This window comes from Mustela nivalis, assembly GCF_964662115.1.
Source record: "Mustela nivalis genome assembly, chromosome: 7".
NCBI classification, from domain to species: Eukaryota; Metazoa; Chordata; class Mammalia; order Carnivora; family Mustelidae; genus Mustela; species Mustela nivalis.
The window spans coordinates 9,226,291-9,295,512 of NC_139026.1; the positions used below are offsets into that span (position 1 = coordinate 9,226,291).

At 56.5% G+C, this 69,222-nt stretch overlaps 2 protein-coding genes across 15 annotated transcripts in view; both read left to right on the forward strand.

Annotated features, from left to right (window-relative positions):
* Nucleotides 1–7,547: 7,547 nt before the first annotated feature.
* Nucleotides 7,548–31,179, forward strand: KCNJ4 (potassium inwardly rectifying channel subfamily J member 4). 5 transcript variants are annotated; one of them, XM_082740123.1, is made up of 3 exons: nt 10,923–11,258; nt 11,353–11,446; nt 29,041–31,179. In XM_082740123.1, exon 3 carries the CDS (start codon nt 29,080–29,082, stop codon nt 30,433–30,435), a length of 1,356 nt encoding a protein of 451 aa, XP_082596249.1. In that variant the 5' UTR covers nt 10,923–11,258; nt 11,353–11,446; nt 29,041–29,079; the 3' UTR covers nt 30,436–31,179. The 5 variants fall into 5 exon arrangements, with proteins under 5 accessions (XP_082596247.1, XP_082596249.1, XP_082596248.1 ...); XM_082740121.1 differs by lacking the exons at nt 10,923–11,258; nt 11,353–11,446 and adding an exon at nt 7,548–8,431; XM_082740122.1 differs by having other exon boundaries at nt 10,923–11,446.
* A 29,684-nt stretch (nt 31,180–60,863) lies between these two features.
* Nucleotides 60,864–69,222, forward strand: part of LOC309869303 (casein kinase I) — a 30,927-nt gene continuing 22,568 nt past the window's right edge. For 4 of the 10 annotated variants that reach the window (XR_014314097.1, XM_082740132.1, XM_082740137.1 and 1 more), the window contains exon 1: nt 67,813–67,954. The gene's annotated coding sequence lies outside the window, so the exon portion shown is untranslated. Of the gene's footprint in view, nt 60,883–67,812; nt 67,955–68,033; nt 68,167–69,055 lie in introns of those variants that run through there. The other 6 variants (XM_082740134.1, XM_082740140.1, XM_082740135.1 and 3 more) reach the window with 5 other exon arrangements.

The window sequence follows — 69,222 nt, forward strand, 5'->3', positions numbered from 1 at the left end:
AGCCCCACAAGCAGTCGGGGCAGGGGGGTGGCAGAGGAAGAGGGAGAGAAAATCTCAAGCAGACCCCACGCTGAACACAGACCCAACTTGGGACTCAATCTCATAATCCTGAGACCATGACCTGAGGCAAAATCAAGAGCTGGCCACTTAACCGACTGAGCCACCTGGGCACCCCCTCATCACACCCATTTTATAGATGAGGAAACTGAGGCTCAAATTTGTCTCTTGCTCCCCCAGGTCACATAGACCCCTCTCCCGAAAGTTCTACTACTCTGTTCTTAGGAATGAGCCCTGCCTGTGGAGAAGAAGGAAAACCATGAGTTCATTTAAAATGCTCGGCCCTCGCCCACGCCAGCACTTTGGCCACGGGCACCATCAGACTCTATCTATCCCTGACGCAGGGCGGTTCTGGGCGCGTTCCTCATTCCCGCACGCCTCACTTTCCTGACACCCCAAATGTGTCTGTTGTAGGAATGTAGTTGGGGGGAAGCCAAGAGGGAAATTTCCTTCAGCTCAAAGAGGGCAAAGGTTCTTTTTTTCCTCATTAACAAAGCGAATTGTATATTCAAAGTCAAAGGAGAGAGAATGGGGGAGTAACTCAATTATAGGGGGAAATGTGTCTAATAATCTCTTCTCCTTCCTGGTCCTACCCCTTTGTTCTACTTCACTGCCCTGCCGCATAGCCTGCCAGCTGTCTCAAATTCTGTGTGGAAGGAGGACGTGGATGTAGAGTGAAAACCACTACCCTGAGAACACTCTGCTGCCTTTCACTGGGCGGGGCCGTGGAAAAAATGGGGAGCTCTGGGCCCCAGCTCCTGGGACTCCCTGCAGGTCACTAGGGGCCGCTGTGGCTTCCTCCAGCACACGCGAGTGGATGCTCGCCTGTGGAAAGAAAGAACTCTTCCCAGGCAGCCCCAGGATGTCCCACTCCCAAGGCATGGTCAAGCCCATTCCCTAACCTAGCCTGAGGGCAGCCTTTCTCTCCACATGCTTGCTTCTGCCCCAGGTGTTTGGGAAGCACCCCAGTCTCCAATATCTTTTGAATGACATGTTGCAGGGCAAGGGCAGTCCAAGTTTTGCACAGCTGGAAACCAACATTCCAAAACCTCTCCTCCACTTTCAGTTCCAACCACATTTGCGGAAGACCAGCTGTGTGCTGCTGCCTTACAGGCTGAACCTAGAGGCAGCTTCAAGGAGCCCTTAGGGCACTGTGGGAGGGGGAAGGTGGTGTCTGTGCCTGCGTTAAATACGGCACAGATGGAGAGTAATTACCCTTGATTGGCAGAGAGTCGAGAAGAGGACTGCAGTTAAGAAGCCTTCAACCGATGCCCCAGTGGGTTTTGCAGAATGAGTAGGAGCTTGCCTGAAGGACAAAACCTGGGAGAAGAGAGTAGGAGTCCCAGATAGAAGCAACTATGTAGGCACAGAAATATGATACAACCCACCGTGGCGGCACATATTATTTGTACAGCTCTTTAAAAGGGGCCAAGAGGGGTGCCTGGGTGGCTCAGGAGGTTAAAGCCTCTGCTTTCAGTTTGGGTCATGATCCCTTCTTCCTGCCTGTCTGCCTACCTGTGATCTCTGTCAAATAAAATCTTCTAAAAAAATAAAATAAAAGGGGCCAATAAACAGGAAGAAGAGAGAGGACGGGGGAAGGATGAACATCAAGGTTAGACAGATCTTTGTCCAAATCTCAAGTTTCACCACTTACTCAGGAGCTGTCGGAATTCCAGCAATTCGTTTTACCTTTTCAAGTCATACTGTTCTTATGGGTAACCTGGGTATAAACCAAGTACTGATTTCATAGGTTAGTTATCAGAGGCGAAGTTTGCTGGGTACCTAAAGCGCTTTGCAAGAAGTAAACCACTGGGCAAACGCCAGTCCCTTGCTCCCCTTTAAGGGACGCCAAGGCCCAGAGGGGGTCCCCAAAGCAGAGCCAGGAGAAAACAAAAATTCTGTGTTCTCAGAAGGCGATCACTCCCTCTCCGGTTTATTCCAGAAGTGCAAAAAAAGACAATTAAAAATAACCTCTGAGCCCAAGGATGCCTTCTGGAGTGTTCGTTAGAAATGTTCTGTGTCTTGCTCCAGTGGTGATTACCCGAGTTTTATGCATATGTAAAAATCCAGCGGGCTGTACTCTGATGTATGACAGTTTGTAAGTTACACCTCAATCAAAAGAAAAACATAACAGATCTTGCGACGCGGCCCCCTTCGCCGCAGGCGACAGGTGTATTCCTGAGACACCCAAGACCACTCTCTGGAGCGCGGGGCAGGCCCAGTGCCCTGAGCTCCAAGTCGTGCGCCGCGCGCCTGGGCCGCCTCGAGGTTCCCAAGGCAACCGCAAGCCGCTCACTCCGTCTCCCGAGTGACGAGGAGTCAGCGAAGACCCGGAGCCCGGATCACGGAACCGGAGCCACGGAGCGACCGCCGCGCGGCGTGGGGTGGGGGTGGCGGCTGGGAGAGATGGTGGCGGGCAAGGGCAGAGGGGAGCGACTGGTGTGGTGCCCTTCGTCCTTGTGCGGGCATTCTTGTGGGCATCTGGCAACCACCATTCCCTAGCCCTGAGGCCACAAACTGCTGGGTGAATACACCCTTGGGATTCACTCTCAGCTTTCCAGGTGGGGAGCTGGACCGCTTGGCTACTCCCCGATACCACGGAGTGAGTCAGGGGCCAAGGCAAGCCCTGCACCCCGGTGGCCTGCTTTCTAGCTTGGGCAGCCCAGCCGGGTGGAAGGCTGGTAGGTAGAGCTGGGTGCTGGCATCTCCTTGGGCTCTGGTTCCAGCTCAGCCAGTAACTTGCCATGTGGTCCTCAAGTCCCCTCTCCTCCCTGGTGGCAGAGATAGGACAGCTCAGAGTAGCTGTTACCAAGTGTGTGAAAGAACGAGTGTAAAAGTGGCTTATAAACTATAAAGTGTCGTGCACCTGTTAAGGACCATCACTACTGTCACTCTGTTGTCTTGTCCTCATCAGTCGGGCCCCATCTGTGGGCTCAGCCAGATGCCTGGTAAACCTGAGGCTCCCCACTCTCTATGCCCAGAGGTTTGCAGTCTCGGGGTGAGAGTTCCCCTCCCGGAATTCCCCCCTCCCCAGAGAACGGAAACAGGGTAGCTCTCCCAGGCATCAAGGGATGCTTTGGTCCCCAGACTGCCTACTAGACAGCTTCAGAGAGAGCAGCCTCCATTCACCCTCCCGTACAACTCCTGTTAATCTTCTACCCTGTGGCTGGATCATAGAAGTTCCCCACGAAGGGAGGATGTCTGGAGAGCCCAGGATGTGGTTCCTGCCCAGAACCCGATAGTAACACCCCTTAGTGCTCTTTGAATGCCACATGCTGGGCATGTGGTTGTACAAGTTGTGTATCCATGTGCTGTGAGACCGTATATACATCGGGCTGCGTGTGTGTGTATACCTGGGCCAGGCACGCACACATGCCCTGGTGTTTGTGTGTATTTGGGATTCATATTGGAGCGCGTGTATGTAAATGTGTGTATTTATGGCTGCGTGCTGTGTGCCTGCAGGTGTGTGTTGTGTGTCTGAGGCATATGTATTTATCCGTGCATCTATTTGTGTCTTTGGTGGTGAACATGAACATCCAGGGGGCATCTGTGGGTTCGTACTTGTGGTGTGTGCAAGCGGGTGTGTAACACCGTGAGGTCTGTAATCGTGCACGTGTGGGAGTGCACAGGGGGTTTGGGTGTGGGGGCTCTTTTCTGCCCCATCTCCCTTCATCTGGGTGACCTTCCTCCAGCTGAGGACTGTGGCTCAGGCCACAGGAGGACGGGGTTCGCCCTTGACCCCTCTGCCCACCTGGAGCTGCCCAGGTCACTGGCTTGCCCCTCGTCTTCTGGGGCATGGGGGCAGCGGAGTGAGGGCGGGTAGATGAACCTGGGTCCAGGGCTCGTGTGCCAACCCCCCCCCCCCACTGGCGTCCTCCCCTCCCCACAGCAGGAGCAGCAGCGGGAAAGGTTGGCGGAGGGGGCCTATTTTGGGAGCGTCTCCTTAGCAACAGCTGCCGCGGCCGTCTGCGGCGGTTTTTCTATAGGTGCTAAAATATTCCACCCTGGTGACTACTGAGTGCTGGGGGGGGGGGCGAGGGTGGGAGTGGAGGGCCAGAGAGACCCCTGCAATCTTCCATCCCCAGGCCAGAGCCTGTTGCCATGGGTCTTGGCCCTCTGGACTCCCCTCGCCCCTTTCCCCCACTTCTTTGGCCCTCGGCCCTCAGGTCTGCTGGGATTTTGGAGTTTGGAGGCAGGCCAGTTGTGTCCCAGGCTGACTTCTCATCTCAGCAGCTGGGCTGCCTCTGTTTGTCCCATCCGTAGAATGGGCTGGCCAGACTTTAAGGAACTCTCTAAGTCCCAAACCCCTAGACTCTGTGACTTTGGCGTTTTGAAGGAGTCCATCCGGGATGCCTCCCTGCTCCTCTCCCTGCTTGGCTTAATCTTTCTCGCCCCGCAGTCCTCGGGGCCCTCTGTACAGGTTCTCAAGGCCTCTATGGGACCAAGGAGGCCTGAATGGGCTCCCGGGGTGAGCCAGCTCATAAGCGCGAGGGCTCTGCTGGCCTGAAATGACCTTTCCCCGGAAACTAGGATCCCATTTCAATTCTGGCTCAGACTCTGACTTACTCCCTGAGTGACCCTGGGCAAGGCCCTTCCCCTCTCTGTGTCTTGGTTCAGTTTCCTCACCTGGGAATGGGGGGTGGGGGTGTGGGGGGAAGTCCTAGAGTCTCCCTCCTGAAGACGTTGTGAGAATCAGATCTGAGAATGGAAAATGGGCTGGAAGCTTTGGCAAAATATCCAGTCAGACAAATGTTTTATTTACCATCATTACCCAGCAAACTTCAGAGCAAGTCTCACCCTTCCAGAGAGCCGGCCCTGGCCACATAACAATATGACCCGTGCTCAGTTTCCCCATGGGTAACAAGTACCTGCATCATAGAGTTCTTGTAAGGATTAAATGAAATAGTAGCTTGTGAAGGCCTAGAATGGTGCTGGGCCAATGGTATCACCCCCGGGGACCCTTCTGTGTTAGCCAATGACAGAATCTACTTGCCCACTGGGGACCCAGTCCAGACTGTCCCATTACAGATGAGGCTTCTGAGGTCCAGAGAGGATAAGCAACTTGCCCAGGGCCTGAACGTCCACGTCTCTCTCCCTTGCCCCCTCGATTCATACCCCTCCCCACCTCCACCTCCGACCCCCACCCTTCTCAAATATGGGCTGAACAACCGTGAATTCTCCCCCAGTCTTCGGCCATCGCAACAATAGGGCTATCACCCTATGACACGAGAGGATGTCACACAGAGGAGGACACTGAAGCCCAGAGAGAAGTGAGCTTCCCAGAGTCACACAAGGCTTGGGGGATGGGGATTCTTTATCCTGGGGTCCCTGACCCTCTCTCTGACTGAAGCTGCCCTTTCTGCCACCCCCAACCTCCTCCCAGTCCACCCTAGCCTCCACCAGACCCTCCTTACAGGAGATGAGCAAGGGGTGGGGGTCGAGGGGGGTCCCAGGCTGAAGCCCCACGACTAGCAAGGTGACCATTATCAAAGGTTTCCTCAAAACCCTATGATGTCACAGCCACCAGGCCTCCCCATCCCATCCCCCAGAAGTCACTATCCCCAGCCCCTACATTTTCCTCAAACTTGTGCCCAGTGACAGCCTCAGGACTGATACCACAGGAACAGAGGCTCTGGATCTGGACACCTCTGTCCCTGTTCCCCATCTCTTCTGCCCCTCCCTCCTTCCCCCCCACACCCCACTTTTCCAGGGCAGCCACCAGGCCAGGACTCTGGCTAGGTCAAGAGACCACAGGTCATTTGCTTCACCCGCATCCTCTTAATTTCCATGGAAAGGTGTGATAGTGACCAGGCACTTACCTGCCACTAACCCAGAATTCAGATTCTGAAGTTCATCCATCCATTCACACCAAAGATTCCTGGGAGGGAACTCCGGTCTGGCTGCCTGCCTGCGAGGACACCACAGAGTAATGAAGGAGACGGGCATGGAACAGGTCATCCGGTATGGGGTCCCACACAATATTGGAGGGAGGACTGAGAAAGGATGGTCATGTTTATTGAACATCTACTATGAACTGTGAATTTCTTGTGCATCTACCTTCCTAATCTGCCTCTGTGAGGTGGGGGTAGACTGCTAGGGACCCCCTTTTACAAACAGGTTCAATAAAAAAAATTGGAGTACCAGGGCCAGATGAATGAGTGAGTGGGTAATGAATGACTTCTGCTGGGGGCATCAGGAAGCCCTCCCAGGGGAAGTGGTGGGGAGACTGAGCTGGGAGAGCAGCAGGAAATCTCTGGGCAGAGAAGGAGGAAGGGCACTTAAGGCAGGAAGAACAGCACGGGCAAAGGCAGAGAGGTGTGGAAGCATCTGGTATGTTCTGGAATCTGTGGGAATCAGGGTGTATGTGTGGTTATATAGGGTGCTGGATAAGGTGGGGCCTGACTGTACATCATACTGGGGAGTTGGGACTGGATCCCAACTGGAGGTGGGGAGGATCCATGGGGAAGAGAGACAGTCATGGTGGTTAGAGAGCTGGACTCACGCTCAGGGATCAGCCTGGAGAAGATGCTGGAGGAGATTTCGTCTTCAAAAAATTCTCAATCCCTCTTTAGGGTGCCTAAGTCTCTCTACCTCTCAAATGAGACTAGCCACAGATGGCCAGGCTCCCAGGGAAGTTCTTCTGGCTGTCTAACTTAGGTGTTCTCTCGACCTCCACCCTAGCAAAGGAGTACTTTCCTTCCTCAAAGGGTGTGGGGTCCGGGGGAGGCAGGATGCCCAGGGAAGTGGCTGGCTGAAGGCAGGGTGCTGGGGGCTGTGAGATGCTGGCGACTCCTCCCCATGGCCCGGAGCGTGGGGCCCAGCCTGGGGCACACTCATACCAGGATACTGCCCTGTAAAGACAGTGTGGAGTAATGGGGACGCAGAGAATAAGACACTGGGGTTTGGTCCGGCTCTGCCACCTGTGGGTGACCTTGGACAAGCTCATGGCCGGCTTTGGCACTCAGTCCCCTAGTCTGGAAAATGAGGAGTTGCTGTCTTGGTGACTATGAGGGTCCCTTCAGCAACGCCACCTCTGTCTTCCGGAGCGCAGTGCGTGGGGTCCTTAAGTGCCGGTACTTCAGGAGCGGAAGGAGATCGCTGAGCAAAGTGGCCACGAGCCTCCAGACCCAGGACAGACCCTGTCCCACCCACCCCTTCCCGGTCCAGAGGAACCCTACCGACCTGCCCCTGGGGGCTAGAAAACCCGGGAGCGGATTTTCGGAATGGGTTCTGGGAGGAGCGCTCCTGGAGGGAGGAGGAAAACCCGGGCAGGATTCGCTGTAGGAGCGGGGCCCCGCAGCCCCCAGCCCCCGGCCCTGCCCCGCGCAGCCCGCCGACCGAAGGGGGTTTGAAGATTCGCTGGGCCGCGGGGAAGGGGCCAGGCGGGGCCACACGGGCCGTCCGGGGCCCCGGGGCGGGGGGGGGGGGGCACGCGGCCTCCGCACTGGGGCGCGGGTCACGTGTGAGGAGGGGCGAAAGTCTCGCAAAGCGGGGCGGCGTGCCGCGAGTTGGGAGTTCTCGGCGCGCCGCGGGCGGCGGGAGCTCGGGCTCCCGGGCGAGCCGGGGACGCGGCGGAGGCGCGGGCCTGGGTCCGAGACAGCGGGGGCCGCACCGAGAGTGGGAGGGAGAGAGAGACAGAGAAGGACAGACGGAGACCGGGAGGAGGACAGATAGAGACGCGCAGGGGAGAGAGCCAGGGCAGAGGCGGAGGGAGGCAGGGGAGACACTGGGAGGGCGGCAGGCAGAAGACCGAGACCCCGCAGGGAGAGACGGAGAGACCCGCACGGGGACAGAGGAGACAGGCAGAGGGACAGGGGGACGGAGACCCGGGGGTGGAGGGCAGCCGGGGTGGGAGGCAGCGGATCGCGGTCCGGCCGGCTGCGGGGTTCTCGGGGCCGGGGCCGGAGGCGAGCGCCGCGGGGCAGGGAGCGGAGCGCAGGGCGCGGGGACAGCGCGGAGTGACAGCGCGAGAACAGCGGGGGGCGGCGGAGGGCGGGCGGCTGCGGCGGGGGCGGGGGGCGCGAGCGCGGGCGGTCGAGAGCCATGGGCCCCCGGACCCCCGCGTTCTGAGCCGGGGCCCGGCCCGACGATGCTGACGCCCAGGCGGCGCCGGGGGCGCGGCGCGGGGCAGCGCTGAAAGTTGGGCGGCCCGCGGGGAGCGGCGCGGGACGGCCCCGAGGCGCGGAGACCCGGAGACCGACGGACAGACCCATCGGCAGCCGGGGAGGGTGGGCGGCGCCGGCCCGCCGAGTTCGCGGGGAGGGGGCCCCGGGAGTCCCCTCTCCCCGCCCGGGACGCCGCCCGCCCGACCGCGCCGTGGGATGTAGAGCCCGCTCGCCGCCTCCTGGACCTTCGTCGGACCCTCCGCCCCGCGGTAAGCCGGGCCCGTGCCCACCGTTGGCGCTGTCCGTCTGTCTGTCCCGCCGCGTGCGTGTCTGTGTGTCCCGTCGAGGGCGGGGGGCGGTGGGACCCGTCAGCCCCGCCCGTTCCGCGCCTTATCCCGCGGGTCTCCGCCGCCAGGCGCGCGTTCCGCGCGGTCCAGCGACTCCCTGGGAGCTGGCGAGCTCTGTCTCTCCGTCCGTCGGTCCGTCGGGAGCGTGAAGGTCTGGGTAGTGGCCGGAAAGGCGGAGATGGGTGGGTAGAAGAGGCCTTGACCTCCTGCCCCGGCCGCGACCTTTCCCTGCCTCCACCCACCCCCAGTTGTCAGCCGGTTCTGAGGAGCTTCAAGGCAGGTGACTCGTGGCAAAGGGTGTGGGGGGGTCCCCTTTCCACTTCCCCAGCTGCAACCTGTTTGCAAATGGCCCTCTGATCTGTCGGAAAACATCCCACCTCTCCTGCTTTGAGCGCCGGCTTTGGGCCAGGTGATCCCCGGGTGGGTGGACAGGGATCCATCCACGAGGGGGTTCACATGTCAGATCTAGAGACGGAGGCTGTGGAGAGAGGCAAAGACTGCTCTTCTGTCCCTACAGGAGAGCCCCAAGGAAAGAGAGGTCTGAATGAGCCCCTGAGCAGGGAAACTTGCCTGCCTCCCCGTGGTGTCAACATCCCACTTCGGCCTCCAGTGCTTAGGCTCTAAGAGGGGGAGAGAATGTGGGGAGATGGCCGGTGGGAGTGTGGCGGAGGGACTAGAGGCAGGGCAGGCTGGCGAAGTTGGCAAGCCAGAGCCTGGAGACCAGTTGGGTGCTGAGCAGCAGGTTGAGGGAACGGGGAGCTGAGGGTTGGAGGTCCCAGGGCCACGTGTGCAAGACCCAGAGAGGAGTCAGACCCGTGTGTGTGTGTGTGTGTGTGTGTGTGTGAGAGAGAGAGAGAGAGAGAAATGCCTGTTCTGCTTCCCACATAAAGTCCTGTGACCTCCCAGGCTTCCAGAGTTTGGGGAGCTATGCAGGAGTTTTGGGGGCCTGAGAGCCACAGTGTGGCCCTGCCTTGGCCTGGGATGAGAGGAACAGGAGACAGAAGAGGTGGTAGGATCAGGCCTGGGGTGCAACATGGCAGAAGCAAAGGCTATTGGCCGTTGAGCTGACCCATATCCAAGTTGGAGTCTGGAGGGCTGAGCCTAGAACGTTCGACCGTTCTCCACAGGGAGGAGGGCTCTTTCTGGAGTTTTCCACACTGGGAAGTGGGCTTCACCTACCCTACATTTAGGCTTCTGGAACTCAGCTCCCTAGCTGGGGGACCAGCACCGTGAGCAAGTCCCTGTCCTCCCTGACCCTCCACTTCCATATTTATGGAATGAGGACATAGCTCTTTGCCCCACTGACCTCCAAGAGCTCAAATGAGCTGAGGGCTGTTCACGGGCTGGGGAAAGTGCTGGGAAGACAGCAGTAAGGACTCATTTTACCTTTGGGAAGGTGGACAGCTAATGGGGAGAGAGGATAGCCTCAAATAGAGGATTGACCAAGAAGGGGAGTGTCCAGAAATTAGAGGAGGTTCTGGGCCTTGGGAGCTATTCCTCGGGAACCTATGGTTACCCTTGAAAAGGAAGCTTCTCTCCCAGAAGGAAAAAAAAAAAAAGCTTCTGGGGTGACTGGGAACGGAAGGAGCTGGCCTTGAGTATCTGCTGGGTGACCTTGGGCAGCTGATTTGACCCCTCTGGGCCTCAGTGTCTTCAACTGGAGAATGGGGATGTTGGTACTGACTTCACTGGTTTGCCAGGTGATTTACAGACCATGTCAGGTCTCTGAAAGCAGCTTGCAAAAGCCTGGAGCATAGTAGGTTCTTAGACATTTGCAGAACCCAGAATGAAGTAGCTCCAGGAGATGCTGTGGAAAGATTTCTTAGCTTAGGATAAGAGGGAAGGGGAGGAGGAACAGTGTAGGCTTACAGGGCGGGTTGGTTCTTAATGTGGATCTGGGGGAGGCGGGGGCGAGTGCTGAGGGGGGTGTGAGGAGGAGGGGGCCCCTCTGCGGGGACCACTGAGTCACGAGGACATGTAAGCGACATGACAGCCAGCAACACGGTAACCAGGAGACTAGTGGCGGTGGGAAACGGAGCTGGAGCGGTGTGTTGGGGGGCGGGCGGGACTGGCAGTCCTGGGGCTAGAGGGTCCAGGGAGGAGCCAGGCTGGTCTTTCAGAGTGAGGAAGGGACCCCGAGGTCAGGTGGGCTTGGGCGGACAGGGGGCCAGGGTGGAAGGCGAGGTGGTGAGTCCGGGGTCTGCCGGGCAGGGGGGCTTCTCCCGCACCTCCCAGGCTCCTCGCTTCTCTCCTCCACATCTCCACTTTTCATGCCTCTCCCCCCTAGGATGCCAAATTTGGCTCACGCAATCTGTCGTCTCTCTTCTGAGATTGGCACCGGGACCAAAGCCGAGCGGCTTACTTGCATTACATCACTGCCGCTCCCCTGCACGAGGAGAGGGAGGGACGGAGGGCCGGGGGGCAAGCGGCCAACCCTCAACTTTCATTCCCATCTTCCTGCTCACTCTTGCCGCCTCAGTCCCAGGTGGTGGGGGCTTCCAGGAGCAGCCAAGCAGGGCCTTGAGGCAGGAGAGGGCTCCGATCTTGGAAAGATCCCAGGGCCGGGGCTGGGAGGTCAGACCATGTTGCTGTCCCCCGGGGCTAGGTGGCACCTGGGAGTCAGGGAGCCTAAGTTCAGGATGATCTGAACTTGCCTCGCTGGGTGACCTTGGGCAGCCCCCACCCCCCACCCCATGCCCTGTACAGTGTCTACATCTGTGTGGAGAACAGTTGGCCACTCGAGATCCTGGTGAGTCTCCTGGAAAAGATGCCCTTGAGCCCTGCTGCTCTCCTGGGCACAGAGGAGGAGTCCGGAGTTTTGAATGGTTCTCTGTGACTTTCAGCAAGTAACTCGACCTCCTTATGCTCCTCACCTGTCAAATGGGGACGAGAGAACCCTCAAAGGCACGAGATGGGAAAGAGATAGTGGACGCGAAGGTGAGAGACAGGGGAAGAGATGGGGTCTCTGGCCCTGAACCCCCAGACCCTCAGGGGCCTGGTGGCTCCCTGCATGCTGGGCTGGGGGGGGGCGGGGGGTAAGGGGGCGGGGACAGTAGCCCAATAGGGACAGAAGGCTTGGAATTTAACTCACTGGTTGGTTGTACTCATTTTACAAAAGTGGAAACTGAGGCCCAGAGAGAGATGTAGACCCCCATGCAAAGTCACAGTAGTGGTTTGGGGGTAGAGGGAGTAGAGCTGGGGCCCAAACCCGGGGCCCTGGTTCTCAGCCCTCCCTGGAAGTAGGTGGGCAAACAGGCAGATCCACACCCTGTGGACCAGAGCAGGACCCAGGAGCTTGGAGGGCCCAGTTCTCAGTTTGGCCTCTTCTGTTCTCCCTGATTCCTCCCTGGCTCCCCTCATCTCCACCATCCCTGAGCATTAATCCCATCTGTCGTTCAGTAAACTTGCAGAGCTCCCTTTGGGGCTCATTTTAAAGCGAGTCCCAAGCAGTCCCAGGCAGGGACAGGCTAGATTTGGAGTTAAGGTAGAAGATTATGACCCCTTCTAGAAGATTTCCAGAGCTGGAGGTAGAGGGACAGGCTAGATTTGGGGTTAAGCTAGAAGATTATGGCCCTTTCTAGAAGATTCCCAGAGCTGGAGGTAGAGAAAGACAGGGAGCCTCTGAGGATGTCTTGTGAGATAGTGAGCTCCTCTTTCCCAGAGCTATTAAGTAGAACCAGCTAAGTACCTGCCAATAATTCTGTCCTATGGGTGAGGGTGCTTGACATCTCCACCTCCAAAATCCCAGGAGTCTTTCATATCCCAGGAGAGGCTGGGGGGGCAGCACGAGTCACTTACGCGCCTTCCAGCAAGGAAACTCACATCCTTACGCCAGGCATTGGGGTAGGAGCTTTTTGCAAAGGCTTTCCCTTGTAATCCTCCCAACAGCCCCGCAATGTGCAATGTCGTGTTACAGACGGGGGAGCCATGGCTCAGAGAGTCTGTGATTTGCCCAAGGTCACACAGCAGGGAAGTGAGTGGATGAGTCTGGATTTGCATCGGGCCAGTCTGATGGGGGGGGGGGCTGTCCCTAGACTTCCTTGAGAAAAGAATGGAAAAAGTCCCTCCCCTGGGCTGGAGTTCGGCAGGAGATAATGTGTTGCCCCCAAAGCACAATGCCCCCTCAATGATCTTTGGGGGGGGCTTCATTCTGAAGACATGGATACAGACAAGCACCCAAGGAAGAACTCACTTTCAAGGGGAAAGACTAAAGCAGAGGGAAAAGAGGGACCTGTTCAAAGGTGTCCAGAGAGTCAGATTTGGGCTGGGGGGGGGGCGTCTGTTCCCCACCCTGGTGGGTCAGGAGGGTCCTTTGGGCCCACGATGGTGTGAGGTCTGGGACCGGAGGGGCCAACTGCTTGGTGGTCTGGCAGAGGGCTGAGAGTGCTGGCTGCAGGCAGGGGACTCTGCCTCGGGAATGCAGAGGAGGGCACAGGAAGAGAAACCAGCAGGGACAGCTGGTCCACCTCTGTCCTCCCAGGTCCTGCCCCAGCGCCACCCACAGATGTCAGTTTCGTCTGCCCTGTGAGGTCACGGGGAACCTGTGGGTGGGACCTGCCTGGCAGGAGAGGAGGAGCTTGGCGCCTGCAGCCTGGGGTGTGGCTCAGATGCGACCTTAGGTCCGTTCCCCACCCTCTCCGAGCTTGCTGTGCTGTGCTGGCCCGAGCGAGGGAGAATCTGGACTGGGTGATCTATTTCCGCAGCGTAGCTGCCGGAGCGCGGCCATCTCAAAGTGCTCCTCCCATCCCCACAAGGACCTGGGGCCCCAAGGCAAGGGGCAGGCAGGAATCCTGGAGGTTGGCATAACCTTTAAGCCTCGGGGCGACTCAGCCCTCCTTGGGGTGTGGGGGGGAATCTCTGGGCGCAGCCCTTCTTCTCCTTTTCATCTTTATTTTTCTCCTGCTCCCTCTTCCCCTTGCTACGTGGGCTGATCGCTGCTCAAACTTTTAATTCAGATGGTAATTGAAATAATAATACGGGCTGAGGCCCCTCTGCTTGTGACGCCGCAGCTGGTGCAGCTCAGCTATGAATAGACCTTGAGTCACACACGCGCGCTCCTGCCGGCGCGCACACACGGGGCTCGTTGGGTGGTGGGTGGGGTGCAGCATGGGGGGCAGGGTGGGCTCGCGCTCCAGCTGGTTCTGGGTCTCAGCCCCCCACTCCCCCTGCTGTCAAAGGCCTGGGACCCTCCTGCCCCTGCCACCCACTTTCTGGTCCCTAGGGTGAAGCCGGGCGCCTCGGGACCTCCGCGGTCCTCTCTGTTTACAGAAGGGGACACTGAGGTCCAGCAAGGGGGAGTGGCTGGTGGGACACAAATAGAAGGTGGCTGGGATGAGGTTTGAGCTGGTGGGTTTTGCTTGATTCTGAGACCACTGTTCTGTTTCAGGACACGCAGGTGGGCAAATGGGGGAGGGGAGTGATGAGATGAGGTGCTGCCCCCACCCCCCGCCCTTTGGCGCCCTCCCCCACCCCCACCCCCACCCCCGCCTCAGTCCTCCCAGTACACACGCTCGCACACTCTCTTGCCCTCTGGCACACACTCACACAGCTCTCTCACACACGCCCTCACACGCACACTCAGAGGCCCGGCTGCACGGGGAGGTGGTGCTGACGCTCGGTGGCTGGGTGGACAGGGAGGTTTTCTTGGGGGTCCTGCGGCTGGAAGGGGGACAAGCCCCCTCGTGCCAGGCTCTAGGCTAGGCTTTGTATCCATGGTTTTACTGAGTCCTCCTTGCCACCCTGCAAGGGCCATCACTCCCACTTTTCAGTTGGGGAAACTGAGGCTCGGCTAGAAGCCCGAGTTTGCCCAAGGTCCAGTAGGTAGAGACAGCGCTATACCATTGTCCTGCTGGAATGCTCCCAGGTCCAGCCATTCTGGGACCATCCATTCAGCTTGAGGAAGGAGGAAACATGCATCTCTTCCAGCCTGGGGATCCCCTGAATCTCCCGGCGCCAGTTCCCCCATTCCTCCCTGCGACCCACCCCCCCAGCCAGTGATTGACTAACTTTCATGCCGGCAGCTGGAGTACCCAGTCTCAGTGGGCCGATGGGGGGCAAAGTGTCCTTGGGGGACATTGGCAGGTCAAGGAGAAAGGCTACCAAGACAGGTGGTCCTTGGTGTCTGCACCCCAGCTGGAGTGGTGTAGGGAGAAGGTGTGGTCATGGTCATGGCCCTATCAGCTGGGAGCTTTGGGCTAGGCCTGCTCAGGTGGACCCAGCAGGGGCCTGTGGAAGGGCAGAGGGGAGATGGGGCTGGACATGGGGAGTGCAAGTTGAGCAGAGGCCCCGCTGGGCCTGGGAAGATGGGGAAAACTCTCCCCAGTGTTTTCTGGTGACCCCATCTGCTCCTGTAACTGCTTTTTCTCCCAGACTCTGCTGGGACATGGAGCAACTGAGCCCAGAGACCCACAGTGAATCACCCAAGGTCACACAGCAATGATGCCAGAGCTGGGGCTGGACTGGCCCAGAGCTGCTCCTGACTCCTCTGCCTCCCACCCCTGGGACTGCCAGCACCTGCCCCCTCTCTCAGGCTCTCCCTATCTTGCGGGGAGCGGTTAGAGGAGGGAGGGAAGAGCCACTTCTCTTCAAGCCCCCCTCTGGGAAACCCCCAGACTGGAGGGAGAGAAGGGGCAGCAGACAGCCCCCTCCCCGGGTCACAGCTGGGGCAGCTAAACAAGGAAGTCAGGCAGGCCTGGGATTGAATCCCAGCTCCACCCCCCCTTTATGCCTCGTGACCTTGACTGGGTCACTGTACCCCTGGGAACCTCTCCAATGGGATGTGCTTGGCTTTTCCCTTTTATTGCCCTGTCTGCTGTCAGAGTGTGCCCCAGCTCTACCTGGGCTGCCAGATGGGAGGTGACCTGAGCTGGGCCAGCGAGGAGGGGGTACATGACTGTGAGGGACTAAACCCATTTCACTGATGGGGAGACTGAGGCCTTGAGGAGGGAGTTTGCCCAGCCTTGATTTGGTGGCAGAATTGGCGCCAGCTTTTACCGTCTGGCCTCTGAGACTCCCTCCTCCACACCAGCGAAGTCTCTCCCCTACCTGCCCAATCTCAGCCTCTACCCCAGACTCTCACTGTAGGCCTGAGAAGTCCAAGCCCTCTGCCCTGTAACAGTAAAGGGGCCACTCGGCCCAGGGCACAGCTGCGGGGGCCAGTGATTGGGAAATTCCATGGGACCCTCTAGGGGAGGTGACAGGCACAGAGCTGGAGGTGGCCTGGTCATGGGCAACAAGGCGGGAGAGAGCAGAGGGGCCCAGTCACTCGGACACAGGCGTATCAGAGCTCCCAACACCCTCTCGGTGGGGAGCTCACCATCTCCTGGGGCAGCCCACTATGTCTGGAAGGTTCTACTAATGGATACCTATTGGTTCTACTAATGTAGAACATAGGTAGATGGTTCTACTAATTGGCTTTTGCTCTCAGGGAAACAGCTCATTCCCTCCCAGAGGGGCAGCTAGCTTCCCCCTGCTCCCCAAAGGCGTCTCTCCTCTGGACTCCATAGTCCCAGCTGAGCCCTGTGGAGGGGAAACAACTCTGGGTTCAAGTCCATCTCCACCCCTGAGAGGCTGTGTGGCCTTGGGCAGCAGATTTACCTCTCTGAGCCTCCATCCCCTGACCTATGGGGTGGGCTGGTGCCCCTACATCTGTGGGTTGCTGGGAAGATCCATGAGCTTTGAACGTAACGCAGCCTGTTGGTGACAGGTGACAGGAGCCACTGTATGGCCCGACCAGTCAGGGGCGACTCCTGCTGATTGCCAGGTTCCAGCCCCCGTGCACACTGGCCACCCCCTTCAGACGCTGCCTCTCTAGTTGTCCTGGCTGTCAGCGCCCGAACTCTCTGCCGAACCCTCCAGACCTGCTTGGGTGGGGGCAGGGCTGGCTGAGCCCCAGCGCTAGGCTGTGCAGCTGCAAATCCTCAGGCCACCTGACCTTGGAAAGAGCCTCTCTGGCTGGGTTTCAGAGCCATCCCCCAGACACTGGGCAACAGGGAGGAGAAGCAGCCTGGTGGGGCAGAGCGCGGGCATGGCCTCATGCTGGAGCTGGCTCGGGTCCCTGGGCTGACAGGCCAGGAGAGAGGAGAACGGACGGACAGCCAGTCATGGGAGGGATTTACAGATATTAGCTGCCTGAATAGCCTGGCAGAGCCTCACTCCCCACACTCTAGTGGGCTGCCGGAGAGGGAGTGAGCTCCCTGACATGGGAGGTGTGCAAGCAGCTGCTGAACGATATCTGCTAGGGGGATGGCGGCAGGTTCTAACACAGGGCCAGAGAAAGGGATCAGACCCAGAACCCAGAGTCCTTATTGTCTGGGCCACAGTATGGAGGTCCCGTGACCCTAAGGGTCTAACAGACTGTGCCAAGCATTCCATCATGACCTCCAACAACTCTCCCAACAACTGTGCCCTCCAAAAGCCCATGGTCCTAGCACGGGCAGTCGCAGTTTCAAGACCAGCTCTAGAGGCCTGTGCCCCCACCACGCCCTGCGCCAGCCCCAGGCGACACCAGAAAAGAAAATAGACAAACCCTAGATCCCCCGTCTCAGCCAGCTCAGGGCTCCTGAGCCCCGGGCAGGACAGTGTTCTTCAGGTATGAGAAGGTCCTGATCCATTAGTGGCTGTGAAATGAACTGAGTGAGCTCACTACTTATTTTTTTAATAAAATAAAAAAGAAAATGTGAAATCCTTGGTATATAATGAGGGCATTATTTTGCAATGCTCTCGTTACCTTTTTAAAAATATATACGTTGTATAATGAGTAACGATGTACAATGTGTTTGTTTTTAATCTGGGTCTTGGTCAGAAAGTTTCAAAGCTCCCGCCCTGTCTAGAAACCCTAGAGCGCTCACAGAGGCTGAGGTGTGCAGGTCCCCTTTTTTTCTAGGATGCTAGAATATAAGTACCCAGAATTCCCAGAACGCCTCTTGTCCAAGAATTCCACTCTCCTGTCCTCAGATCTCCCTTCCCTGGCCCAGTGGCCCACTTTGCTCGGGGCTGTCAAGCCCCCCAGTCAGCCACCCCACCCCATGGCCTGGGGCCCACTCTCTGCCCAGCCCACATCAGCCCAGTTGGGAACCCAGGCCTGCTTTCTCTTTGTGTTTCCCGCTCTCCCCACATTTTCCTGCGGACCTCTCTCTAAACCCTCTGGCCTTGGGAACCCCTCACCTTCTGTCCTCACATGTTAACACAAGGAGCTCAGCCAAGCAGGCTTGTGTCTTGTCTTACTCTCTTCTCTCCCCCCCCCAGCACATAGTAGGTGCTCAATAAACGGTCCTTCATTCCACGGGGAGGTACAGAGCTTCCCCCGGGGAAGGCGCCACCCTGTGCTGCGGATACACTAGGCAGGGGGACAGAGGCCACTCCAGCTCAGCACAGGTATAGGGTGGTGAATGAATGAATGGAGTCTGAGAGTCTCTGGCCTCAGGAACCAGTGGGACAGATGGCCAGGACGGTAAGCACACTGCACTCCTCCTGGTGTAGCCGGCTCCCCATAGGGACAGTCACTCCGGTCTGGGGCTAAGCAGGAAGGCTGGGGCAGGAGCAGGGGCTGAGTGTTCCTACCCCTGTCCCTGGGCCTTCAGAGACCTGTCTGCCTGCCTGGGCCTCCCCCTCTGCCCCCCTCCAGTCCTTGGAGCTTCTCTTATGGGCGTAGAGTCCTGGGTGTGAATCCGGGACCCCCTACTCCCCCCTCAACCCGGGGGACCCCTTCGGAGAGAAGCTGGAGAAGCCCCGGGCTGTGTGGGGGGTGGAGGCAACGGCCCCAGGCCTCTGCCGCCGGCAGTCACTCGCTCCAGTGCCACCGAGACTCTCCTGGCCTCCACTCAGAGACCACCTCCGCGGCGGGGAAGTTCTCCCTGACTACGACGACAAAAATAGCACCTCCCTGATCACACGCTGTCATAGCCCCTGCTTAGGTCCCCCAAGGGAATGATGACAACGGAAATTATCATGTTTCTTTATCGGTCATCGGGTGTTTGATCAGTGCCTACTACGTGCCGGGCGCCGGGGTTCTGGGGTGAAGCAGAGGTTCGAGATCCCGGCACTTAACGGTAATTGTACGTGAAATGGGTTTGGCTGGGAGAAATGCCACAGACGGAGAGCGCCCGGGGCCCTCCTGGAGGAGGCAGCCTCTGACTCAGACCTGAACAGTAGCAAGGTGTTCGCAGTGACGTCTGGGAGGTTTTCAACCAGAAGGAACAGCCGGTGTAAAGACCAGAGAGAGGGATAAATTTGCTGTGTTCAAGGCACAAGAAGAAAGGCCCGAGCGGCGGAGGGGTGGGTGGGGTGGGGAACAGGCCAGGACCGTGTGGTAGGAAGTCCCAAGAGCTCTAAGTGGAGGGGCCCCGGGGGTCCTCAGCCCCTGTGGATGTGGGACTGCAGGGGGAGAGGTGGCGGGGGGCGGCTGGGGAAGAGTTGTGTGGTCGTGGCGTGGCCTGGAGCAGGCGGAGCACTGTGCGCTGGGTAGACAGAGTGTGGGGCCGGTGTCCAGCCCCCAGCCCCCTAGTTCGCCTTCTTGGGGAAGCTCCTGAACCCCGGTGAGGATGAGAGTGACAGCACCCATCGCCAGGGTGAGGATCAAAGTTGTGACCGGGCTTGGCTCACCATGGACACTCAGCGTTAGTCGTTCTACCGTTATTACGGCGATTGGCCGGGGAGAGGATAGGAGGTGACCCTCACTCGGCCCCTTCAAGAAGGGCTCCTGCACTTTACGGTTTATAAACTCTTACCGTCCACCCCCGTGGTTCGTCTTCACAGCATGCCTACGAAGTGGGCGTTATTCCTCACCATCTTATGGATGTGACTCAGAGAAGTCAAGGCATTTTCCCGTGGCCGCACAGCACCGAAGTGAAGCGTTCTCAGGCTTCCTGGGATCACAGGCCCTTTTGAGGACCTTATGAATGCTCTAAGCCTTTTCAGAAAAATACACATATGTACGCACTAATTTTAAAGCCTTCTATGTGTCTTTTCTTTCTGTAGGTAATACATTCATACGGCTCTAAAATTAAAAAGACACAAACAGGAATACAGTGAAAATTCTTCCTCCCACCCATCCCCAGCCACCTGCTTCCCCTCCCCGGAGACAGCCAGTGTCACCAGCTTCCTGGGGCTCCATCCACAGACAAGCCCAGACAAGCAAATATGTGTGTCTATAAATTTCGTTCTCTCCTTTTTTTCCACAAATGGTAGATACTATACTCAATGTTCATCACTGTTGCCTTTTTTTTTAATTCTTCTTCTTCTTTTTTTTTTTGCTAAAAGACACATCTTGAAGACCCACATGGCTCCTTCCAGAGCTCCCTCCTCTTTTGCGCTGGCCGTGGGGTGTGCCATTCTCCAATGGCATCGGGCTGCCTCCGGGCCAGGCTGGGCAGACAAGGGGCCTGGCTCCCTCCGCCACTCCGTGACTGTCTGCGGGCTAGGGTCCCAGGAGAGCACCCAAGTGTCGCAAGCAGTCCCATGGCTCTCCGAAGCCACCCAGGGCCACGCGGGGTGAGGCAGGAAGTCAGCCTGGGGTTTGGCTCAGACTCGCCTTCCCTGCTCCTCCGGTCTTCCCACATCTCTTGTGAGGCCCGCCGGAGAATCCAGGGAACCCTGCGCCGGTGTGGGTAACAGATGTCAGCCCCCATGCCCTGCCCCCCTCCATGGCTCTGGGAGACCCTCTCCCCCACTGTCAGCCCCGGCTCCTGTGGGCTTGTTTGCTGCGGGAGCGAGGTTGGGGTGGTGATCTCCATGCCCAACCCCTTTCCCAGCTGGGGCACATGTCCTGGACATGGGCTGTCCCGAGGCCACTTCTGCTCCTGTCCCTGGCCCACTGCGGCGACCGTCCCGAGCTCCTTGCCTTCTTCGGCGCCCTTGTCCTCACTTCGTCCTTGGTGGCTGGGGACGGACAGCATCCGAGTGGAAAAGGGCTGAGGGGTCGCCGGCCTCACATGGCCTGGGCTGGTCGGGGGGTCACCAGGCAGCTCTGCTGGAACCCCTCTTCTCCTGGCTTTCGGGGCCCTGCTGTCCGGGCGCTGCTGTGCCTGGTCCTGGGCCACCTGCCGGGGATGCCCAGCGGTTTGGGGACCCTCTGCTCTTCTCCCCAGCATTTCTGCCCCAGGTGGCTGCAACCGCTTGCACAACTTCCCACGCTGCCACAGGTGGTCAGCATCAGCCATCTCCATCCCGACCTCAGGGTGCAACAGCCTGCGGCTTCTCCATCCACCTGCACATCTCGCGGCCACCACACATGGGGAAACCATCAGTCCTTAAACTGGGTCCTCCTTCACGTCCCTTTGGCGCCTGTTCCCAGCACCCCTCTTCCCAGCCGCCTGTGCAACCCGCCTCTGTACCCTACAGGCCACCGTCTGGGCCTTGCATGCACGGACCCCGTGCGGGACCCCAGCACCTCTACCCCCGTGGGTGCCTCAGGCCCAGACAGTGGAGGCCTCTGAGGCCAGACCAGGGTGGGGGAGCCACGGGAGCCACACAAGTAAGGTTGGGTATATATTTTTCTTTTTTTAAATAGACAAGTAAGGTTGGGTATATTTTTTTCTTTTTTTAAGTAGACTCTCCGCTCAACATGGGGCCCAGTGCTGGGCTTGAACTCACGCCCCTGAGATCAAGACTTTTTTTTTTTTTTTTTTAAGATTTTATTTATTTGACAGAGGGAGATCACATGCAGGCAGAGAGAGAGGGGGAAGCAGACTCCCCACTGAGCAGAGAGCCGGATGCGGGGCTCGATCCCAGGACCTGAGCTGAGATCATGACCTGAGCTGAAGGCAGAGGCTTTAACCCACTGAGCCACCCAGGTGCCCCTTTGAGATCAAGACTTAAGCTGATGTAAAGAATCAGACACTTCACCAACTGAGCCCCCCGGGCACCCTGAGGAGGTTTTATTTCTTAAACCTGGTGGAGGATACACAAGGGTTTATTGTATTATTCTTTATTCCTGTTTGTCTTAAAAATTTCATATGAAAATTCAAAAAATCTAACCAGGCAAAACCCAGTGTCTGCCCGCCTGTGTCCTGTGGCTGTGAGGGTGACACTCGTAACCCCTTCCACCCCCTACCTCTGGGGGCCTCATCCTGGGCAAGTTTGCTCTCCCTTCTCTTGCTCACCTCACTCCCACCAAGTGGACTTGCTGCAGATTCTCGACACGCCAACCCCCTTCTGGAATGTTCTACACCCCACCTTTCACACAGACACACAATTTTCCTCCCCGACTTGACTCCCAGTCACTACTCAGACCTTAATTCCCATGTCACTTTCTCAAAGAGGCCCTAGGGGATCCCCACCAAACCAGAGTCCCTTGTCCTCTCTGTCACAATCGCAGCACGTTTCCTTCAAGCAGCTTACCACCATTTCTGACCACCCCGCTGTGCAGATGCTAGAATGTGCGCAGCGTCTCTCCCTGGCTGACCCATAAGCTGGGCGAGTCCACGCCTGGGTCTGACCCACAGCAAGGGTATGATTAAGTAGTTACTGACCGAGTAACTTTGGAGGAAGAATGGACCCAGCAGACCAGACCCCAAGAAGCCACAGTGAGGCCGTGGGGTTAGAGCACAGGGGGTTGAATCCTACCACCAAGGAGAGCTGAGATTGTCCTGGAAAATAGGAGCCTCCAGGGATCTGCTCTCACTTTCCAATCCCTGTATAGAAGGGCACAGGTGTTTGGGGACAGTCCCTTTGGTGGGACTGTCAGGCCAGTCGAGGGGGCTCCTGTGGGGCTGTCTGTGGGGGCAGGAACCAGGCACTGGCTGGGCAAGAAGGGGCACAGCTGCAGGTTGAACCAGTGACCCTTGGGTCCTGCGGCCACGAGCTCCTGCCACTTGGCTGTGACCAGAAGACCTCTCTGGACATTCCCGGGAACTTACTTTCTGAGCCTGTTCACCTGCTGGCTTAGTGGCTGGGCCGGAAAGTTGGGGGTTGGGGTGTGGAGCTGGAAGAATGAGTCAGCTCACCCCACAGTGCTCAGAGCCCCCCTGGGAGCCCAGAGTCTCCTGTGTGTCTGGCCCTGCAATCAGGTCCCGGGTCCTGGCCGTAACTGGCCCTATGCCCAGCTTCTCCTCTCCCAGAAGGACTGACTTACAGAGCCTGGCACATAGTAGGGCTTCATAAACATTTCCTAAGTGGAAGAAAAGTGCGATGTGGCCGTGTGTCCCTGGGCCAGGGGAGTCAGGCATCTAATGAACATGCTCTGGCCTCAGCCGCCTGTGTCCAAATCCTGGCTCCACCCCTAATGGGCTGTGTGACCTTGGACAAGTTGCTGGACCTCTCTCTGCCTTCGTTTTCTTCCTTCTAAAGTAGGGATCATAATGGTAACTTCCTCTGAGGTCACGGTGAGCAGGGCAGGAATTGATCAGCGTAAAGCACTCAGATGAGGGCCGCCACAGAGGAAGCCAACGCTCAGGGCTCCGCGTGGGGTTTGCAATGTCACGCCGGCGGCCAGGGCGCGGAACGTGTGAGGGAGGAGCGGCGCTTGTGAGCACCCACTCTGGCCCGCACCCCTGTGGCCCCTGGCAATCCGCATCTGACCCTCACGACGGCCGAGGGAGGTAGGCATGACCGCGTTCCTTCGGGAGTGAAGACACTTGGGCTCGCAGAGGTCAAGGGGATCTGCCAGAGGAGGCGGGACTGCTCCCACTTCCAGCCCAGCCCCCACCCCGGGAGAAGGTGGCCACTGTCCTTGTGCGGCTGCTCCCTGGGCTGCTGCGGGGGAAAAACAACCGGGGCAGGGCCACGTGATGGGTGCAGGGCGCTGTGGTTCAGATTCAGGGGGAGGCGGACACGGGAAGGACTGGTCAGACCCAGGGGTGACCCGTGCTACTTAGCAACCACGTACGCTGTGCTTGGCACGTGACGTGTACCGTCCTGTTTATTCCTCGTCACAGTTGTATGAAGTAAGGGCTATTGTTAGCCTCACCTAGAGAGAGAGAGAGATGATGAGTGCGGGGACCAGAGAGGCTTGATAATTGTCCCAAGGTCACACAGGCAGAAAGTGGTACAGAGTCCACTTTGGACTTGGGTCAAAACCAGGGCAGGGGGAAGGTGTGGGCTCTTGAGACTCATGAAGACGAGGTAGTCAGACCTCCTGGAGGCTGAGGAGCAGGACAGGGGCCCTCAGAGGGCTGTGCGGAGGGGACTGGCTCCCCCGATTTCCCCCGCGGCTAGATCCATCTCTGGCTCGCTTTTACTCATTGAGGAGCACAGCTCAGCTGCCAGGCCTCGAGCCCCTTTCCACCCCCGTGCAAAGCCCTGTGTATGAGTGAACCTTCACCGAAACCAGGCTGCTCGGGCCTAAAAGGCCTCAGTCAGGGCTGGAGGACGAGCAGGCCCTGGGCTCCTCAGGAGGCTGGGAAAGGGGACAATGGTGTGAATTCCTTCCATGTCCCCCAGGGAAATCTTCCCACCTTCTAGAACCTGACCTGGGTGCACTGAGTTAGCCCCTCACCCCGCCTCGCTGTGCCTCACCTCTATGGCCCTGGGCCCGCTCCCTCTCTTAGGAGAAGAGTCAGCCTCCCCGTCCAAGCCCCAGAGGCGTTCAGGGATGAATGGGGCTCATGGGACTCAGGAACACCCACCAGCTCCCCCGCCTTATTTCAGACTCTGTGCCAGGCGCCGTGTTTCATTCCATCTTCCTACTCTCCTGCCAGGGAGCAAACGTGGTCTCCCGTTTCGCAGAGGGAGCACCTGGCTGGAGCAGTTAGTGAAGCCAGGACTTGACGTGGGGCTTCCCGCCTCCAGTCCCCAGTCCGGTGTCACTGTCACCATCATCATCATCATCACCGTCATCACCACCACCAGCATCTGCCCATTCCATGCATTCCACCTGCAAAGCCCTGTGGAGGTCCCAGCCCGTGTTTCTATTCCTGGTGGTTATCACACTTGGCTCAATGGGGGTCTGGGGAAGTAGGTACTAGTGCCATCGTGTCCACTTTGCAGATGAGGAAACTGAGGTCCAAAGAGGAAACACTAGGACATGACAGAGCTGAGACTGAGGGCCAGGTCTTGCCACCCGAACACAAGGGCTTAGCCAGCATGTTCTTCTCCTACAGCCGACAAGGAGCCGAGTGGAGCAGACAGGCAGGGGGAGCCGAGGGGCTCAGAGGAGGCAGGGCTGCTGCTGGCAGGGCAGTCAGGGAAGATTAGAAACCAGAGCGGCTGGGGTTGGGGCTGGGTGGGGGCTGCGGAGAGACCCGAGGGATCCGTATTGGTCGGGGCGTTGTGGGAGGCGAAGGAAGCCCAACCCGGAGACTGGGGGCCAGGGTGAGCCAGGGAGCTGGAGCCAGCCAGACCGGAGCGGGAATCCCAGCTTTGCCGCTTCTGCTGGGCCACCCCCATCCTCATCCTTACTCCCCCCACCCCCGGCCTGTGATTTTTCAGCTGGGGAAAGAAATAATAACCCTGCTTGTTGCTGCAGTTGGTGCTTAATAAATACTTGTTAAGTAAACAGAGGCTTGCAGTGACGCTTCGGGGAGATAGACCAGGCAGGGAGCTGACACTTCCAGAAGGTTCCTTCCCTGAGAGCAGCCTTCGAGAAGAGAAGGGCGATAGGTTCAGCTGGGCCCCAGTGCTGAGCAGTGTGACCTTGGGCAAGTCACTTCACCTCCTCTATTGTCCCATCTAGTAACAACGACAAGCATTAAGGCCCTGCAGGCCGGCTAAGTGTCCCCTTCCTCCTGCCTGGCTGGCCCAGACTCAGGAAGTGCTGCCTTTTGGGCTGGGGGCCAGGGTGACATGCCCCTGAGCCACCAGCGATTCTCCGGGGCATGGGGTGGGTGCACACGGAGAGAGGTGTCTTCACGGTCGGCCGGGGTTGCCGGAGTCCCCCCTGGGGCTGCTGTCACTTTATCAGCTTTCCTTTGGCAAAGGGAGTTGTGGGCAAGGAGGGGGCATTCGGTGTCACAAAATCAGAGGAGAACCTAATGACAGGTGTGGGGTCTTTATCTTGCCTGCTCTGGACCCATGGCAGGCAGGGCGTCCAGCCTTCTTCTGGAAGGAGCAGGTTCGCAATGGTGACAGCGAGTTGACATCCCTGCCGGTCACCTTTAGCATCTCTCTGGGGCCGGAAGGTTCTTGGCTAGCCACAGCCTCCTTGTGCTACCACCCCGCTCTTGGCCTCAGTTTCTCTTGTTGTCTAGTGAGGTCTGGACTAGGGGCTCCAGATTTGGGACATTGACAGCACCGTAAAATTAAAGGAAAAGAAAAAAGTTTGGTAAATGGCCCAGCACCTTTCTCTTTCACTTTGCCAAGAAAGGACGTTGAGTGTAGCCGGCCTTTCCCACCCCTGTCCTTTCCCCAAGATGACCATGAAAAGAGTCGTGGGATACACTCAGGATCAAGGGTAGCGACCGGCCGAGGAAGCTGGCCCGGAAGGGGAAGGACTTGTCCAAGGTCACACCGCGAGGCAGTGAGCGGGGTCCGGCCTCCCGGAGCCTCCACCATGGGAAATGGGCTGAAACCGAGTTCTCCCGGGTGTGTTCATTTTCTGGCACACTTGTTGGAAGAGAATGAAGACAAGCTCTTTGCCTTCCGGAAAAGTACAGTTTCATTGTAGACGCGATCCTGGGGACACGGTCTTCCCACGAGAACACCTGTATCCAGGGTGATCCCCAGTGGTCAATGCTTCTTTCCCTTCTGGGACCACCTATGCCCCTTCTCTTGGGCACTTTGTCCTTGGGCCTTCACCAGGAAGCCCCTTGTGACAAACAAGGGACAAAAAACCTGGCCGTCTCCCAGGGCTGTCACATGAAAGCACGATGCCAAGCTTCGTACTTTCCAGGTTTCGGTCGGGCACAGTGTGGGTCAGCCCGCGCGCTGCCAGGTGAGCCTGTCGTTCCTGCCGCAGGAGTCAGCGGGGACAGGAGCGCTCGCTAACTTGAACGGGTCCCTGCAGGCAGGGAGAGGCAGCACACAGGCTCCTCTGTGGCGGAGGGCCATGGGTCTGGGGATAGCTTTCCCGTTGGCCCCAGAGCGGACATTTCTGAGCATGACTGGGCATGGCGGAGCAGAGCTGTGGGCCCAGGGCCTGGAATGTCGCAGAGGCTTGATTGAGAACACTGCTGTGACCAGAAGAGCAGATGCAGGGGTGCAGGACCAGCTGCGCCCCCACTGGGCTGAGAGAGGCTTGTGGGGCTGGGCAGGGGCTGGGGGTGAGGGCTGAAGCTGGGGGGGTGGGGCCATGCAGAGCCTCAGGGCCGAACCTGGAGCCTGGGGCCCGACTGATCCTGCCGCCCAGGACCCAGGGAAAGTGGACAGTGCTGGTGAGCGAGGCCAGCAGCCTAGAACATGTGGGGACCATCTCCCTTGCCCTCAGCCCTGGGCCCGCCTAGAGAGTGGGAGCCCCATAAAGAGCCTTCTCCTGCAACAAATTCTACCCCCACCCCTCAGGGGGAGGCTTCTCTTTCCAGGAGCACCTTTCCCTCCCAGGAGCCCTGGAGCCGCGCCCCCCCACCCCCCCACCCTCCCCACCCTACCCCCCCCCCCTCGGGCTGGTCCCCTCTGCCTCACCCTGGGACCCTGAGCAAATCCATTCCGGGTCTGCACTTCCTGGCCTCAGCTATAAAAGAAGGGTCTCGAAGTAAGAGCTTTCTGGTTCCTTCTTTGGTGCTACTGGAGGCATTCAGGACAGCGGGACAGAGCAGAGAGGGGGAGATATTTAGTGAAGAAAGACCTCCTTCTAGAAAACTAGAAGGTGCCCTTGGCCCCCACTTTCTTCAGGGCTCCCACCCGGAGCCCTGGCTGTTAGGCCTCTGGAGGAGGTGGCAGACAGGGCCTGGCGCTCCCAGCCAAAGTTATGGCCTCCTAAGGGCCAGCACTGCCTACCCACATTGTCTGTTAGATCTTCAGACCCGTGGGTCTCACTGGTCCTATTTTCCAGATGAAGAAACTGAGGCTCACAGCCGCCAAGTGACTTGCCCCTACATCATGCAGTGGATGAGGGACTTCAGCACAGGGCTGCGGCCCCCGGGTAGCAAAGGCAGGGAAGGGAGAAGAACCCAGAGGAGGGGGTGATGGCGGGGGAGGCTGGGGGCGGGGGCAGGGCTGACTCTCCCCAGGCCTGGCGGAGGGAGGGAGTTTCTCCCGGGAAGAGGCACAGGCAGGCACCAGGCTGTTGATCTCTAAATTTCAGCGTTGGCGCGGACCCGTTGCTGCGGCAACCGAGTTGTCCTGAGCAGGGAAGTGTATAAACATTGCCACAGATGCACAATTAGATCAGGAAGAAGAATAGAACAGAAAATAGAAACTTCCAGCCTTATATAATTCTGGGCCAAAACGTTACCGGGAGCCCAGGCCCAGGCCCAGCCCTGCCAGTGGCTGGGGCCCCAGGCAGCACCCTCTCTCCCTCTCTCTCCCTGCGCCCCGTGGAGGGGAGGGGTGGTGGGAGGGTCTGCCCTCCGTGGGCCCAGCTGGTGCTCCTGCCACCCCTGAGGGGTGAGGGCCGCCTCCACCGAAACACAGCTGAGGAGGCTGACAGGCAAAGCCTGCCTCTCGCCAGCTTCCTCCTGCTCTGGAGAGGCGGGAAGGAGGGCAGGAGGGTGGCTGTCTCTAACCGAGCACCCACTATCTCCTCGAGACCTGTGAGGCAGGCTTTTGATCCCCATTTTACAGGTGAGGGGAGATGAGTTTTCCGAGGTGTCTCCATGAGGCAGTGGGTGTGTCTGCCTCTGCCTCCGGACCCGTGAGCCCTTAGGTATTGACAGCACCTGCGGGCTAAGGCTAGACACACCCGAGCTTGGATTTACTCACTAGCTGTGTGACCTTGGGCCAGTGGCTTCTCCTCTCTGAGCCCTGCTCCCTCACCGGTGACATGGGAATTGCAATGCCTACCTGGGAGCCAAAGCTTGGGGCTCGCCCTTCCTCCGTCTTGACCACGACCATTGCTGGTCTTCACCCACTTCTGTTCCCAGCAGGTCTGGGGACAGGACGGGAACTGACATGGGGCCACGGGTCCCAGCACAGCCTAGTGGGACTTCCTGTCATGAGGCAGATGTCCTCTGTCAACGACATCTGGTCGCGGCAGCCGTTAGCCACGGGTGGCTACTGAGCCCTTGAAATGTGGGGAACTGAAGTTAAAATTGTATTTCATCTTGAGTCCATGTACAAAGCCGCAGGTGGCCATTGGCTGCTCTACAGGTCAGCTCCGGAGGATGTCCTGCCCCAGAGAGGGCCAAGCAGGCAGGGGCTGAGCCCAGGAGGTGACCAGGGGCTGGAGTGGTCACAGCTCCCTCTGCTCAGGGTAGGGGACCCGATGGTGGAGCCAAGAAGGAAGCTCGCCAGACGGGGCAGGGGGGGCCGGAAAGGTTGGAGGGAGCAGCACGAGGGCCCTCCTGGTGGCCTCAGCTTCTGGTGCTTGGAGGCGCTGGCTCAGGCCCCCACACTCCCTCCCTGTCCTCAGAAGCACCTTACCTGCCACCTTCTGCCCACAGGGGCTCTAGGAGGTCTTGGGTCCCAGGCCAGGCTCCTCCCATTCTGAGCATCTCCAGGTGGGGCGGGAGTGGGGTTCCCCGGGGCGCCAGCATCTCACCTGTCGGGCTTCTCCTCCCCAGGCCCTGCGTCTTCCCAGGTGACCACGCCGGCTTCAGGACATGCACGGGCACAGCCGCAACGGGCAGGCCCACGTGCCCCGGCGGAAACGCCGCAACCGCTTCGTCAAGAAGAACGGCCAATGCAACGTCTACTTCGCCAACCTGAGCAACAAGTCGCAGCGCTACATGGCGGACATCTTCACCACCTGCGTGGACACGCGCTGGCGCTACATGCTCATGATCTTCTCCGCGGCCTTCCTCGTCTCCTGGCTCTTCTTCGGCCTCCTCTTCTGGTGTATTGCTTTCTTCCACGGCGACCTGGAGGCCGGCCCGGCGGCGGCGGCGGCTGCGGCGGCGGCCACGGCGACGGCAGCGGCCGGAGGGGGTGCCCCGGCGGCCCCGACGGCCCCCAAGCCCTGCATCATGCACGTGAATGGCTTCCTGGGCGCCTTCCTGTTCTCGGTGGAGACGCAGACGACCATCGGCTACGGGTTCCGCTGCGTGACGGAGGAGTGCCCACTGGCGGTCATCGCCGTGGTGGTGCAGTCCATCGTGGGCTGCGTCATCGACTCCTTCATGATCGGCACCATCATGGCCAAGATGGCTCGGCCCAAGAAGCGGGCGCAGACGCTGCTGTTCAGCCACCACGCGGTCATCTCGGTGCGCGACGGCAAGCTCTGCCTCATGTGGCGTGTGGGCAACCTGCGTAAGAGCCACATTGTGGAGGCGCACGTGCGGGCCCAGCTCATCAAGCCCTACATGACCCAGGAGGGCGAGTACCTGCCGCTGGACCAGCGGGACCTCAACGTGGGCTACGACATCGGCCTGGACCGCATCTTCCTGGTGTCGCCCATCATCATCGTCCACGAGATTGACGAGGACAGCCCGCTCTACGGCATGGGCAAGGAGGAGCTGGAGTCGGAGGACTTTGAGATCGTGGTCATCCTCGAGGGCATGGTAGAGGCCACCGCCATGACCACCCAGGCCCGCAGCTCCTACCTGGCCAGCGAGATCCTGTGGGGCCACCGCTTCGAGCCCGTGGTCTTCGAGGAGAAGAGCCACTACAAGGTGGACTACTCGCGCTTCCACAAGACCTACGAGGTGGCCGGCACGCCCTGCTGCTCGGCCCGGGAGCTGCAGGAGAGCAAGATCACCGTGCTGCCCGCCCCGCCGCCCCCGCCCAGTGCCTTCTGCTACGAGAACGAGCTGGCCCTCATGAGCCAGGAGGAAGAGGAGATGGAGGAGGAGGCGGCGGCCGCTGCTGCCGTGGCCGCGGGCCTGGGCCTGGAGGCGGGCTCCAAGGAGGAGGCGGGCATCATCCGAATGCTGGAGTTCGGCAGCCACCTGGATCTGGAGCGCATCCAAGCCACCCTCCCGCTGGACAACATCTCCTACCGCAGGGAGTCCGCCATCTGACCTCCGGGCCCCGCCCTCATCACTTCCCACAAGAGCCTCTGCCGGGGGTGGGATGCCAGGACACCCCCTCCACACTCAGGACAGAGCTGACCCTGGCTCCGCGGGCCTGCGGCAGGGAGCTGGGGGCTTCAGAGACTGGGAAACCCCTTCTCAGTGACTCCAGAGCCCAGGCCTGGGAAGGGCCCAGGATAACCCCTGACCTGTCAGCCTACCCACTGGCCTCTCGGGGACCCCAGACCCACCACCTTATTCCCACTGACACTTCAAGGACGTGCCCCCTTTACTCTCAGAACCTTGGGGAAGGCGGCTGGACTGCTGGGGGGGTGGGCATCGTGGGGTTCTGGGGTGGGCAGGGGTTAGTGTGGGGGGAGGGAGGGTGGGGGGCGTTTCTTTTGCATGACTGTGACCTGTTGCTCTCGACTTTCTTTTGTAAATATCTATAAATGGAGAGATGGAGGCACCAAATCTGCCTTCCGCCTTCGTACCTGCAGGACAAGGAGGTGCAGTCCCTCTCTGTGAACCGCCCCCCTCCCGGGCCCAGTGAGCCTAGCCCCTTCCCCCGCCCAGCAGGCTGGTCCCCAAAGCCAGCCATCTTGGCCCCTGGATGTTGGGTTTGGGTGCAGAGGCGGGTCCCCGAGGGGCAGGATGAGGACCATCCCTCCCTGTGGTCCCTCCAGATCCCCGGGGTCCAGCCCAGATTGACAATGGAGTTTGTAACTATATATTTTTAATAAAGTATATGGTCCATTAGGGGTAGGCTGGTTGAAGATGAAAAGCACGGAAGAACAGATAAGAGAGAGACCGTGATGTGAGTGTGTCTGTGTGTGGTGTGTGTGTCCCTTTCCAAGACAATGAGCCCTGGAGGGGACTTGACCACCTGCCATTCTCCTTCCTGGGAGCCAACGGGAAAGATCTGAGCCGGCTGCAGAGGACCTGGGCTTGAACCAGAGCTTTGCTACTTCACTGACATGCAGCCGCCAGCAAGTTGCCCATCTGTTCTTGGCCTCAGTTTTATCATCTGTAGAATGGATGAATCACTCCTCCCTCCCAAGAGATGATAGGCAGGAAAGCCCTGTGTGGGTGGGAGCTAAACCTCCGTTAACTGGCGCAGTGGGGAGGGGGGGTTGGGGGGTGGGAAGGAGGGGCTGGGGGTGGCCTACTTACATCTACACAGGCTGGGCAGGTGAATCTGGCCTCATGATGCTGGTGGGAAGGGCTTTCGAGGGCAGCTGGGAAACCTGGTCCTAGTCGGACTTGGTCTCTGTCCAAGTCCCTCTGGGTGGGACTTTGGGTGAGTCCTTCCTTTCTCTGGGCTTTGGTTAATCTATGCTCTGTAACAAACCACCCCAAAACCTAGACGACACTCCTGTGTTCTTATTCTTTCTCAAGCTTTGGTGGATGGACTGAGTGCTCCCTTGCCCGGTTTCTTGGGGCTCACTCTAGCAGCTGGGGAATGTCAGCTCGGCCCGGCTATAAGGTCCAAGACAGCCTTGCCCACATGTCAGATAGTCCGTCTGGCTAACAGCCAGGGCCTCTCTTCCTCCAAATTCCTTCATGGCATTTCAGACCTAAGAGGGTGAAGGCAGAAGCTACAAGATCTCTCGAGCCTAGCCTTGAACTTGGACAACGTCATTTCCACCGCGGTCTCTTGGCCAAAGTGGTCACCAGGCCAGCCCAGATTCAAAGGAGGTGGGAAATCATACTCCAGCTTTTGGGAGCACGGTAAAAGTCACGTGGCAAAAGGTGTCCACACAGTAGTGGCATTGTGGCCCTCCGTGGCAGTCTGTCACAGAGCCTTTCAGTGCAAGAGCTCCTTCCAGCTCTACGTCTGGTCTACTTGCCAACTGTGCGCCCACTAGTCAAGGTGTGAGGGAGCAGCAGGAACCCTCGCTGTTCCCGGGAGTCTTCTAGGTAAGAGGTGCCACTACCTCAGGAAACGCAGGGAAGCAGCAGGCGAGCTCATCCACCGTGAGCTGCTGTGAGCTGCGTTGGGAATGATCACGTTTCACCAGCACCAGCAACGTGGCTGCCATTTGGGTAAAACATGGTGTATCCGCTGTGCTTTAATGGTTTAACAAGAAACTGAGGCCTCTGTCCTGGAGAAGGAAGCCAGCCTCAACCAATAACCTTCCCAGTGCCTCCCTTCATGGGATACCCTTCCCAGCCCGTCACTCGCTGAACTCTGACAGAGTCCCAAGAGGCAGGCAGACGAGGACGGTGGTCTCAATCCTTGTGGAGGCCCAGGAGCTAAGGGACTGGCACGAACCAAGGTGAGGACGGCCAGAGGCCAGAGGTCTACTTCCCTTTTGCTCACCCTCTCCCAGGCAGGGGCTAAGTGAGGGGCAGGGGCTGCCCCCCTCCGGATTTCTGAGCGCTCCTGTGACCTTTGAGGCCCCTCCCAAGGGCCTGGGAAGACCACTCAGCAAGACAAGAGCCCAGCCCTCTCAGAGGGGCGTTTGGTGTCCCTCTGCCAGGGTCTCACCTCCCACAGGTCTCACTGGAGATGTCCCACTGTTCAGCCCTGCAGGCCCCCCGAGGTGGGGGGGCCTCCCCAGCCAACTTCATTCCCAGAGATGCTTTGGCGCCCAGGTGACCAGTGGTCACAAAAGAGGACCTCAGACTTAGGCACCCTCGGACTCAGAATCTTCGACCCAGAACCTATCTTAGAGGTCAACAAATGGGCTCGACTTGGAGGACACGGGGAGAGGCGAGTTTGGACCAGGGCTGGAAAAGCAAGGACTTTCCGGGGTGCCAGAGAGAGGAGGGCAGGCGCGGGCCCTGGGGGCGGGCCCGGGGGAGGGGCCCCGAGGAGCCCGGGAGGCAGCTCGGAGCTGCAGGAAGGCTTCCAGGCCACGCGGGCTGCTTGCAAACCCTTGCTCGCTCTGCTCGGTGCTGACTCACCTTCCCTCTCCCACCTGTTCCCCTTTCTGAGCCCTCCCACCTGCCTGCCCCCACTGCTCCCTGGCAGGCAGCTCCTCTGATCTCTCTCTGCACTGGGGCTCCTGGCAGCGCTGAAATGGGGGGGGCGGTTCACTGTATCTGGGGTGGGGGAAGCTGGGGTATCATGGAACCTGCAGTCACGGGACAGGGCTGGCTGAAGGGGGGCTGCAAGCCCTTCCTCGCCGCACCCCATCTTCCCAGGCGCATCTCTCCTCCCCGGCCAGGCCCTCCAGCTTTCCCCCTCTTCAGTCACAGCCTGAGGGAGTAGTGGGCGGCAGGGAGGGAAGGAAGGAAGGGATATCAGGTGGGAGAAAGAGAGGAAGAGAAGTGGGGGCAGGGGGGGGGGCTAAGGGTGTGGTCTAATGAAGCTGAAAACCTCCCCCTCATCTCGCCTCAAATCCCACCCTTCAGGCATAATTCCTGTAGGATCGTCTTTGTTTCCTTCCCGCCAGCTTCTGAAAAACCTATTCCTTACAAATGTAACTCAGCTGTTTCACCGGGCAAGACTCTAGCCCCATCCTTGCCGGTCCTCAGTTAGATCACCTGCCGTGGTGGGAATGCAGCTCCTTCCTGCGTCTGGCTATTCTCCCCGAAGTTTTTTACGGGGGTCTGACTTTCTTGGTATTGATGGAGTCTACAGATTTTCCATTTTTAATGACTACATACTGTTCATAAAATCCTAGCGCCCAGGGGGCGCCTGCGTGGCTCAGTCAGTTCAGCGTTCCACTCTTGGTTTTCGGCTCAGGTCTTGATCTCCGGGTCCTGGGATCGAGTCCCATGATGGGATGCTTTTCCAGCACAGGGTTGGCTTGTCCGTCTCCCTCGCTGCCCCTCCCCCTGCATGCACACACTCTCTCTCTAAAATAAATAAAATCTTTTTTTTTTCGAGACTTTATTTATTTATTTATTTATTTGACAGAGATCAAAAGCAGGCAGAGAGGCAGGCAGACAGAGAGAAGGGGGGAAGCAGGCTCCCCGCTGAGCAGAGAGCCTGATGTGGGGCTCTATGCCAGGACCCTGAGATCATGACCTGAGCCAAAGGCAGAGGCTCAACCCAGTGAGCCACCCAAGCACCCCCCAAAAATAAATAAAATCTTTAAAAATATCCTAGCGCTCAGCAGGACAACCCTGCACAGGTGGGCCTAGAGGGGAGTAACCTTGAACCTCACTGTCCTGACCCCGAGCCTAGGGCCCTTCCCAATCGTACCCACAGGACCTGCTGCTTAACTTGCAGCAACCACGGGCAATATGAAAATTATGTGTCCTTTATTCCAAAGTTGGGGAAACAGTGCATTAAAGGCACCCACAGTATAAAGCTCTTTCCTTTCTCCAGATTACCTTCTCTGCGCCCTGTGCGTCCCACTGTGTCCTGCTGGACTTCACTCACAAAACACAAGTTCAAAGAGAAAGTGAAGAACGTTAAAACAGAGCCTAGAGAGCATTAAACCCAGCTTCGGTCCCTCCCGGGACGCCGGCCCTCTGATGAGCCCTGCTGGCCTCCCCCGTCCGCCGCAGGACCACGATGAACGCCAGCTCTTCTCCACCATACACAATACCGGGGTCGGCATCTGTGGCCAGTCTGTTTGGTTGTGTTGTCGTACTTGTTCTTCTGGTGGCTGCTTGCTCCAATGAACGACTAACAGAATTCTGGGCTCCGTTTGCCAGACCGGCTCAGAACGCAACCCCAGCACAGGAGTCTTTCCGCAATGACAAGTAAATCTGAGTTCTAAGGATGGCAAAGGAGAGAAGTTTCAAAACCAAGCTCTCCTTCCACGTCTTCTCAGGGGGCTGCCTACTGAGAGGGTGAGGGCCGACGAGGGGCAGTGCTGGCCAGAGGGGACAGCCATGGCGCTAGGCCCACGGCCAAGGGCAGAGAGAGGCATGCATGTGCCTGTTACTAGAGAGGAGAGAGCATGCATGTGAGAGGCAAAGGGTCTCAGCATTGAATTTTGCCTCTCCCTCCTACAAGCTCTGTGGCTTTGGGCAAGTTGATTCTGTCTCTGAACCTGTGTCCTCATCTGTAAAAAAGAGTCATTCATATCTCTCTCACAGGCCATGTGGACTAAATGAGATCTCCTATGTGACCAGACACAGCATGATGTGGGGCACATCAGTGGGCCCAAATAACTGTGAGTTCCCTTCCAGAAAGGGTTTTGGTGGGCTTGCCATATGAGACACAGTTGGAAAACGGACCTCTGAGCTTCCTGGCAGCCATGCAAAAAGGGAAATCAGATTGCTCAGGGCTCCGTGTAATGAGGAGCAGGAGGCTAGACAAAGAGCATGGGTTCTGATTTGTTGTGTGATCCTGGGTCTTCTCTTTCCTTCTCGGAACCTCATTTTTCCCCATCTTCAAAGTTAGGAGGTTGGACCTCATGACCTCTAGGGTCCTGACATGTGTCTGACAACCCAGGATTCTATTCCCATGTCCTTCACTGGAAGACAGGAAGTTGTGGGGAAGGATGCAACTGGTACTTGGCAAAACTGGCAGAGTCAATCTTCATCCCGCCCCGCATGCACTGCCTGCCTCGAGGCTCCATCCCTACTCCAACCCACCGACGGCCTCACATCTGGTCTAAAAGCCCCTACACCAGCCCCAGCTGGAACCCCCAAGCAGAAGCACTTGCCTGCACCCTGGCCATCGGCCCAAACATCATCATCGCTCGTGAGAGATTTCAAAGGGCTTCTGTGTCATTCATTCATTCATTTATTCATCCGAGCATGAGACCATGGGCCACCTCTGCCCCTACCACTTCGGGTTGGGACCCCGAGAAGCACTCCCGGGTTTTAGTCGCCATAACTGTTCACTGTGGCCGAGGGTGGCAGGGCAGAGGGACAGGTCGGCCAGAGCCCCTGCTGGACAGAGGCCACTGCCAGCCCTCCTCGTGCCCACAGTGAGAGGCCAAGAGGGGACCCCTGGGAACCTCATGGGTCAGGGAAAGGCAGGCTCAGGAAGATATCACAGAGGGGGCAGCTGCAGAACCCAATCAGGAATGGGGCTCCTGACCCTCTGCCACCACCGGTCCCTCGGGTCACCTCCACTGGAAGCGGCCACTTAGAATGGGGGTCTGGAGGCCAGCACCTGCCCCTCAGACTTCTGGAGCCATCCCCGCCAAGGAGAGCAGAGCCTCAGCTACCTGCCCTCCCTTCCCAGCTCCAGGACCTTTCCCTGCCTGTCTGAGGCCCTCTGTCCTCCCCTCCTCCCGAGCCTCCCAGGCAGCCCCTGGTCGGGGTACCGGGCGCGTGGGGGGTGGGTAAGGGTGAGTCCTCAGAGGTGGGACAAGTTCAGGGGGTGCTGCCCGGGTGGTGAGGGATGGAGGGCAGGACCCCCGAGCCACAGCACAAGCCGGCTGACGGGAGACTGGGGCTGGCAAAGAGGTGTGTGAAGATGGGGGTGCCTTTCCCCGCAGGCAGTGGGGAGCCCTGGGCGGGTTTGGAGCAGGGGAGTGAGTGACCAGAAGGACACAGTCAGGAAGCTGCGTGTGGCGGCCCTGCGTGGGCTGGAGAGGGGAGCGGACAGGACCGAAGCTGGTTGGCCAGAGCAGGGGCGGCAGGGCAGCCCCGAGGGGGGTCTGGCCTCCGTGCAGCCTAGGAGCCTCCTTCGGGGTGGGGGTGGGTGCTCTGGAGGACGCGGGCTGGGGCAGCAGGAACAGGAGGGGAGGTTTCGGGGCTCAGAAATGAGACAGGCAGGGCTGGGATGCTGCCGGAGGAGCCGCAGCGGGGGTGGGCGGCGGGACGGATTAATGACAGGGAAAGGCGAGGGGTGGAATGATGGCCGTCTCCTCGTGACAGGGGAGGGGAGGGAGGACACGGGCAACTGAGCACGGTGAGCAGCGAAGGTGGAAACCTAGGGAGAGGACGGACAAGGCTGTGTATGGCCCCGCGCCTGCCGGAAAGGGGTGGCCATACACAGCCAAGAACCCAGGCTCAGGGGAAAAGAAATCAGGCCTCGGCTCAGGCTCAGAAAGGAGACAGCAGAAAGGGCCAGCTTCTGGAGGCCATAGCCTCCCTGAGGATGCCGGTGGTGTCCCCTGCTCTCTGACATGTCCTAGGCGACGCGTTTCCCCTCTCCTGGGCTTGCTCGGTAAGGACAACAGGCTAGTAAGAACAGCTGCTGTTTCACAAGGGTGAGGGCCTGCATTCCTTCTCTTCCCTTGGGGCTGGGAGCGCCTCAGTTGGAGACCAGGAGAATGGGTTTGCTGGAGGTAGAGCAGGGAGGGCAGGCTCCGGACCCTCCCTCTGCTGTCGAGGCTGTCCCCACCTCCAGCCCTCTGCCCATCTCCCAGAGCTGGGCCTCAGACAGGCTGGGCAGGCCCTCTGGGACCTGATCCCATCTCTTGGAATTACAGATGGGGAGACTGAGGCCCAGAAGGGAAGGGGAACCACCTGTGGGTGTGTGCTAACTTGGATGGCCAACAGAGTTAGGAACATGCCAGGCCTGAACCTTCTTGGCCTCAGCTCGTCTGTGAAATGGGCATGATGGTGGCTTCCTGCCTCTGGGGCCTGGGCCCCCTGCAGAGGGCCCCACACACAGAAGGTCAGGAATCGGCTGAGCCTTCTACTTGCAGAGGTCATGCTCAGGGACACAGCTGTGGTTGGGAGCGCAGTCTCACGCAGCACCATGCCGACCCAGGATGAATTCCTGGCTCTGCCACTGCTGCTGAGTGACCTTGGAGGAGTGACTCAGTGTCTCTGAACCTCGGCCTGTTCTATAAACAGGGGAAGCCCCGGCTCCTACTGCACAGGGCTGCTGGGGGCCTGGGGGGAGGCCGTGAATGTGGTATCAGGCCTCCAGATCCCCCATCACTAACCAACCCCCTACCTCGGCAGCTGTTGTCCTCAAGCGCTTGCCAGCCTGTGTCCCTCTGCCCCCAACCCTGTCAGGGTCCACACCTCGCCACTCCCGCATGGGGACAGCCTGGCCTGGAAGACACGGAGGCAACCTCTTCTGTCTGGCAGGGACAGGACTCCAGCTCACCTCAGGCCCCCAACATAGAGTCCCAGTTTGGCTTCCAGCTCTTCCACGGAGGGGGGCCAGAGCTCAGTGAAAGGGTGTCTGGCAGCTGAGGGCCGGCACCAGCACCCCATCCTTCCATCCCCCCACCACGCTGGGCCCTGGAGCCTCTCCTGCCTCCTGGTAACTGTCCCCTGTCCCGGGCACCCAGGGCCGGCCACCAAGGCTGTGCTGCCTGCTCCTCCTGACTCAGGTCCAAGGGAGGGGCCCTGTTCCCCTTGGACGCTGTCTCTTCCATGGACCCAGGACCATTATGCTCATCAGGGGCCCCAAATTCTCCACCGCCTTATTCAGATGAGGTCCCCTGCATGTTTCCATGGCTCCGTTCCAGAGAGAGCACAGGGTCTCCCTGGGGGCAAGAGGAAGAACCCAGGATGGCTAGATTGGGAGTGCAGCCGTTCACCTTCCTAATCAAGCCCACAGAACCTTCTCCCAGGGCTCTCCCAGGGCGAGGCACCTGTCCTTCCTTTTCCGTCTCCAGCTGGGATTGGAAACCAGGCTGCCTGCGCCCGTGCTCTGAACCACTCCACGGTCACTCTGGAAGAAAATCCAAGCAGAGGGATGGCACGTGCTTGGCATAGCCTTAGGAAAGAGGGCTCGGCTATCATCAGGCAGAATGTTCTTGGTCTCTGGAGCGGCTAGGGGACTTCCCCCAGATTTTACAGAGAAGAAACAGAGAGACGAGCAGTAACTTAGAAGGTTGTATCCTAAGGAGTGAAGAACCTGGGATCGGAGCCCTTGGGGGTCTGTCTCCAGAGCCCAAGCCTTGTGCCCTCACAACAGGTCTCTGGGCAGGGGCTGGGGAGACATTTGCTAAGTGAGGAAATGGAAGAGGCCACTGATGGGCTTCTAGCCCGTGCGCCTGCTGCCGGCCAACTGTGCATCTCTGGCCAACTGCGCCTGTGGAAGTGCAGCTGAGAATTCCCTCCCTGGCAGAGGCAGGGGCTTGGGATCAACCCCCTTCTTGGGGCCCTTGACTCCTCACATCTGGTGAATTGGCAACAGGGAGCGGGTGGAGATGGGTGGGAGGTTGGGCCGTGGGGGCAGGGGGAAGGCTGAGCTCCCCGAGCATCCCATTCCCAGGGGCTCAGTGGGGTCCTCCAGGCTCACAGCTGCTGCGCTTCTAGGCAGGAAGGAGTCTCTCTCAGCAGTTCCCACAGAGTCCCCCTCCTTGGCCAGGCCTGAGTCACTTGCCTACCCTGAGCCCCCCGCTATGGCCAGGTCTGGGGACCCCTCTGATGGCCAGGCTTGAGTTGCAGAAGGAAGGATGGAAGGAAGGAATGGAGGGAGGAAGAAGGGGCGTGAGTCTTAGTGGGGGAGGGGCAGCTTGAGGGTGGGGGTGGGGGTGGCTGATGGGGCTGAGAACAAAGCAGGAGGACAGAAGCCAGGAACTGGGGACGGGAGAGGGAAGCCAGGCAGGAGGGTCCACCCCCTCCCTCCTCAGCCAGATGGAAGCACAGAGTCCGGGTGTCCGGGGACAGGCGTTGCTGGGCTGTGTGACCCGAGGCAAGCCACACCGTGTCCCTGAGGCTCGGCTATCTCATCTGTAAGGTGGGGGCAGTAGTGACCCCAGCCTGGGCGGTGGGCGGGTTAGGAGGGCGGTGCCGGGATTCCGCAGCAGCTAATGGCAGTTAATCAACTAATGGCAGTTAATTTTATTCTCGTCCTTCAAAGTTCCCCTTTCAGTCGCTGTCCACGGGCTGAATCTGGCTCACCACCGGACAGTTGGCCAGAGCCCTCTCTGTAGCCATAATGCCCAGAGCTCCCAGTCCCTGGGAGGCACTGGTAACACCGTTTTCCAGTTGAGAAAACGGGCTCCCAGCTGGTCAAAGCCGGAGTTCCTTCCACACAGCAGCTGTGGGTGGGTTTGGATAAAGACGGGGGAGGGAATAGCTCCTCGCCTCAGTTTCCCCTCCTGCCGCAAAAGAGACCAGAAGAATCCCATTCTTCCGTTCCTAGGGAAGTCCGCGCGGGATAAGCGGTTACAAGTCATTCTCACTTCGGCAACTAAGTCCCCCTACACCAGCTCCGGGGGGCCTAAACTTCTCCGGGGCGGGGTGGGCGGGGGGCGCCCTGCGCGGTTCTCGGGGTCCCTGTCCCACACCGCCGCCCCGTGGCGGCCTCGGGGACTGCAGGCGGCGGGCGTCCAGCCGCGCGGAGCACAGAAACCCCAACCCCGTGGGGAGCCCAGGCCCCCGCCCGCTAGGTGTCCGAGGATTGAGTCCTACGCTGTCCTCTCTGCGCCCCCAAACCTTCTCACACCCGTCACGCCTCCCTGCCCCCCAACACTCAGCTGGCGGCTGCACACGGTCTCAGGAGCTCCTGCACCACCGCGGGCGGAAACTCATCGGCCCGTTCGACCGTGATGCTCCGAAAGTGAAGGCACTTCAAGGTCACGCAGCCAGGAACGGGCGGGTGGGACGGAGGCGGCATTGGAGCCCAGGTGTGACTTTGTCCCCATATTTAGGAAGCCCAGCGCGCCTCCCACTATGGCCCTGGGGCCATCTGGATCAGACTCCCAGGCAGCGTTGTCCAATGACAGTAGCCAGGACCCCCAAGGAGCCCTTGACTCGTGACTCGTGGCTTGTCCGAGTTGAGTCGGTTGTAAATGTAACACACGCATCTGAATCCAAGACTCAGTATGGATAAAAAGCATACAAAGGGTGCCTGGCTGGTTCAGTAGGTAGAGCAGTGGACTCTTGATCTTGGAGTCTTGAGTTCAAGACCTCCTTTGGGTGTAGGGCTTACTTTAAAAATAAATAAAAAGCAAGGGTCTTGGAAAAGGTCTCATTCTTTTAAAAAAATGAGAAATATCTCTAGTAATGCTTCGTGTTTTTATTTTATTTTATTTATTTGTTTGACAGAGAGATCACAAGTAGCAGAGAGGTAGGCAGAGAGAGAGGAGGAAGCAGGCTCCCCGCCAAGCAGAGAGCCCAAGGCGGGACTGGATCCCAGGACCCCCGGGGACCATAACCCCAGCGGAAGGCAGAGGCCTTAACCCACTGAGCCACCCAGGTGCCCAATGCTTCATTATTGATTACATGTTAAAAATGATGTTTTGGATGTATCCGTTTAAATAAAGTATAAATTAAAATATTTTAATTGATATGTTAAATATATAGTAAATATACTTTAATGTTATAGATTAAATATAGAATTTAAATATAGAATTAAAAGTTTCTGTAAGGAAAAGTTCACTTGTTTCTCTAATTTTTTACATAATTACTAGACAATGGAAATTGCCAAATGTGTTGTTGTTGGAAATCACATATTTCTGCAGGATAGTTCTGGACTAGCTGGACAAAAAGTGCCCATATCTGGGCCCAACCCTAGACCTCTGGCAGCCCTGAATTTTAACAAATCTCTTAAGGGATTCAGCAGACACTAAAGTCCGAGTGTAAACTCCAGGAATGTGTCTGATGTGAAACTGAGAAATATACCTCAGGAACAGGCAGGGGGCTGGGCACAAAGTGGGTGCTCACTATGGATTTGTGAGAATATTTGTTGAAGCAGGCAGAGAGAGAGGAGGAAGCAGGCTCCCCACTGAGCAGAGAGCCCGATATGGGGCTGGATCCCAGGACCCTGGGATCAGGACCCAAGCCAAAGGCAGAGGCTTAACCACTGAGCCACCCAGGTGCCCCCTCTTTTTTTTTTTTTTTTGACAGACAGAGATCATAAGTAGGCAGAGAGGCAGGCAGGTTTGGGGGGAGGGGAAGCAGGCTCTCTGCAGAGCAGAGAGCCCCATGCTGGGCTTGATCCCAGGACCCTAAGATCATGACCAGAGCTGAAAGCAGAGACTTTAACCCACTGAGCCACCCAGGCTCCCAGATTGACCTGATTTCTTCAACAAATTACAAAATAATAAATAAATAAATAAATAAATAAAAGAAATAGAGTAGGAACCTCTAGACTGAGACTTAATTAACCAGTTACATGCTCTGATGGGCTTTATTTAGATCTTGACTCAAATAAACTGGAAAAAAAAAGATATTTGATGATGTTAGGGAACTGTTACAGGATGGTAATGGGATTTGGGGGTTTAAGTTGTTTTCTTTTATAGATCCATCTTCAAACGTTTAGGGATTAATTTATATGTATACAGGATTTGCCTCAAAATAATATGGGATGGGCAAGCAAAGGGAGTTAAATAGTTTGATTTGGTGAGTATCTAAGAAGGTTGATGGGTACCTGGATGGTCATTTGATATGACTGTGTACCTCTGTATGTGTTGTAAAGTTTCTGTAATGTAAATAGTTATAAAACAAAAGATCAAGTCATCTCTCACTAAGGTCATCTAGTAGTTTATCTGGAGGCAAATAAATCATCCTTCTTCAGAAAAAGACCAAAATCAAAAGACTTTTCACTGTATTCATAACAAAGGAGGCTTCAAGGCAAAAGCATTGTTAGAGACAAGGAAGGAATATATAACTCCAAGAAGATATAACAGGTCTAAACTCACACACCTGGTAACATAACCTCAAAACAAAGGAGAAATTGTACTAAACAAGGAGAAACTAACAAATCTACCATCACAATTACTGATTTTATCACCACTCTTTCAGTGACGGATATATCAAGAAGAGAACAGGATCACGAAGGATGTAGAAGATACAGATAAGACAGATATTTGCTTATCATTAGTAATCAGGGAAATAAAAATTAAAGCCACACTGAGTTGGAATTTGACTTCCACTAGCTTGGCAAAAATCATAAAGTTCCACATTTGGCACAGATACGGCTCAGTGAGAACTCTCATCAGCTTCGGGTAGGAGTAAAAAATTGGTTCAATCTCCTCAGAAAAGAGCTTAACTTTGCCTCATAAAGTTGACCACATCACACACAGGATGACCTAGCATTCCTTATCCTAAATTTATTATTGAAGAATACATATATATGTGGTTGATTTGCAAGGAGAATCAGAGAAAGAGGGGGTTGCAAGTGCAGAGGGACACAGGAATGGGCCTCTGAGAAGTGTTGGCAATTTTTTATGGGCATCTGTATTATTCTTTAATTTGTTTCTGTTTTGCATGTATGCCTTACGATAAAAATGCTATGTCCATATATTTGTACATATGACGTCTGCATGTAAAGGTATAAGAGGATGGAAAAGGACCTCAGACCATTCACAGTGGCTCTGCCTAGAGAGTGTTCCTGGGGGTGGGGAGGGACAAGGAGGGAATTCATTTTATATTCATATATTTCTGGATTGTTTGACTGTTTTTGCAGTAGGTAATTTAAAAAACCCAATTAAAGCAAAAAAGCAAAACAAAACCCAAATAACATTAACATCAGTTGGGAGAAAATGCCACAAGGGCATTTTAGGAGGTTGGTGGGATGGAAAGAGCCTCAACGGGCTGGTGAGTCACGTGATTTCCCAAAGGCTCAGTTTTCTCATCTGTATAATGGGCTCCATGGGGTCTGGTCTCATGGGGTCTCTGGGTGAGATGGGATGGTGGAGGCTCAGCCCTGGGTGCACAGTGGGTCAGTATAGGAAACACTCCTAAGCGGGGGCAGGAGTGTCTGGGAGTCTAGTGGAGGGCATGGAGAGCAGGCCTGGAAACAGACAGTCAGCTGAGAGGTGCGGAAGGCTCCTGGGGGACGTGATGTGTGTGTGTGTGCCAGGCCCTGGGGAACCTGGTGAATGCGGAGATGGGGTACAAAGAATGGCATATCTGGTAGGAGGTTGGGGGTGAAGAGGGAGGGGCTTATGCAGGCAGGTCTGGGGCTAGGGGAAGTGCTGCAGGCCTGAGGACCAGGCAGAAAGGAGGACAAGGGCTAACAGAGGCTTCCTTTGGAACCAGAGAAATCATGCAAAAATATGCAAAAGACCATGCAAATGAGCCCGGCTGGTGGCTGTGGGAAGAGGACCCAGCTGGTGATTTTGTTCCCAAAGTGTAGTCCAGGGCCACCTGTGACAGGATCACCTGGGGAACTCATCCTGGTCCCCTGCCACCCCCAGACCTACTGCTTCCCTCCTCTGGGGCTGCAGCCCAGGAGGCCACATGTTCAAGGAGCTCCCCAGGTGATTATTTACTTCTGCGCTCATTTATTGAGTAGGCACATGGCAATGCATGATAATTATAACACATTAGAATATATGCACCTTGTAATGTATAATATAAACATTCAAACAGGAAAGTAAGTCTCCCTCTTTTCTTATTCTCCTCCGCCCCCACACCCATTACTGTTCTTCTTCTGTGTCCTTCTGGAAGCTACCCACACCCAGGACCGTTCCTGTGTGTCTTTCTGGATGCTACCCACCCCCACCCCCAGTACCATTCCTCTGTGTCCTTCTGGAAGCTACCCAACCCAGTACTGTTCCTCTGTGTCCTTCTGGAAGCTACTCCCAGGGGATTCCCCCTGACCATGCAGGTCCACTGCATCTTGGAGCCCCAGGGTGATGTCTCTGTGTCACCCACAGACCAAACTGTCCCTCCTCTGTGTCCTTGTTCACTCCACTCGCTCAAAATTCACCCGGAGCCTGTCAAATGCCAAGCCCATGCCAGGCGCAAGAGAGACCCCAGTCTGTCCCCAGAAGCTCACAGAAAGGGGAGCCACGTGCACAAGGCAGCACTGGCCCATGGTCAGCGCCCAGCTGTGCAGTCAAGGCTCCATCCATTCCCATGAGCCCCAGCGCCTGGGTGGGAAGCCTGAGCTCTCCCTGGCAGTCACCCTCCCCACCCCCCACCCCCAGTCCACAGTGTCTCCCAGCCAAGTGCTCAGCTTCCTTCTGCTCGCACAAAGCTTCGAGTTCCCCAAGGGTAGGCCTACCTCAATGTCTCAGTTTGGGCTGCTGGGACAAGAATGCCACAGACTCGGTGGTTTCAACATCAAATATTTATTTCTCACAGTTCCGGAGGCTGAAAATTTGAGATCAAGGCGCCAGCAGACTGGGGATCTGGTGAGGCCAGCTTCCTGGTTCTTAGATGGCCATCTTCTCACTGTGTCCTCGCACAGCCAAAGGGCAGGGGGAGCTCTCTGGGGTGTCCTTTATAAGGACACTAATCCTGTTCATGAAGGTTCCAACCTCATGACCTAATCACCTTCCCAAGCTCCCCCCCCCCCATACCACCTCTGGGGTTGGGGATGCAAACATTCAATTCATGATTCAGGTCAGCTCAGATAACACCCACAGCAGGAGAGCAGGTGAACATCCCACAGCAGCCGCTGACCAGACTGTGCTGGCTCTGTCTGGGACGCACAGAGGTCTCAGAAGAGCTCTTCAAATTGCGGACAAGTTGCTGGTGGAGAACCCTGGCGGTGGCCCCCATCCAACAGATTCAAGGTATCCTCCTCCCAGATCCTGGGTCCCTGCCTGGGCTGAGGACTCCTCCCCAAACCTGCCCGGGGAACCCCGGGAGCCAAGGCCTAGACCACCTCACTTCATCCTCAAGCTGCATGGCCCCCAGTCTCTCCCTGAGTGAGAGGAGGCAGGAGAGGGTGAGGGGCAGCTGCCGGGCTCCCCCCACTCGGGTCCCACAGCCTTGCTGTGTCGGGCGGCAGGCAATGCAGCCGTGGCCTGGACTGCTCCCCAGCTCGCTGCTCACCAACGCTCAGGGCCACCTGCTTGGGTGACACCGCGTCCCAGAAGTGTCCCGGGTTTCCCTATTATAAGTGAACCGTTTGGGGGCACTTCTAGGGGTCGCAGGCTGAGGCCCGAGGGCTTCGGTCGGCCAGCCGGTGTTCTCTGAGTGTGCCCCCCGCGGCCGCCCCAGGCTTCGCACGGAGGAGTGCACAACCCCCTCCCCGCCCTGCCAGACGGGGACCGGGAGGCACCGCCACGTCCCGGCTGCAGCGCCCGAAGTGGCCACACGGGGGCAGCAGGCGAGCGCCCTCCACGCCGCCCGCCGCCTGAGTTCTAGACTGGGGCATTGCCTGGAGGCGGAGGGGAGAAAAGCCTTAGGGAGATCGGGAGAGGAGTGAGGACTTTGGGCCGGGGTCTGGCTTGTCTCTGGCTCTGAGCTGGAGCCTTGGGCAGGTCGCCTCATTCTGGGAACCTCGGTTTCCCCATCTATCAAATGGACTAGGCTGCCTGCAAGGGCCTTTTTTGACCCCGGTAATCCCCGAATGAGCTTGAGCAAGGAGTGGGAGGGACTTTTGAGCGTTGGTGTCCCTGCTCACAGAGTGGGGTCCCGCCCCCTCTGACAGACACCTCTCATTCCTGGTGGCGGGGGGGGGGGGGGGGGGGGGGGGGGGGGGAGAAGAAGTTGGGAGTGGGAGGTGAGTCCCCTGAGGTCACACCGACTCCAAGGCTAGCATGTAAAGAACCCCATGTGGATGGGGAACCTGAGCCCCAAAGCGGGAAGGGACTTTCGGTGCTCTCGCACGAGGACAGGGCAGGGGATGCCTCTGTCCCTGACCACTTCTCTTTCCTGGTGCCTCCCTGGACATTTAAGGACTTAGCGACATCACCCCCTAAACTTTATTTGGAAAATTACACAGAACACGAGTTGGCAGTCCATTTTGCACCCAGGAGAAGGGAGAGGCTCCAGATGCCCCACGGGAGGTCCTGGACTCGGGGAACAGCCCCCGTCATGACCTCTGGGGTGTCTGCCCCAGTGTGGCCTGACCCTGCTGCCCAGGGCATGCCTCCCACCTGGTTCCCTTCCAACGCTCTCCTTGTGGGCAGCCTAACACAAGCCCCTTCCACCACCCTCAAGAGGGAGGACAAAGCTGGGGGTGGCCTTCAAAGCCCCTAAGCATGGCGCCTCTCAGCGGGCGACCGAGGAAGACAGTAAGGTTCAGAGTAGCCCAGAGGCAAGCCAGGACTGGAACTTCTCTCTCTCTCCAGGCCCTTCTGCACCCCTGAGCTGTCATCCCCTTCATAGCTTGGGGCAAAGAAAGACAGAAGGGCTCTTTGCTGAGCCCCTACCGCAAGCCTGGCCCTGATTTGAGGGCTTGCCTTACTGGGCGCCCCAACACTGTCACCTGCCCCACTGACAGATAAGGGTGGCGCCGTGGCCACTAGGAGTGAGCAGACCAGGATATGAACTGTGGGCAGCCTCGCTCCTGAGTCTAGGGTCTGCCCTACCTTCTGGGCAGGGGCCTGGCAGGCTGCTTCCCCGTGTGGGCTCCGGGCCTAGACAGCAGTAGGGGAGCAGGTTTCTAGAGTGGTCTGGGCAAGTCAGAATGCCTCCCCGTGCCTCAGCTTCCCCAGTCCCACCCACTGACAATGCAAAAAAGGTCCCGAAGAGTGCCTTCCAGCTGACTAGAGTAGCATGTTCCAGACAGGGCCAGTGTTGGGGGGGGGAGCATCAAGGACCAGGCTTCTAGGACCCCACTGGGGGGTGGCGGAGGACACAGCTGAGATATCCAAGGCCACCAGGTCCGGCATCAGGGACCACGGGGAGGGGTGCAGAGGATGATGGGCTGGTATCATGGTGACAGTAGAGCTGCGGTCTCCCCCTGTCTCCCCACGCCACCACCCTGTGTGCAGACCCAGGCCATGCCCACCCTCCAGACACCCTCCAGTCTGCTCTCTGACCCAGAGACTGACCTGGAAAGGGAAGTGTGTCAGCGGGAAGGCCAGGGACTCCTCCCCTCTACTTCATCACCATCACCCTCCTGGACTCCCAAGTTCAAAGAATTTCCCTCCCCCGGCCCCGGGGAAGGCCGTGGAAACTTTCAACTCATGTGTATTTTATCACCATTTAAAAAAAAAATTGTTTTCATTAAAAAAAATAAATAAACACATGAGCAGGAATGGGGCTGGCAGAGCAGGGGAAAAGGGGTTCCCCGAAGTGGCAAAACAGGAGGGAGAGGGTGTCCCTAAGAGGCAAGGACACCAGAGTGGGAGCTCTGAGTGTGAATGGGGAAGGAGGTGGGGCCCTGGTGGGGACCGGCAGGCTGGGCCCGGCCAGCACACTCACAAATCCTTGGTCACAGTCATCTAGTGTCCCCACACCTCCCACCCCAACCGAGAACCCCACTTCCTTGCACAGAGTCACACTGGGCAAAAGACTCCACGCTCCTGGGACCACTTGGTCACTGTAACCCGGGGAGTCATAGAGGCTTCCAGCCGCCTGTTCCAGCTGTCAGACACACCCCTGGCCTCTGGGAAGACACCCCCTGCCAGTTCTGTCCTCTGCTAAAAAAAACTCCTGGGACCTTATGGCCTGCAAGATATGACCCAGAGGCTTTGGTCTGGCATTCAAGGCTCCTGGCCCCTGGCCCCAGCTGTACTCTCCCATTCTTCCTCCAGGGTGGCTGGGTCCCACCACGCACAGGACCCTGAAATAGCCCTATGGGCACCCACTCCTCCTAGGAGCCCACGCTCTACCCTGTCCTTCCCTGATTCCTCGCTTTTATCCTCCCTTCCTCTAGGAATGCCTCTTTCCACGGTCCAAGCCTGGATCTTCCCCAAGGCCTGTGACCTTCCAGTAGGCAGGACCGAGTCTCCACAAACTCCAGGCTTCTCCTGGCACCAGCGCACTGCAGGGGCTCAGGCAGAATCTGCTGAGAGGTTTGGCCACAGCAGGTCCCCTGTCCACCTCCCTGAGACCCAGCAGGGGCAGCAAGTGGGGCTGGTAGAGGGTTAAGTGTCTGGAGCCCTGGGGTCCGGCCCTGTCCAGCTTTGCTGTGTGACCTCAGGCAAGTGTCTCCCTTCTCTGGGCTTTGGTTACAACCTTCTAGGAAACGTGGCCTCCTGAGCAGCCAGTCCCACGGAACGGGCTCCGTCGAAGGGTAGTGAAGGCGGGGCGGAGGGAGTCATCTGCACCATGATCTGAGGGTGGGGCCCAGATGGTAAGAAGGCCAAGGTCACCACGGCCACAGCAGAGCTTTCTGGGTGCTCACATGCACACCCATCCCAGAGCTATGCTTGGCACTTGGCTGGGGCTGCCCTGGGCTGCTGGAATGTTAGGGAGGGCCCAGAGCTCTGTCACTACCACCGGCCCCGCCATGACCCCCACGTCATCAGCTCCATCCCCATACCCCTATCATCACCAAGAAGTTCAAAGAATTTCCTTCTCTGGAAGGCACCTCTGGGGAAGGCGCCTCTGGCCAGAGACAAGCCAGTTCTCTGTACACATGGTAGGCTGGACAAGAAGACCTTCCTTGGTTTCTGGAAGGGTTTGGAGGGAAGCTCCTGTGTCCCCGGCCTCCTCAGGGGATGCAAAGGAGAGAAGGGAGCCCACTTCACCGAGCAGGTGCCCGGCCCTCTCTCCGTAAGCTTCCAGGCAGCATTCTTGGCCCCTCTTACAGATGAGACAACTGAGGCTCAGAGAGGTCAAGCTTGCACAATTGTGAGTGCATGAGGTGAGGCTCAGATCCAAGGCCTCTGCCTTCTGTTTGCTCTTTCCTGTTTCTCTGGGCACATGACAAAAAGCAAAGAATATCTGCCTCGGAGAGGGGCCCCTTTCCTAGCCCCGAGTGTCTGCTCTCCCAGCCCAGACTCTCTGCTCTGTGAGGCCGCTGGCGTGTGGCTAAGAGCTGGGCTCTGGAAGCTTCCTGCCCAGGTTCGAATCCAGCTCCGCCCCTCAGCAGCCATTTTGAGCTGGAGCTCCAGGTCCTAGGCTGGCAGCAGGGCCAAGGGGGTGTGGAGAGAGGGCCGTGCCAACAGAGCCAGGCGCAGAGCGGGCCCTCAGTGAGCACTGGCTAGCCGAATTCTCATTTCCCCGCCAGGCAAACGCCTCCTCCTCCTTCCCTTCCTTCCTGACCACCCTCCTGGGCCCTGGGCCACCCCCAGAGCCTTTCTCATCCTGCAAGGGGAGAACCAGTAACCCCCTGCACCTCCTCCCTTCACAGTGTGCCCCTCCTGAGCGAGGCTGGTTGGCGTGTCCTGCCGGGCCTTCCCTGCGTCCCGGGGCCCGGCCCAGGGCTAGCCGTGGCATGCCCTCAGGTCTGCTGACGATCCAATCGGTGAGTGTACACCCATTTCCTCCGCCCACTACTGCCGGCCACCTCCTCATCTCCCAGGACTTCGTAGAATCTTCCCTGACCTTCTGCTGCCCTGTCTCGCAGCTCAGGCCTCACACTCTGTGAATTTAAGATTCCCGCCCCCCCCACCCTCAAGCCCTCATCCCTCCGCAAGGATTAGGCTTCAAGCCCAGGACGAGGCTTCTCCTGGGATCTCTCCACCACCTTGCATGCCTCCTGGCCTCCGGAGCCCAAGGTCTTGACATCTCCTACCCACTGGCTGTGTGACATTGGGCAAGACCCTGACCGTCTCTGAGCCCTGGGGAAGTCAGCTGTAGAAGGGGGAGGGGAACCCACCCCTCCCTGGATTTGCTCTAAGTTTCAGAGAGGGTGGGGAACTGTTTGTGCACTGGAGAGGCTGGTGCACTTTGGACAGCTGTACTCACAGATGCCAGATGCTGGCCAGAATGGGAGTGGAGTGGTGGGGCATGTTGGGTTCTAACTCAGCCCCCCCCACCCACTCTCAGAACTAAGCAGAGCGTCCCAGCTAAGTGGGAGGGAGGCTTATGCCCTGTGGCCTGGGAATCAGGCCTGGGGCAGATTCATTCCTCTCCTGGCCCTCGCCCCTGCTCTGGGCCGAGACCTGTGCCAAATACCCAGACCGGTTGAATCCATAGTCTCTGCCCCATGAAAGCTGAGAGCCTTATGGGGAAATAGTTCTGGAAACCCTTCACTACCACCCAGTGTGAACCAGGAAGTCAGGCCAGGGAGGCATGCCTGCCGTGGAGGGCAGAGAGTGTGTGTGTTTCGGGGGAGGGGGTGCTCCTAGAGGGCTTCCTGGAGGAGGTGGCGCCAGGACCAGACTAGGTGGGAAGTTGCTGCTACACAGAGAGACCCTGAGAGGCAGGAGCCTCCACGGGCCACCCTGCCACACACCGCCCGCCCCCCAACTCCCTGGTAAAGTCTAGAAAAGCTTCAGAAGGAGGCAAATTAAGTCTTGGAAGAAACTGCCATTAATTCAGTCAGAAAATAATCCTGTTAATTTAGTCAAAGAAACACTTATGTGAATTTCTTTCCAAATCCATGCCTATTCAAAAAGCCAGTGAATCCAGTTGGCGGCTACACTTAAAGTTAACTTCCCAATAATCCAAGGAATGGGCTAGTGGAGTCCGGAGTCTGGGAAATCTAGTCCGAATCATCACAGTCCTATGACTCCTCATTCAATCAGCTTATTTTTTTTTTTCTTTTCTTTTTAATAAAGTATAATTTGGGCAAACAATAGTACACTTGGGCAAATAACCAGAAAGTTCAGCATGAAGAACTCTGTCGCGCCTGCTGGCCAGCTGGGGGTGCATTGTGTGGTGACAAAGCCTACAGGAGGGTCTGGAACCATGAACTTGAACAGGACGTTGGCTCCCTGTTGCACCCCAGGCTCATAAGCTCAGGAGTCATTCTCCAGTTCTGAGCTTTGGTGTCCACATCCAAAAAATGGGGAGCCTGCTGTGAGGTTTGTTATTTTGGTTTTTTGGGGGTTTTGTTTTTAAGATTTTATTTATTTATCTGACAGAGAAAGAGAGATGGTGAGAGAGGGAACAGGAGCAGGGGCAGAGAGAGAGGGAGAAAGAAAAGCAGGCTTCCTCCCACAGAGCAGGGAGCCCCACTTCTAGAATCATGACCTGAGCTGAAGGCAGAGGCCCAGCCACTTAGCCACCCAGGCGTCCCTACTGTGAGGATTTTTTAAATCAGGAAACAAAGGGAGTGCCCTACCAGAAGACACCCCATCTCTTCTGCCCTCCCCCATCCCAGGCCTCGCAGGAGAGGAGCCTATACAAATGGACCCTTAAACCTTTAATCTCATGTAACGTTTGGAATGGAAAATGTTTTCATGTGGATCAAAATCCAAACGTTAACACAGGGGGTACAGTAAAAGTCTCCTGCAAGCGCCTCGCCTCCAGCCCCCCATTTCCTTTCCTGGAGGAGATCCAGCACCTCCCCAGTTTCTTACACAGCTGGCCAGACATCGGCATATAACATAAACAGAAGAAAACACATGCACCATCTTTCTCCTCCCTGTCTATTTCCATAAAGAGACACTGACACAAGATGATACTTTGTGTCCACCTTTCCCGTTGGTACATAAAGATCTTCCTCATTTATATGGCTTCATTATGGTGTCTTGGATGAATGTTCTACAATTTATTTTCTCAGCCCTTTACCGATGGACAGAAGATATTTCCAAACACACACACACACATACACACACACACACATGCGCACGCGCGCACTTGCGCGTGTGAACGCGCCCAGCTATGAATAACCCATTTCCCTCCTACGCACTTATACCTGTAAGATAAATACCTGGGTTTGGAATTCTGAGGGCAAAGGAAATGTGCGGTTGTCAGTTTGATGGATGTCGCCGCTGCCCTCCTTAGGGGATTTACTTACTCACTCTCCCACAAATGAAGGTGCCTGTCCCCCCACCCCCCAAGATGTGCTGTCAGTGTGTTCGCAAAATGTCGTAATTTTCCTCACCCATCGAGTGCCCGTGGAATCTCCCTGTCATTTTATTCTGCATTTTTCTTCTTTTGAATGAGGCTGCAGGGGTGCCTGGGTGGCTCAGTCGGTTAAGCGTCTGCCTTCTGCTCAGGTCCTGATCTCCAGGTCCTGGGATCAAGCCCTGCATTGGGCTTTTTGCTCAGCAGGGAGTCTGTTTCTCTCTCTCTCTCTCTCCCCCCCTCTGCCCCTCCCCACTGCTCATTCTCTCTCTCAAATAAATAAGTAATATCTTTTAAATAAATGAATGAGGCTGCAGCTTTGACCTGAATTTCAGAGACCCTTGTATGTCCTTTTCTGGGAAGTCTGTATTCTTATTTTCTTATTGATTTCTAGGTGTTCTTTGTGTATTCAGAAAAGCATGATTTGCAATGTTTTTTCCCTTCTGTACCCTTCCAGAGATGTTCTGTTCACGTAAAACCAAATACATATATGGTACCATGGGCACTTTGAATTGTAGTTTGCTGGGGTACTTTTTGACTCAGTGGTCCAGGTATGCAAGGGGGATCCCTCCAGTCAGCACACTGGAGCTGGGGATGAGCATGGGGACGGGCTGAACGTTCTCCTTTCTGGGGCGAGAGCTAATGATGTCCGGGGTCTATTTGCCTCCATTTTTCTTAGCCACTTGAGGGCAGGGACTGTACCTGGGTACAGCATCCGGGCCTCACTGCCCATTGAACACCCACCCCCGGACTCATAGTCCATTGTTCTCTGCACTCCTTCCTTTGCGTAAATCTGCATAATCAAAGTATGTGATGGGCCAAACCATACCCTCTCTCTTTCTCCTTCCCAAGCGCAGACATCCATGAGACTATGTCCATGGTGAGGAATGGAATCTTTGACCACAGCTCAAATCACACCTCAGGCCTTATTCATATGGTGGGTCTAGTCCTCTGCCTGTACTCCCCGTGGCAAACTCCTACACAGATGTGAAAGCCCAATTCCTGTGATGCTTCCTCTGGGAAGACTTCCCTGACTCCCATCTCTTTCTCTCTTAGGGTTCTGTTCACCTTGCTCGTGTCTATATTTAGCAGAGCAAGAACTGTGTTTTCCTACTTCTCTGTCATTTGGAACCTCCTGACATGAATTACCAAATGACTCATCAAAGAAAGGCAGGTTTCTTCACCACTTGGGGTCTCAGTTTCCCAATTTGAAAAGGAAGAGCAAAATATAGAGCCAGCCAGAGAGTTGTTGAGAGGATTGAATGTGTCAGTTCATGTAAAGTGTTTAGCAGAGCCACCAGGAATAAGCAAGGGGCCAAGAGGCAGAGGCCATTCATTGATCATTACTAACCCTGTGACCTTGGGCAAATCACTTCTCCTCTTAGCCTCAGTTTCTGTTTCTGCGAACTAAAGAGGAAAAGAGCAGACTGAGGCCAGAATCATCAATGGATGCTAACACCCTTGGCTCAAATGTTGATGGTAACTTTGTAACAGACGAGGCTGACACCCAGAGTTGCCAATCAACCTTACCATCACTAAAACGTGCAACAGGGGTGCCTGGGTGGCTCAGTGGGTTAAAGCCTCTGCCTTCGGCTCAGGTCATGGTCTCAGGGTCCTGAGATGGAGCCCGCATCAGGCTCTCTGCTCAGCAGGGAGCCTGCTTCCCTTCCTCTCTCTCTGTCTGCCTCTCTGCCTACTTGTGATCTCTGTCTGTCAAATAAATAAATAAAATCTTAAAAAAAAATAAATAAATAATAAGAAAATAAAATGTGCAACAGCCTGACACACACAAATGGCAGCTCCTGCTCTGAAGCACCAGGAAGAACATAGCATCGTCTGCAGAATAGTCTCAATAAAATCACTACGGTCCAGGGGCGCCTGGGTGGCTCAGTGGGTTAAACCTCTGCTTTCAGCTCAGGTCATGATCTCGGGGTCCTGGAATCGAGTCCCACATCGGGCTCTCTGCTCAGCGGAGAGCCTGCTTCCTCCTCTCTCTCTGTCTGCCTCTCTGCTTACTTGTGATCTCTGTCTGTCAAATAAATAAATAAAATCTTAAAAAAAAAATCACTGGGGTCCAGATCGAATCAAGCCTCCAGCCTCTAGTGTCTACATTTCAATTAGCAGCCTATGGGGAACTACGGGGGAGAGAGGAACATGTTAGAGACACCACAGGGATGCAGTCAACCAACTCCAGTCTGTGGGAAACTCAAGCCTGGAATATTATTTGGCTATAAAAAGGAATGAAGTACCAACATGTGCCACAGCATGGTTGAACCTTGAAAACATTACAAAGGCAAAGGGAAGCCAGACCCAACAGGTCACAGACTGTATGATCCCATATATATGAACTATCTCCAGTAGGCAAAAGACAAGAGGAGATGAGTGGTCCCAGAGGGCTAGGGGAGGGCAGGGGTGGGGAGTGATTACAAGAGGGTATGGGGTTTCTTTTTCTGGTGATAAAATTGTTACAGAATTAGGTGGTGGTAATGGTTGCAAACCTTCTGAATCTACAAAAAGCCACAAACTCTACACTTCAAAAGGGTTAATGTTGGGGCTGCCTGTGTGGCTCAGTTGGTTAAGCCTCCAACTCTGTTTTCTTATCTTTTCTTTTTTTTTTTTTTTTTTTGAGAGAGAGAGAGAGAGAGAGAGCATGTGCGGTGGGTGGGGTGGAGGAGCAGAGGGAAAGGGAAAAGCAGAACCCCAGATGAGCAGGGAGCCTGACACAGGGCTCCATACCAGACCCCAAGATCATGACCTGAGCCAAAGGCAGATACTTAACCGACTGAGCCACTCAGGTGCCCCAAGCCTCAGGTTATGACCTCAGGGTCATGGGATGGAGCCCTGTGTTAGGCACCACACTCAGCAGTGGGTCTGCTTGGGAATCTCTCTTTCCCTCTCCCTCTGCCCGCACCCCACATTTACTCTCTCTCTCTCGTAATAAATAAGTCTTTTTTAGAAAAATGGTTAATTTTATGGAATGTAAATTATATCTCCTCGAAAGAGACAGAAACAGAGAAACATTTAAGAGATATATCAACCAGATAGACTAGGTGGGCCTTCTGTGGTTGCTGATCCAAACCATCTGGAAAAAGACATTTTGGAGACAAATTAAGGAAATTTGAACATGGATTGCCTATTAAATAATCTGATGAGAAAAATGGTGTCACTGTTGCAGGTTGTATTAATAGTAATGTGTGTGTGTGTGTGTGTGTGTGTGTTTGATTTACAAAGACTTTATCATCGAGAGATAATTACTGAAGTATTTATAGGTAAAATAATATGACATCTGGAATTTTCTTTGATAAATATAGGTGGGAGACGGATGAAACAAGAATGGAGAAAGTTGATGTTTGTCAAAAATTATGGATGGGTATATGGGTTCATTTCACTATATTCCCTTTACTTTTTAGTATTTTTGAAAATACCTAGGGGTGGGTGCCTGGGTGGCTCAGTGGGTTAAGGCCTCTGCCTTCGACTTGGGTCATGGTCTCACGGTCCTGGGATCAAGCCCCACGTTGGGCTCTCTGCTCAGCAGGGAGTCTGCTTCTCCACCCCACCCCACCTGCCTCTCTGCCTACTTGTGTGATCTCTGTCTGTCAAATAAATAAATAAAATCTTTTTAAAAAATTAAAATAAAATAAATAAAATAAAAACCTAGGGGTGCCTGGTGGGTTCTGTTGGAGCGTGAGACTGTTTGATCTCAGGGTCATGAGTTTGAACATCCACACTGGGCATAAAGAAGACTTAAAAATAAATCAGTAATTAAACTAATAAAATAAAATACAATAAAAGGTAAAGCAGTAAAGGGATTGACTTGTTTTCTTTTTTATATTTTATCAACTGTCTGATTTTCTATAAATTTTCTATGAATTCTATAAATATAGATCGCTTTTATAATCAGAAAAATATATTAAGGCTACAAAACTAACCAACAAGGTTGAGCTAGCTGACATCTCAACCTTGGAGCTTGGTCTCTGGGAAGCTCTCCGCCCTGGGTCCCACCAACGTCAAGCCAACCTCAAAGCCTTCCCGGCAGGAGGGAAGAGCTCACCCACGGGATGGAGGACTTGCTGAAACTCTGTGACTGCCTTGTATACTGCCCTTCCTCTTGAACCCAAGGGTGGACAAACCCTCTCCCTGGATCCCTTTAGCCTGGCTAAAGTTCGTGGCCCTTTTAGCCTAGTGGCTTAGTCGGGAGAGTGTTGAAAGAGAGAAAAGATCTTTGACCCTTTGTGTTCATGTGACCTGGGAGAGGGAAACAGCCTCTCAGACTTGGTTTCCTCATCTGTAACCTGAGGAAAATAATAATTCCTACCTCAGGGCTATTGCAAGGATTACATGAAAGGAGCTTATCCAGATTATAGTAAGTGCTCAATTAATGAGAACAATTTTATGAAATAAAGGAGCTTTATAAAAGTGATATAAGCCCATTAGGAGAAAATGCAGGAAAACAGAAGGATTAAAAAAAAAAACAAGCTTCAGAGTCCCCCACCCCGAAAAGAACCACAGTGAACATTCTTTCTTTCCAGGCTCTTTCCTGTGTATAAAGGTGTATTCTGCTTTTAAGTACAACTGTGATGCTACCGTCAACATACACTTACATCCTGCTTTTCTTCTTGTAATATTGTAACACATTTCCTCATATTATTACAAGCTGTTTGTAAACATGACTTTTAATGGTTGTGTAATATTCCATTGCGTTTGTGCTGCTCACCTCTGACCCAGGTGTTGGACACCTAGACTAATCCCAATTTTCACCATTGTAAAGAACGTCACAATTAAAAACAAAACAAAACAAAAAAAACGCCAGAAGAATGCCACAGTGAGCATGTATTCTGAATGATGTCCTTGGGCAGACAGATTTCCAGGAGTGGCATCGCTGGGTCCAAGGGCCCGCATGTATTTAAAGCTTTGGATAGGTGAAGCCTGACCGCCTTTTCGAAGTGGTGCCCTTTCTTTTTGCCACGGCCAGAAGGCTGGCGTTTCCAACACGGAACTTTGCCAAAAATAAGCGATCCCAGATGATATAAAGTAGATGAAAACAGTGTTCTGACTCCAGGCATCAGATGCCAGATTACCTTTTCCCAAGCCCCAAGGGCTGGAATCACACTTCTTGGTCACTCCCCGCCCCTCCCCCCTCCCCCATTCCTGGTTTCTTTAGTAGAAGGGGTCAGAGGAAGGGTCCTAGGGAACCAGAGAGTGGGATACAAAAGGAAGAAAAAATTGGGGGAATCCGAGGCTCCCTCCGTCCCTCGGACGTCATTCCTTGCCCCAGGTGATTTGAACCCGTAATCTGCGGACCCAACAGTTCTTTTTAAACCGGGGGTGGAGGTGGAAAGGTGGGGTTAGGGGGCAAGGGGGATCCCAGCTCTTTCCAGGCTTCTCCAAGGGACCCTCGCCGGGGGAAGGGTAGTACCTCCCCTTCCAGCCCGCCCACCCCCGAGGGCGCACTTGGAGGCTCCCTTGGGCCCGCGCTGCTGCTGGCTGGGGGTCCGCCCACAGGGGCGTGTGAGGGGGGAGGCATGCGGGTCGGGAGGAGTGTCCCCAGCGGCTCACCCCGCAAGCACGACAATCACGAGCGCCCGGGGGCCGGGAAGCCGAGGCGTGGCCGGGAAGCCGGGGGCGGGGCTGGGAGGGTGGCGTCACGGCCCCGCCCCCGACCGGCTCCCTCCTTCCTGCGCGGGGCGCCCTGGCCGAGTCCTTCACCTGAAGGGACAGGTGTGCTCATCTCGCATCTCCGAGGCCGGCCCGCGAGTGTCAGGTGAGCCCCAGCAGCTCCGGCGGCGGGGGTTGGGAGGAGGGTCCGGGATGGGGGGGGGTCCTCCGACGCGGAGGGGCAGCCTGCTCAAAGCAGGAGCTGGGCGTGGGTCTGTGGAGGTGCCGGTTGCTCCCCAAAACTCCTGCGATGTCTCTTGGTTATGGTCACGTTGTACCGAAAACGGAGGCTTTGGAGGGATTTGAAGAAGAAACAGCAGGCTTCCAAATATTTCAACCGCAAATCTATCATTTTTTGGTACATGATAGCTTTTCTTCGTTGTAAAAGTAATATGCATGGGTTGACAGTTTGGCAAATGGGGAAAAATAGGAAAGAAATCACCCGTGGTACTAAGACACACGAAACAACTGCGAGTATTCCTGGTGTATTTTCTTTCCCAGTGTGGTCTCTGTGCATAATCATATTAATCTCATTTTATTATACTGTATTTACAATTTTTGTGTCTTGCTTTTCTCCTCTTAACATCGTGTCATAAGCATTTTCTCTGTTGTTATTAGTCAGCTGTGTGTGTGTAATCATTATTTTTAATGGCTGCATAATGTTACATTTGAGGGAGGGGCCGTAGTTGGGTGCCATTCTGAACACTTGGAGGAAGGATTTGAGGGGGAGACTGGGAGGTGTCATAGGAAAACATGGGCTCTGGGTTAGACAAGCCAAGACCTCTGCCTCCAACACGGGGCTTCAAGAGAGGTCTTTGTGTCAGTTTCCACCAGGGAAACGGATCCACTCCCCAGAACGTTGTGAGGATTAAGTGAGCTAATTTATGTAGAACGCCTTCCCTACTGCTCTCACGGTTCTGGCAGGAAAAGGGTCCATGTGTTTGTGAGTTTGGAGGAGAGATTTGGGCCAGCTGAAGCTGCTGAGAGAGTAGAGAAAGAGCTGGGTACAGGAGGACTGGCTCCCCAGAATGGAGATGTCTCTGGGTCTGGGGTAGATGGGCTCACACTCACATCACTGTGGGAGCCAGGCCCAGACAGGTCCCTAAGGCAGGGCTGTGACCTCCAGGCCCCTAGAAGGGTTCAACGCTTGGGATAAGCTTCTAGAAGGGCTTTGGAAGAGAGAGGATCGGAAGAAAAGTAGGGGGAGAGGGTGAAGGGGGAGTTTAGTAATCAAACTCTTGTACAGATAAGGAAACTGAGGTTCCGAGGACAAGAGGTTTACTCAGGATATGCACAGGGAGCAGTAACAGAGTAGGTTCAGACCCTCGGGTACCTAACTCCTGCAGGGATCTCTACAGCAGAGACTCCCTGATACTAGGGGAAGGAGGAGGTCAAGGCTGAGTCACCAGCTGCACTCGTACCAGGCTAAGGTTAGCTGAGAGAAAACAGACGTCTCTGTTTTTTGAGCCTCCATTTCCTCATCTGTGAAATGGGATAATAACTCCCCACCTACCTACTGAGTACCCACGGCCAAGCCTGCCCATCACCAGGTAGCCAGGGCCTGCTTCCATTCTTAGGGCCTGTTCAGTCTCTGCTCAGACACTCCTAAACAGTGGCCCCTATGGCCCCCGAGCCATCTTAGGGGTGGGGGTGGCGGTCTAGGTACCTGTTGGTGAGTGCCTGTGGCCCCATCTCAGTTAGGATAGGAAATTACATACTCCCCTGAGCTCCTGCTTCTAGCATCTGAGAAATTTTGTTCTGTGTTTCTAATTTGGCCTTCTTGTAAGGGCTCCTACAGCACTCTATGGGCTGAATGAGAAAGGGTTTCCTGCCCTGGGGGAAGTTCCTAAATGCTAAACTCATCTTGTAGTGAGGGTCCTCCCTGTGACCCTCTGAGGCCACCTCTTTCTGCCTGGCCCATCACACCGGGACAGTAATAAGGACCTCATAGTCTCCCCTCGCCATTTTAGCCATCTCGGACTTAATGCTGGTCCCTTATTCTGGGTCCTGGGCCTCCTATGGTAGATGCCGTCCACAAGGAAGGCCAGGCCAGGCCCGGCTCTACTCCCTGTGACTGAGGGGGTAATAACATTCAGGTACCAGAATCTGGGCTGTCTCTTGTGGCGGTCTCCTCCACCCCTACCTCTCAAGTGAGAGCTCCTTGCCGGGGTCCTCCAACGCTGATGTAAACTGCGGCGGCGCGCCCCTTCTGTGAGAATATTTTTGAGCGCGTATTTTGTATGCAAATGTATATATATTTGTTTAAAACTTGGGTATAGATGTTCTGCTGGGCTAACGCGTGTGTTATAAAACATACATTAAGATAGAACATTTAGAAAGCCAAGATTAAAAACTGGATAAGAATGCAAATTCTGATCTCTCTTCCCACACCCCAGTGGAGCACTCCGTGAATTTCCTGGGGTGCCGGGATCTACTTTGGAAACAGCTACCATAGCGGCCACCAGAATCCCCTGGATGCTTTCAGAGTGGGTGAGTGGATTCGTGGTGTCCTGAAGAGCAAAGCGGGGGGGGGGGGCATTCAGTGGGGATCTCAGATGCATGGGCACGTTCCCTTTGGCATGCACGGAGGGAGACAAAAGCGGATTGGGGTGCAGGCTGTGAGGCAGGGTGAGGCCCCTGGGTGGGTCTGGGAAGAGTGAATTGGAGTCCTTTGTAACTTTTGCGAACATTAGATCATGTTCTGGTAAACTCTCCCAGCCTCAGGCTCCTACCTGTAAAACAGGTGGGGTGATCCCCGGTTCATGGGATTGCTGTAGAGAAGTCAACAAGAGCCCGTGGCAGGTGCCCCTTGCGGGGTCCAATAAATGCGCGTTTGCTTGTTTTCTCCTTCTTCTTATCTTCTATGTGCAAAACGCCACGCTGTTGTGAGCAAAGCCAGTGGACGAGTCCCCTAGTTGGCAGCTTGGGATTAAAGACCCTGTCCGCTTCCACCTTCCTCATCAGCCGTGGGAGATCCTGGGTGCCAATGGACTCGTCTCCCCACGGGGGTGGGGGGCCACCTTCAAATGTCTGCGTTTCTTCTCATAGCCTTGGCTCGGGCTGTCCCTCTCCATCCTCCAAATCTACCCACCTTCCAGCCCCTCGTCCTTCGGCCGCCCCCAATGGCAACTCCCCACTTTCCCAATGGAAGGGACATGGTGTGCAGTCTGGCAAGAAGGGGTCTCGGGGACTCATCTAGATGTTGTATCTGTGTAGCACTTGGTCTCAAGTTAAGAACTCCCCGATGGTGCATTTCACAGGCCACCCTGGGTGGAGGGTGAGGGGCAGTTCAGCGCCCTCTTGGTGCCCCCGCTGATGCCAGGCCACAGGGACCTGGCCTGTGGTGCTCTCCATCTAGCAGGTTCTCTCTGCAATCCGGAGTCCATCTTTCTTTCTCGTGCTCACGCAGCCGGTCCAGGCAGATTGTCAGCATGAAGCGAGCAGGGCTCAGCCTGGCTCTCTCAGGCCCGGTGAGGGGTGGGCATCAGGAAATGTTTGTGGACAGACGTGTGACACGGTGAGATGATGAATCGCGCCAGCTATGCTGACTTGAGAAGTGTTGCTGTGGGAATTGGGATTATTAGCCGTGGCAATCATCGTAATTCCCGTGGCCCAGTTAATGAGTGGCTGTGTGTCCTGGAGATGAGATTCCTTGGATTCCCAGAGGATGGAGGGAGCGCGTTTTGGAGAGAATTGGCAGTGGCACAAACGGCAAGCTTGGGTCGCGCTGAGGGGCATCGAGGGGACAAGCCAAGCTGAAGGAAGGATGCCGGTGGGAGGTGGGCAGAGGTGAAGGCAGTGGCCCTTGGGTGATGCTGGGGTGTTCCAGTGCTCCCTGAATCTGTGTCTTTAGAGATGGGTGGTCTGAGAGTTGAGTCCCCAGTGAAGACCAGCAGCATAAGGGATACCCAGAGGGGTTTTCCCCAGTGGAGGGGAGAGGGCCAAGAACCCACCGTAAGCGGTAGATGGGGTAGGGAGGACCCACGGGATAAGTAAGGCCTGTGTCTGAGAGAAGGCTGTCTGGCACCATCGGGCCCAGGGATGGAAAGTGCCAGGCCCTTGCCTCCACCCCTACGACCACACACCCACGGCAGAATTTGCTCATTGCCCAAGTATTTATGGGGCACCCATTACCAATTGGACACTCACAGGAGCACCTATAAGAGGATTTCTCTCTCTTGGAGCTTATGTTCAAGAGCATTAAAAATAAACAAGTTGATGTGTTCAGCCCATAGTAAGTGCCATAAAGAAAATAAGGCAGGGTGATCTGGTAGAAAGAGGCAGAGGGGAAGGGGGCCTGCTTAAGATGGTGTGGTCAGGGCACCCAGTTGGCTCTTAATCTCGGGTTGTGAGTTTAAGCCCCATGTTGGGCATGGAGCTTACCTTAAAAAAAAAAAAAGATTGTGTGATCAAAGGAGGCCTCTCTGAGGAGGTGACTTCTGAGCTGTGACTTGAACACAATCAAGCTGTTGAAGGCAGCCAATGACGTCTGCAGGGAGATAATTCTAGGCAGAAAGAATGGCACGTGCAAAGGCCCTGAGCTATGATGAAATGAAGGAAGAAACGAAAAAAGGTAGTTTGAGATGAGGCCTGAGAAGCAGGTAAGGGCCCGATCATAGCAGGCCTGGGAAAGAACATGGATTTCCCACTAAAGACAGAGGGAGCCTTTGGTGCATTTTCAGTAGTCAAGTGCTCTGATCTCACAGGTAACAAACCGCTACAGTATCTATGTGAAAGATACATGTGGTGAGAGGTGGCTGGACTCAGAATATAGCTGGGCGGTGGAGCTAATGGGATGTGTACAATGTTTCAAACATGGGCGAGGGTAGCCAGGGAGAAAACCCTTTCTTACTGATCCCAGATGTGGGTGACCTCAGGGTCTTTCTCAACAGGGAGCCCCAGATGTGGAGTGTAAGAGGACCTTCCCCATCCAGTCTAGCCTTTAGTTTATAGATGGGGAGACCGAAGAAAGAGCCTTAGAGATTTCCTTGTCCGGCTTCCCAGAAAGGGGATGTGAATTCTCCAAGTTCCCGCTGAAATTCACAGGCTGAGCTGGGACTCAAATGTGGGCTTCCTGGCCCCTGGTCCAGGCCTCTCACCACCCCACCCTGCTGCATCTCCACCAAACATGGAGGAGGGAGGAACCACTGCCTAGAGAATGACCAGGCGAGGCAATGTGGTGAGGTCACCAGGAGAAGTGTCTAAAGGCAGTGGAGACTGCAGAGGCCCGGGCCAAGGTGCTGATTGGAGACAGGGCACTGCCCTGTGAGCAGTCAGAGGTGGGTGGAACATTATGGAAGGGTCCGAGGGCAAGCTGCCAAGGGCTCGCTGGGCGAGAAGAATGCACCAGGGCAGCATTTTCAGGCTGGCAGGCTTGAGGAGGACGTCTTGGGGGCAGAGCCTGTGGTGGGCCACCAACCCTCAGGGGTCTTGGGAGAGACACGAGTAGCCACCAAGAATAAGAAGCCTGAGAAACTTCCTGCAGGAGCATCCTAAAGCCAAGGCCAGAAGTGAAGACGGAGGGTGGGCCTGCCGCCTGGGTTTGCCCACCTCCACCCAGAAGGGGAAGAGAAAGGCAAGGAAAAAAGCAGCTGGAGCCCCAGCCCGAGGTGCTGGAAGTCCAAGGCAGGGGGCCCGAATTCCACTCCCTGCCGGCTCCTAGAAACTTGTCATTTTCCTCTTCCTCAGGGCTGCTTTTGGGCTCAGTTGTTTTGGTGCATGATCCTCTGTACTATCCCCATTGGACAAATGAGGCTCAGAGAGTGTAAGGAACTTTCCTAGGGTCACACAGCTAAAAAGGGGCAAAGTCAGCATTGGAAGCTGGCTTCTCAGCCACAGTGGGCTCCTGTCTTGGGCTCCCTTGGTGACTCTGAGCAAGGCTTCCTGGGTTTCAATGTCCACTGTAAAATGATGGGGCCACAAAAATGAGCCCCTCAGGCCCCTGTGATTCTTAGTGGGGGGGGGGGCAAACTGTGCCTGTAGGATTGGGGCTCAGGAGCCTGAAGGAGGGGCGGTGGACTCATTCTGGAACTGTGTTCTCCACTAGCCTGGGAGAAGTGGTTGGGGCACAGGCTCTGCCAGGCCACTCCCTCTCCACTTCCTCTGCTGAGCGTAGATATGACGGTTGGATGAGTCGGTACAAGTAATGTGTCTTGTAGAGGCCCCGGCACACAGTAGGTGCTCAATAAATGTAGCTCTTAATGTTTTGTCAGAGAGAGTGACCCCCAAACAGCAGCAACTCCCTGCCTTTGTACAGCTTATAATCTGCTAGGGGCCTCACACACACACACACACACTTCAAACAAGTACCATGTAGAACATGTTATTTAGAGAGAAATGACAGTAAAAAAAAATGAAGCAGCAGGAGTGGAGGGGTGGAGAGGAGAGGCAGTGCCCTAGTGGGGTTGGATCTTAAATCAGGAAGACCAGAAGGCCTCCCAGTGAAGGGGATAAGAGCCAAGGCCTCGGGGAGGTGAGCGAATGAGCCATGCAGCTCTCTGAGGGAAAAGCATCCCAGGCAGCAGGAACTGTCAAGGCTAAGGCCTGTCTAGGGCCGTTTGAAGGACCATCCTGATGTTTAATAAACCCAGGATGCTCAGGGGCAAGACTCAGCTGCAGATCCCTTTGGGAGGACCGAAAGCTTCCTCCCCATCTCTGATTTCTTCTGCACTATCATCATTAATTCGAGATTTCCCCAGCCCAGTGCTCCAGGGGCTGCGGGTGGGGGAGTGGGAGGGCAGCAGGTAGGTTGTGTGCCAAAAAAAATGAGTCCAAAGTGCCACGTTGGAGGTATGCCGGGGAGTCTCTCCTTCTGCAGAGCGGCTGGACTCCAGGGTGGCACCCAGGTGAGCTGGGACTCCACTGACGCCCATTGTTCCGGGCTGAGTGCATCTTCTAGGTGAGTGAGTGGGTGTGCAGGGAGCAGAACGGGGATGAACTCAGGCTGGCCACACCCTTGGGCCTTCACTGTTGGGAGTTAAGCCTCAGGAAGAATAACTGGGAACCTAGAACGAAGAGAGAAGTCAGGCCCAGAGGTTGCTAGAACTCCGTAAGATTTCTTTCCCTTTGGAATCGCTCTAGTCCTCTTCTGGGTTTTCTCGTCTCTCAGTTTCTCCTTAGAGCTGAGCTGCAAAGCTTTTTAGAAGTACCTCAGGGGGCGCCTGGGTGGCTCAGTGGGTTAAAGCCTCTGCCTTCGGCTCAGGTTATGATCCCAGGGTCCTGGGATAGAGCCCCGCATCGGGCTCTCTGCTCAGCAGGGAGCCTGCTTCCTCCTCTCTCTGACTGCCTCTCTGCCTACTCGTGATCTGTCTGTCAAATAAAGAAAATCTTAAAAAAAAAAAAAAAAAGAAGAAGAAGAAGTACCTTGGGGGCTAGTCTTCTAGGGGAGTAGGAGGGAGAACTCAGGCCCACAATCCAGGTAATCAGGGGCAGGGTGTGGGAGCATTCTTCCAAGGGAGACAGCGGGTAGTGACAGCAGGAGAGAGCCTGGGAGCAGGCCTTAGGGAACCAGTAGATGCCAGAGCTAAGTGGTGCCAGTCCCTTCCTGGAGAGGGAAGCCATCACTGGGCAGCAGGGCTTGGGTTGATGGTGGGGTGATGAGGATAGAGGACACCTTGCCTAGGCCTGGACACCTTGTCTGACTTTAGGAGAACTTGGAGCCACCCAGAGGGCTGGCATCCCTGGATGTTGGAAGCAGAGCAGCAGGATGCAGGGTTGGGGAGAATGGGATGAAAACAGATGACAGAGGGCTGGGCATTGGTGATGGCTGGCTTCTAGGACAGGGTCATACTTGGGCACCTCCAGGGGATAAGGAAGTCATAACAATGGGTACAACAAGCTCATGGGAGGAACGAGGTAGGTGGCTGCTGCCCAGGCCAGCTGAGTGTGGCCACAGCCGGGTCGGTGTGAGTTCAGACCCAGTGTTGCCTGTTCTCCTGGGGCTTCAAGGGAAGTATGGAATACAAACCTATAGTATGAAATCGGTGCATTTGAAACATTGGTTATCAATTAATAAAGCAGTATAAATAACAAAAACACCACGCAGGTCAAGCAAAGCCCACCACCTTGGCTGGTGAACCCCTGCTCTGGCAAAGAGGGCACTGAGACCAGGTTCTGGCCCGGGCCAACTATCTGTGGGGTCCTGGGCAAACCCCTCCCCTCTCTGGGCCCCAGTTTCCTGATCTGGAAGAGAAGAGGCGCCTGATCTGCGGGGTCCCACCAGTTTGGACAGGGTGTGACTAAGTCCCTCAGGCTCTAGGGAAGATGTGGTTATTAGGGAAGTGACTCTTCCCCGGAACCATGCTTCCTGGACTGGCTGCAGTGCGCTCTGGTATTTCGTGTTTCCACCACCACAACCATGTGTGGGGATGGACGTGTGTCATAATTTGGAGCTTTGCATGGCCCAGTGTCAATATCATCGTTTTAATAACTTTGCCCTGGAACCTTTCATTGGCTACCCTGGAAGTTGGTGAGAAGCCGTAATTAATTCTCCCAGTGACCTGGGGAGCCAGGGGTCTCCTTCCTGATTTTGCAGATGTGAAAAGCCAAGGCCAGAGTCGGCAGGTGCCTTAGCTAACCCTGCACTGCCAGGGACCCTGACTCCATGTTAGTTCCCTGGCAGTGTGCCAGTTTCCTCACTGAACCAGTGAGACCAGGATCAGGGTTTGTACCGGTCACAGTCTGGGCTGCTGGAAGAGCTGGGAGTGTCCCTTCTATAGGGTGAGGGACCCGCGGGGTGGTGAGGGTAGCTGAGCCCTGGTTACCTCCCTGGGTCTTTTGTCACCTGGGCGCTCTCTGTCTCCTGCTGTCCTGTCCAATCATTGACCTCTGTTCTCTGTAGTACTCAGAGCCCCCAACTCCCCAGACATTCTTTTTTTCTGTGGCCTTCGCAGGGGCTACTGCTTTGGTTTGAGAGGAGAGAGAACGGGGGAAGAAGAGGCTTTGGGATCTAGAAAATCCCGGCTTTTTGTGCAGCGCCTCCTCCCCACCCCCACCCAGCTTTTTCCACCTGTGCCCCAGACCTGATCAGGGTGTCGGTGGCCGTGTGTGTTCCCCGGCCCCACACATAAGACCGCGTTCCTGCAAGGCGCTCCTCGCCAGGCGGGGGGGGGGGGGGGGGGGATGGCTAAACCATGTTTCCCGGCCGAGCCCTCCCCCCACCCCCACGTCCCCGGGAGCCGAGGCGCGGGCCCTTTAAATCCTCCGGGGCGGCGGCGGCGGGCCGGGGATGACATCAGCGGTCGGGCCCGGGGCTCAATGGGAGCCGGCGGGCGCGCGCCGGCCGGGAGCGCGCGAGCCGGCGGCGGGGGCGGGCGGGCAGGAGGGCCCGGAGGAGGGAGGCGGCGGCGGCGGCAGCGGCGGCGAGAACCCAGAGCCCGAGCCCGAGCCCGGCGGGGCCGAGCGGAGCGCGGCGGCGGCGGCGGCGGCTGGCGGCGGCGGCTGGGCCGGGAGAGGCTGGCGCGCCGGGCGGCTCCGCGAATCCTCCGGCATCCGCCCCGGCGGGCCGCCCCCGCCCGCGGCAGCCCCCCGAGCAGCGGCCCGGCACCGGAGCCTTCCCGGCGGGGTAAATATTGGGGGGCCGTGGGCCCGCGGAGGGGCGCAAACCCGGGGGGAAACGGGGCTCCCTCCGCCTCTTTGTTTTTGCGCGAGAGGGAGGGCAGGGGAGGGCGGACACACGCGCGTTCGCACTCGGGTACGGGGCGGGGGGTGCAGCCCGGGCGCCGCCCGCTCGGCCCGGCGAGGACAAAGGCGCGGCTGGGGACGAGGAGGAGGAGGGTGACTATTATTTTGCAGGCTTCGCCGGGGGAGCCCCCCCCACCCAGGCCGGCCCGCCTCCCCCTACCCCAGCTGGACCCTTCAAGGCCCCAGCCGGCCGAGAGGCCACCCCGGGGGCTGTAACTGGGGGACGCTGCGGGAAGGGGGGGCGTCCAGGCCCGGGGCGCCGGGGGCACCCGAGACTGTTGATACTCTTGACTCGGGCTTCCCGGCCAGACCCTGGGCTTGTGTGTGTTTCGCCGGACAATCAGCGGCGCCTCCCCCCCTTCTGTCCTGGCTCGGGACCTAGGGGTCAGCGAGGCTGCTCCCGCACAGTGGATGGGGGCGCTCGGGGGCGCGTGGAGGGGCCCCCCGACGTGCTGGGCTGTGTGGTCACCCAGCCACCGATTCTGTTTTCCTTTGTGGAGAGAAAGAAAGGAGTGGGGGTTATGTATCAGCTCGGATTCTCCCATTTCTGCTCGTGAGAAATCCGTGTTTGGCGAGTCTCTGTGGCACATGAAACTATGTTCGTGGCCGGGTTAGCTCTAGAGAGAGGATCCCCGAGCCCCTCTTCACGCCCAGACTCCAAGTGGGGTGAGCCCCCTCCCCAACTTTGCCCTGAGTTCTACATATGTTCCTCTTGGCACAGCCTTCCGCGGAGAGAAGGATTCGGGGAGAAGGGAAGGGGATCCGGAGTGCCTGAAGTTGCGCCCAGCTGATGCATGGGCTTGGGGCTCCTTTGCCTTCCTGTCTAGAATGTCCCTCCAATTTCTACTTTAATGGTCCAGTGATGAGGGCCCTGGCTGGGGGTGAGGGGGTGTCAGAGAGTAAGAAACCTGCCTATGCGCTCTGCTGTTCCGATAGTTTGTGTAATTTGTTTAAAGCTGAAACTCCGGGTTTGCATCTGCCCTTTTTTTTTTTTTTTTCACTTCATTTATTCCAACCCCCCCCCCCTCCCCACACACACACCCCATGGGAGAAGCGGCAAAGAACTGGGAAGCTTCTCCTTTTCCCGACTGGATCCTTTTTCCTCTCCTCTGGGAGGGTTTTTAGGGGATAGGGCTGGGACCGTGTTGA

Bases quoted from the DNA above. Each gene is read 5' to 3' on its own strand.
- KCNJ4 (XM_082740121.1), top strand. From the start codon at position 29,080: ATGCACGGGCACAGCCGCAACGGGCAGGCCCACGTGCCCCGGCGGAAA.